The sequence below is a fragment of the Leuresthes tenuis genome, unplaced genomic scaffold (genome assembly GCF_036924035.1).
Source record: "Leuresthes tenuis unplaced genomic scaffold, fLeuTen1.0.hap1 SCAF_10, whole genome shotgun sequence".
NCBI classification, from domain to species: Eukaryota; Metazoa; Chordata; class Actinopteri; order Atheriniformes; family Atherinopsidae; genus Leuresthes; species Leuresthes tenuis.
This window is the reverse complement of record NW_027325364.1, coordinates 21404068-21476156: the sequence shown is the minus strand read 5'-3', so window position 1 is coordinate 21476156 and position 72089 is coordinate 21404068. Positions and strand designations below refer to the sequence as shown.

Genomic DNA, 72089 nt, shown 5'->3' with positions numbered 1-72089 from the left:
TAATATAGATAAATGCTAAGACCTAGTAAATTCACCACCAAGTGTAGCATTAGCAACAAATTAATTCAAACAAAGCATTTAATATATTCATGAACAACAAATCTTTATAATTCTGATGTACCACAGAGTTGGGATGAGAGGAGAACAAAAGCTTCTCTGCCTCATAGTAATTTATAACTGTGAATGTACTTTTCCCTCATAATAAACCCTCGTGATCAATAATTAAGCCTAATTGATACATAAAGTTAAACATCTGCTGAAAGTGCAAGTGTCTCCGCAGTGTAGCAAGCGGGGGTTCTTACTTATTTCTTACTAAATGATGAGTATTTATTTTTATTTTCTTTTGGATTCAATTGGATGACCTAGAAACACAGAGTCAAGATTCACCCATCCACCCATCAATTTTCAATACCCGCTTAATCCAACTCAGGGTCGCGGAAGTCAAGATTCAGATGGTGAACAACTGCTCAATGTCAGCTTGGCTGTGTATCAGTTGGTACGCTCTGAGTGGTGCAGCTATTTAAAGTGAAGTGGTTGGCCGTTCAGACAAGTGAGATAATACCATCCTGGAAAAAAACATGTTGCGTGTATGTGTGCTTTGCCATGTGTGCTAGTTAAGTGTGGCTGAGCTGAGGTATTCATTTGATACTTTGACTCTACTGGTATGTTGTTTCTGAGGTGGGAGGGTGGGTGTGTGAAACTTTAGCCCCTTTCATATGGAGACTTTGCCATTATGACTCATTATGCAGTCTTTTTTTTTTATACCGAGAAACACAACAGCATCAGTGTTGACAGTGGCCTGCTTTGCCGGCTCTTCCTTTTCCACAGTTGTTTTTTTGGCTCAGTTACTATGACAGCTGTCAACCTAAAGGTGCAGCTACAATGTGGCCCATTTCAAACATACATTGCAAAAAACATTTAAATGTCCAATTTTGAGTATGACAAACAGGTTTTCAACACATTATCAACTGCTGGGATGGGACTTAAAATGACCTCAGTTTAGTGACAATACAGTTCCCCCCTTTAACATGCGTGGGGGGGGTTATTGATTGAAATATGTCAGACGCCGAGATGCTTTGGACGTTGAGAGATAAATGCAAATTTACTTCTTTAAGTTGCTTGAGTGGTGATTTTACCAGATGATGCTGTGGTTTTGTTATTAGAGCAGAGTGAAAATCTGGAAACGCTTTCAGTGACCACAAGTTGACATTAATTCTTAATGGGCTGAATTTCTGTCACAGTTTTTGACACATTTTGCCATCTGACAAAAGCCAAAGAAAAACATGTGAATGAGAGCATCTTTGTGGACAATTTGACTGCGTTGATATCCATTTATACTTAATGTTTTTTTCTTTTTTATAAAAAGACACAAGTCTAAGCCCCTTTGCGCATTTACATCCAGAGGTATATAATGGTACAACCACGTTATCTGTGTATGTTTGACTGGTTTGGAGAAGCTCTATTTGTTTTTAAGTCAGATTTATGTGTATACATACATTTAAAAAATCTGTTTTATAGATAATTAGTGGCATGTAAATGGTTTGAATAGCTCATATTGTTTTTGTGGTACTTTGGTAGGTATTTAAATCGAGACATTTAATTCCAGTTAATTAAAAGTGTACTGCTCACAACTCTAAATTTGTATCTCTTGTATTGTAAAGGTTAGATGTAATGCATAAGCCTTTTCTGACACCGGCAAAAACAGAAAATAATCACTAAAACTGAATCAGAGGCAGACACTGGGAAAAAGTGAAAGAGTTCTGTTATACCTGTCCTGATTTATTCTAGACACAAACTTTTTGTTTTGTTTGTGTCCATGGAAGTTTACCAGAGAATCCTATTTTGATATTTGAGCACTATTTCTGGTTTGTGTTTAAATCAGTGTTACTACCATATTTCTTTCACATGCTTTCACTTTCTAGAAAAATGGAACAACATAAAGTTCTGCCCTAACGCTTTCCTTCCATTTTGTGCTTTTTGTCTTTAATGTATTTTTTCCTGCAGGCGCTTACTATCTCTTTCGACACTGTAAGACTGTAGTATGTATTATTTCAGTCTTTCTGAAATGACTATGCTATCAAATAACCTTTAAAGACAAAATATGTAGAAAACAACAATATGTACTATTAGGAGGCTTAGTGCACTAAACGGGTAAGATGGGGGGGTTGGTTGGCTTCTAGAACGAAATCATATATAAACTTTTACATATTATATATTTATATTGATATATTTTCCATTAATATAGAAAATTAGATTATTTTGTTCTGTCTGAACATGTTATTGCTCTGACTATGAGCCCACTCTTGTAGCCCCAACCAAAGAAACCGTGGTTGAAAGTTACCTTGTGTTGTATTCTCATTAATCCTGTTAGGGGGCCATAAACACGTGAGACTATGTCAGAGTTATGCAAAGGACTGAATGCTGTTTAAATCCTTCTCCACTGCTTTCCAAAGCAAGATATTAGTAGTTTTCGTCCATGGTAAACATCTGCATGACTATTGGACTACTTGATGTAAGCTGTATATGTGAATGAGCTTCCTAAAATGATTTTTACAGCTAAAATAGAACCTTTTTTAAATCATCCGAAGCTACCAGTATGGAGCTCTGATTTGTCCTAACTTTTATGTTTCGGCAAATGGATAGCCTGACAAGAGACACTTGGTCACTGCAATCTAGTTTATCTCTTGAGAGTCCAGCTGCTTCCTTCCACATCCTCCAGGCATGGGTTCCTCAGCTGCCACGTACTGGTTGAAAGGGTAGAGTGTGCCCCTCTTTTAGGTATCCCTCTTTTTGGTACAATATCATCGTGAGTCATGAGATAACCTGCCCCAGGCAGTAGTTCAAAATCACGATATGATTCATAGCATGTCTGTGCATTTTCTGTGTCTTGTTTTTGGAAACTAATGTAAAGAAACAAAGAAACTTAACATTTCCAACTTCTCACACTGAAAAACTCAAAACTCCAACTAGTTAGATTTTCTGGTGGGAATTTAAAACAGTAGACAAAACTCAAGTGGAACATTAAAGTAAACTACTGTGTATAAATGCTACTGTATATAAATTATATAATACCTTGCTAACAGTGCTACACAGATACATCCACCTTGTTGGTAGGGATGCAAACAACAGCACTTTGGTGCTATATTCTGTGCAAACAATGTAGATTCTGTGCTTACTTTTGGTTAGAATATCATCTGATTACATCACTTACAAGTTAACCAAAAGTAAAAAAAAAAACAATATGGACTGGAAGTTTGTCCCTTGAGTGTGTGCCTTAACTGTGTGGACATCTATAAGGTAATGTCAGATCAAAACTAACGTGTCACAACATAAAAATCTCACTATAAAACAAATGAATTATATTCTTTAACTGTGGGTTATGCTTTTATGCATCGAGAGAGTAAAGGGTTATGACAGTTTGAGATGGATGTCTGACAGTTTAACAGTCTGTCACACAGGTAGTATCATTTATCCGCAAGCTATCATAATAGCACTGACAAATAGTGAAATTGTTTGTTTTGAAATGAGGAGAGAAAAGAGTATATGCAACTTTAGTTGTTTTAAAGAAACCGTGACCAACCTGTTAATTCTACATTTTCAGTCCATCTGTACACAGTCCACAGTGACCTTGGTCTGAATTTGCTGTGCAAATGCACCAGTATAGTGATAATATCTGTATTTCACTTGAGGAAGGTGTTTGCTGTTGTAAATGCTGATTCTTTATTCAATAAACTATTGGGACACTAAAGTGAACCGAGCCATGTTATTAATCCTGCAAATCAGCGATGCCTTTCCTGATGTGAAAAGTCGAAACACATTATTTTCTATGCATTTGACATCATAAGCTAAACTGACACATCAAACAGAAAATACCTTTTAATTGCTTCAAACATTAAATGACTATTTCATTGCCATTCACATCAACTTACTCAGCCAGCTTTCTACACGCACCTATGCCATATGATTTCAGTAGACTTTTTTTTTTACCTTTTTCTTTTTGGAGATTTATTTGTTACTTGACAGCTGCATTGCTCCAATTTCCATTGAGAAAGTGCTCTCATCTTCACTAATTCATATGATGAGCATTAAAAGTGATTTTTTTTTTCATCCAGTGCTTAGATATATGGATCATATTGTCGCTCATCTGGGGCTTTTTGGCAGCACTGTTCTGTCTGTTTCCTCTTTCCCCCTTGCCTTCTTATGTTACATATTTATGTCATCTGCAGTTTCTTTTCATCATACAGTTGTGTTTTTTTTGTATCGATTGGTTACAATAGACTTTCCGTTTTTTATTTATGAGTGTAATCCTTTTCCTGTCCACCTGTGTAATTGGCTGATAAATCACAGCTGCAAAGATCGATTGATTCAATTGGATGGCGGCTCACAGGAGCCGTACCGTACCCATAATTTGTGATGCAGCTCAGTTCATGTACACACTTGTTTGTGTGTACGTAAACGCATGTGTTCGAGAAGGATTTTTTCTTTTTCTGTACTTTAAAGATGCACAGAGAAAAACAGCATAGGAAAAATAGAGAAAAACAAAATGACAGACGGCATAGCAAGACAAGAGGAGAAATCCTGCTACATTCATTTGTTGCAAAACAATTCTTTCTTTCTGCATACATTTTTGATTTGTAAGAAAAGGCAGTGCTTGAAAAATTGATAATGGCTGAATTTTAATCAGTAGCTTCAGTTTTTGGCCTCAGCTATTGTACATTTGGTCTCATTGTAAAATCAAACACACAATACTACAGTAAAAAATGTTAATCATAGTGCATGCACACACACACTTATGCACACAGCATTGTTAAACCCACCAATTTGACCAACTATTGCTTGAATTGTAAAAAAAAAAAAAGCTACCCAGCCTGAGGGCAGGAGAAATATGAACCAGGAGCTGTGAAATGAAACATTAATAGAAAAAAAATGGAGTCCCTGTAAACAATGTAATTACAGGGAAGTGAACAAACAAAGAGTGGATCCAATGTTGGTAACTCTGGAATTCTAACTGGTGAAGACTGTGCAGACACTGAGACTGAGATGAATTTTGGATGTCTGGCAAATAAAAGTTGTTTAACTGCTGTATATTATGTAGGTATAAGACAGGAAGTTTAGTTGAACTCAACTCAACTTTCTCTATATCACACACAAACCCAAGTGCAACCCAATGTGCTTTACCTGGAATTTACATCAAACAAAGGTTTAAAAATCAAAGACAATACAAATCTATATCAGAAAGTACAGACATTAAATACAAGACTAAAACAAATAAAAATCAACTTACTAATAACATAAAAATAAACTAAAAACAAAAGAAAATGGTTAGAAATATTCAAAAGGAACATACCAAAACGGGTAATGCACAAACAGATCAATCAGTTAAGAAAAAGCTCTTTAAAAGAAGTATGTCTTAAGCTTTGTCTGAAAATTTAAGTGCATGTCATCATTTCATACCCAAACAGGGAACTGGTTTGACAGGAGAGGGGCCTGAAAACTAAAAGTTCTGTCTCCTCTTTTTGTTTTAGAAGCGATTGGTACCACATTCTGGGCAAAAATCTCTTATGGGGTGTCAGGGAACAATTAGACATTTCAGATAATCTTGACTTTGAAGGACTTTTGTATGTCAACAGAAGGATTTAAAAAAAATTGAAATTCTACAGGGAGTCAATGTAGACAGACTGAAACAGGAAATTGGGGTGTCAGTTGCAACTCTGGCAGCGGTATTTTAGTTCAGCCTATCTGTGTGGAATGCATGGAACTGTTTCTCAGCATCATTTCAGGGCAGGATACCGTATTTTGGTTTGTTTATGTAATTGAAAGAAAGCTGCTGTAGAGACCTGATTAAGAACTAAAAGACAGATCCTAATACAAAATTGCTGATTACCTCTGTCTTGCCTGTACTGAACATAAAACATTGACAGATCATCCAGGCCTTCATTTCTATTAGACAAGCTTGTAACTTCTAAAGATTTTGCCCATATGTATACATGTATAGGGGGAACAGAACAGGTCCCAGTCCACAAGTTAATTTGTAAAACAAGGCATGCATTTGTTTTCTGTGTTTACTTTCATGTTTATTTGGAAACCAATTGTGTGTAGTATAGCTGAAGAAATAAACAAAATTTACTCCATTTGAGCACTAAAATTTTCAGTCAGAGTAAATCTTTAGTCAAGGGAAACATGAATGTGCACTACATTTTCCAATAAAATTTTTTTTTCACTATATTACATCCATCATCATTGCAGTAAATTGGTAAAGTTAGCAACAGTACCAATGTAATGTAATGTTGGACATAAGAATTATGGCCATTTTAAAAGTTGTCTTTCCCTCACTAACATAATTTTCTATTGGTCCTCATTTGGTCTGGCTCGCATCCATCTCACATTCAGTCTCCCCACTTAACAGCTGAACCAATTAAGTCTCCAAAGATTCCCCCAGCCAACTGAGACTTTTGCAAGGACACCTGAGTGTGTGTGTGTCAGGTGTGGTTGTGTTAGCCCAGCCTGGTTTGTTAGATTCAAACTAAATCAGAGAGTGAAAAAAACTTGTTTGTGTGTGTGTGTGGTCAAGCACATGTAAAGAGGTAGCATTTAGTCTTGGCATCTGACAACCTAGGAAACAGCAGACAGGGGTCAGGTGCATTATCTCCTGTCTAGCTAGCTAACCTGGCCACGAATATGTGTGGGTCAGCTGTGGGAGATAACATGAGAATTTGGGGATTAGCTTGGATTTATGTGGATCATTTGCTGCTAACAGCAAGGCAGAGACATATGATGGCAAAATGGCAGCTAATACAATTCCTCCTTCATAATAAAGATGTGGCAATGATGTTATTAATCATAGTTTGCCTACCTTTTGGATGAATGTACACGCGAGGATGCTTAAGGCTGACCTGATGAATCATGTTTCCACTGAACATCGAAAACACGACTACAACATGACTGTGTGTGGACCTACCAGTTTGTTCAGCGACACAGTGATTGAACTAAAGTGTATCCTGCAGTTACTCTGTGCAGCGCCTGTAGATAACAGTCTTTTTGTTCATTTTTTCTGTTTACCTGCCCAGTTTGCACGCAACCTGCAGCCTTGTTGCTTTATCTCCTTCTATCTCTTTATGTTTTTTTTTCACTCTGACACACATACTCAAATCTGTTTAAATCTCTCTTGTGCTGACCTTGCTCCAAAACAAACTGTACTCCCAAGCTCCATGTTTATTCTGCAAGAATAGGACTTTAAAGAATACACATTTTTTATGCAACATTCTACATCGTTTGTGTGGAAACACCCGGCTTGTTGAGAGCTTGCATTGTAATTCAGCCCACCACTCACAACCAAGGGAGAATTTTGGAACTATAGCCCATTGATATGTATAACCTTCTTCTAAAAGTAGCTCAAACAATTAACTGCTGTTAGTATTTATGAATTATCAAGGAACTACAGCACATTAGACATACTTTTTTAATGCAAAGGATGTTTTTTTTATCTCTATTTTCCAAGTTTGTGAAGAAGTAAAGCAAATATGAACTAAAATTTTAGGTTTTCAAAAATGTTTAGTCATCAATATCATAAATACACTTTTGTTCTCAATACCTTTCATGGGAGCATTCCAAGCATGGCTATGTTCATTGACAGATTTCTGAAACACCAATATCTCTTTCCTACCTCTCAAAACAATGTAGCGTCATTGTTGCGCACAAGTTTAAAAAAATGGCCCACAAGTTATTTGGCTTGTTTAAGACAAGAGAGGGAATGGGTCAGGTCGTTATTCTGTTGTCTTTTATTCCTTCGCTGAAAAGCAAAGAGGTGGAGTTCTTGAAAGTATGTGAAGGAGCTTTGCCTTGCATATATTATGGTTTTCTAAAAAGCTGCACACCTCTTCCTCTACCCCTAAAATCTGGTTTGGTCGATGATTTTCAGTTCATCTTCAAATTGAAAGGATTGTATTTGTTCATCTTTTTGCCACCAGCCCATAACCCCGCCCTTCACTCTGCATAGGCCTGACTTGAAGTGCTGCCCTGTGTCCATTAGTGAGGACGAGAAGCAACGGGCCTTTCATCTGCTCCATCAAGGCTTACTCTCAGGGACTCTTGACCCTTATATTTGTGAATTTTTAGTCAGAAGGGCTCATGTTTCAGTCCTCTTCAGCCATATCTTGGACCACTTGGCACTCCAGATCTGTTTCAGTTCTGGAACATGAAAATGGAACATAATGGGTTTCTGGTCACTTTAACATATTTTTTCTTTTCAGTCAATTTGCACATGATTAACATATTGACTGCTTGCTACAAAATATTTTAGTGTATTGTAATCCAGACATAATATATCAGTTATTGATTTTGATTGATGAGCATTTTACAATTTTTCAGTCAGAAATCTGTAGTTTTTATTTTTTTGTCATTAGTGTTTTTGTTTTCACTTAAGGATCACCACATTAGGAGGTAGCCAGGGTCAAATATGGTGGCTTTTAGAGATATACATGCAAATGTATGCAGGGTTTTATGGAGGGACCACCCACACAACTGTCATGCCTCCATTTTAGGAAAAACAATGACATATTTGCTATTATTAGACATTTGTTCTGCATACAACTGTTTAATCTGGTGTTTAATCATTCTGAATTTGACTTGGAGATAACTGCAGATCTTTCACCACGCTGAGCTCTATTGGCACTAATGAGAACAAACCCCGTAATGCAGGGCTCTGGCCTTTGGTCTTCTGTAGACAGTAGTGATGCACACATGTATTTACATATAGTGTGGGTAAATAAGAACCAGTCACAAGTGGCTGTTGGAGACACAGATGCATTCTGATGCTAAATGTGAACTGACACATTTTGCAGTTTCCATTTCTGATCAGCTCTAGGTGCATGGTAATTCCAAGTATGACTGCAGCTAAACTTCTTTCTTCTGCTCCAGTTGTCTCAGTGCTAATATCAGAGTGGACAAAGGATAATGCTGCTTTGTTTGTTATTGCTTTGTAACCACGATGTATTTCAACACACACACTTCACTAATGTATAAACACTTATGAAAACTCCTGCATAACATTCCCATATATGATTTCACATTGTTTTAATTGCTAATGTTTAAATTCTTGTCATACTTGATTTTTTTATAAAAAAGAAAAGAAAAAAATGTAGTGTCCCATCTGGGATCTTAAAAGGTAAGTTTGTGTCAAAAAATCCATTAGATGGGCCATTGAACTCATTAAGAGGACAATATGCCTATGGTTTCCTTTCTGAGAGTCTCTCCCAAAGCAGACACAGGTGCAAACTGGAAACTAGTGTTTGGATGTGTGTATAGGGAACAGGGAGCTTCTGTGGGAGTGAGTGGCACAGGTGGCACGGAGCCACTGCAGTGCCGAGGGCATCGGATCGGCATGTGGCGCACAGCCAACCACACACAACATATGCCAAGGGGGAAGCGAAAGAGTGAGAAGGGGGAATAACTGTTTTTATAACTACCACATGGGTCCACAGGTCTCCTGTCTTGCACCATATGTTGTCAGCATGTCTGTCTACCTGTCTGTCTGTCTGGCCTTCTCCTTGCCTCTCTGCCAAGTGAACAAAGTGCTATCAATGGTCAAAATGTCAGTGCCAAGATGATGGGCGCATGATGCTATTGGGGGTTCATCTGCCTTAGCACTGACTATCCCACATAAACACACATACACAAGCACACATAGACCTGCATCTGAGCGTGCACACAAATGCCCACGAGTACAGTGCCAGCTTGTGTCATTATCATATTCATCAATTATGTAAACAGTTATGTGAACATAGTAGGAACACATATATGCAGACACACTCACACACACACACATGCCCCAAAACACATGCATTTTAATGAACTGCCGTGGGGCCAGACATGACCTCCGCATTGCCTCCAAACACACATACATCGACACAAAAACACACAGGTGTTTGACAGTGCATCGCTGAGGGCAAAAGGCATGTCTTTGTGTTATGATAAAAAGGTGGAATATTTATGATAGAATATTCAAAATGATGAGATTTATTGTGAAATTAATTTATGAAACTCATCGTGAATTTATTAGATGTAAATCATACATTTAAATCTCAAGTGCAATCGAAGTAAAACACACAACGTCTTATGATAAAATGCTATGATAAATTCACAAACCATTTAAAATAATTCATATTCTGTACAGTATTATTTAGATTTATTCATGTGCATACTGTCATTCAAACAAACACACACACAAACACTCCATGAGTAAAGCAGAGCTACTGAAACGAACAGTTCGTGTCATTTGGCATGTGTCAGACTGAGGTAGAAAGTGCAGTGTCAGTGAAAACTTGCTGTCAAATTCAAACTAACTGCTACAGTAAGATTCATTCTGGCATCTGTCAGGTGTGGGTCTTGAAAGTTTCAAGCTCTAACTTACAGTTTCAGCAGTACCAGAAAAGTGCACAGTGTCCTGTGGACACAGGTTTCAGATGGAGTTCTTACATATGATCATAGTTACACATATACGTATAGTCACATGAAAAGGAAAGTAAAGTCTCAGTTGATTTATAGTTTGTATGTATCACATTGTACTTAAAGATCACCTGGTTTTCAACAGATTTTAAAATGAGGTAAATACTGTATAATCTCAGATGAACAACACCATCTGAAATATTACTGGCTTTATCATTACCAAAGAACAGCTTAGTTTGCAAATTAGCACCTGAAGAAACCCTTAACACTTCTGGAACAAAGTCCAATGGACAGACAAGATGAAGGTGGGAAAATAGTTCAGCTATTTGTGCTAAATTCAAGGATTTGATGGCCTACCAGCTCCTCATTGTGTTTAACTTCCCTCATACATTCATTCTGTCGGTGGAATAACTGTCGTGGGGGAATAACTGTCGTGGGGGAATCACTGCGCCCAAGAGCTGACTCCATGGTTTCTGTTTTACTGGCAGGTAGGAAATGCTGTGGTATGATTTGTAGGGAATTTGCTTTTTTCACTACCATGCAGCGAACTCTGCTATATAACTACAGTGTGTGTTTATCAGTAACCAAATTTGCCACAGTTTTCAGAGTTAGCCCAAGACTAACTTGTTGCTTTTTCAGCTGACTGGGGTGGTGCATGTGCACATCATTAGCAGATAGTCTCTAAATTTTCCTGTTTTGAAAAACTTCAGCAACTGCTGAAAATGTATATTTCATGTTTGTCAGGTCAGGTTTGCAGAGGGGCCGTGTTGTTGATATCTCAGTGTCTAACCTTACACTCATAGGTGTACAATGTGTTCTCCAGCCTACTTGGTAACAGTCTGACCAAGCCTTTAGTCTAAAATTGTTGATTGATATTATTACAGCTTGCAAGCTATGTTGTGCCCAAAAGATGGGTGTCTTTCAAGAATATAACTATGTAAACACATGCATGTCCAAACCAAGAGAAAGACACAAACGCACCTTGCTGACAGCTGTGTTGTGAATTCTGAGCAGACCAAATGCTGCATGGTTACCGAAAAACCAAGAAAGACCTAGACAGACAACAATAACTCACGATGTCATTTAAAGTAGGGGAAGACAGATTATCATGCAGGTGAAGAGTAATAATATACCATATACACTTAAGACAACAATTATATTAATTCAAATAACATTTGTTCAGAGAAGGTAGCCATGCACACCTTTTTGTGTGAGTTTTTTGAGTTGTAATCACCTCAAGGCAATACCACACACTACCAATTTATATCACCAAAAATAAACAGAAAAATAGGACTTGATTTTTTGTCTTTTTGTCTTCCAGTCCTGTGTCCAGAAGAGAACATTTTTGTAGAGCCATCAGACTGTGTTTTCAGCTGGTTGAGCTATAAAATGTCCATGACCATTTTGACATTTAAAGTCACAGAGATTCCTGAGATGAAGCTGAAACTCAACTCAAAAAGGAATAGTATTCAAGAACAAATACAACTCTAAACAGTCACAGCCTGGTGAAGACAGATAGATAGAGACTCTTTCAATGGCCTCTCCTGTTTGCTGACTAAATGAGTGAAACGAGTGAACGAAAGGCAGGAGTCAGGTCTTTCTTTCTTTCTGTTGTATCTTTTAATCTCATATTCTCCCCACCCTGCACAGATTCTAATCACATCTGATACTAAATTATACACATACGCATTATCCCATAAGCGTATGTGTATGGGATAATGTGTAGTCACACAGAGGTACTGCTTGCTGAAACAATATGTAGTCCAATCAGACAATAGCGCTGCATAATTGGCCCAGAAGACATTAACAATGACATTAGCAGCATAGAGCAAAGGGAGAAAACACAGAAAAGCATAGACTGGTTTGACTGATTTGGTTTAGAAATTAGAGCAGCAAAATTCTGTCCTGTTGTATCAGCAAACTACATCCTCAGAGGCTGAAGTGTCCCTGAAGGAGGAATTATTCAAATCTTTTTCAAAGTATGCAGCTGAAAAACTAGTTTCCGCTTTTATTGCTCATGACAGCAGGAAAGCACTGTCGGCTGACAATAATAAAACATGGAGAAATAAACAAATTTACAGTGGACTGTGCCAGGGACAGAAGTTAAGATGGATGAAGAAAAATTTAGAACAATACTGACAGAAAACCTTGCAGAGTTTTCACGGTCTCAGGATGAATTGAAGGTTTAAATTTTTACAAGACAGCAATACTGACATGAAAATGCAGTTTGGCACCAGATTTACTTCAACAACAAACCCCCAACAGACGTTTGTGCGCAGTCTGTACTATCATCATGACTCTGAGTTGTATGGATGGATAGAAAGTGGTTCCACTGAAAAACAGATCCGCTGGACATTCAGAACATACACAAAGGCAAGAAGTTAACATGAAATAGTTAAAAGCATAACATATTTGTAAATTTGAATTGGATCATTTTAATCTTTGTGAATGGAGCTGCTGATAGTTTAACACTTTATGACGTTAAGAGGCATTGATAAAGCAAGAAATTGTATGTATTTACTACTAAAGCTTGAGAGCAACATCTGATAAGCCTTTCACTATTGCTTAAAGTGGATGAGCTTGTTTTAAATGAGGCGAACGTTCTACAGAGCAAGAACAAAAGAGGAAACAGAGGAACTGGTTAACTGCTAGTTTTTGGAGACTGGTACTGGAATTTGGGTCTGGAGGATGGAGAAAGCCAAGCACGAAGGGGTTACAGATCATAGTTAAACCGCTGAGGGGAATAAGATGGACCCCTAACATGGAGAGAAGAGAAAAAAACAAAACAAAGCCCCTGAAAAACAAGGGTTGGCAAACAAATTGCTAATATGACAGCAAAAACATGAATGTAACTGGAGAATAAAAAAGTACATTCTACATACAGTGACTTGCAAAAGTTTTCACCCTGTGTTTGATTCTTACATTTTTTTGTGCTACAAACTGTACTTCAAACATTTTTTGAGGGATTTTTTACATTCATGGACCTAAACAAAATAATCCAGATTGGTGAACTGAAAACAAAAAAAAAGAGGTCCATCTGTGTGCAATCTAACTGTCATTTGATCTCAGTATATCTACGTCTGTTCTGAAAGTTCCTAGAGTCTGTAACACTACTAATTAAGAGGCACCACCAAGCAAGCAGCACCATAAAGACCTAGGAGATCTTCAAACAGGTCAGGGATAAAGTTGTAGAGAGATACGAATCAGGGTTGAGCTGTTAAAAACATAGCCGAAACTTTCATAATTCCATTGAGCACTATTGAATCCATCATCACAACATAGAAAGAATATGTCACCACAAGAAACCTGCCAAGAGATATCTCTAAATATCTGTACCTTCCACGAGATCTGGCAAGAAGGGCATTAATCAGAGAGGCAACAAATTGACCAAAAGTAAAATTTAGAAGCAGCTGGAAAGCTCTGTAGAAGAGAGCTGTGCATCTATCCATAGGATCACTATAAGATAACTAACTCCACAGAGCTGGGTGTTACAGAGAAGTGGTCAGAAAATAAGCCACTGCTTACAAAAAAAATAAGAAAGCACATTTATAGTTCACCAAAACGCATGTGCAAAAGTCCCCAAATATAGGGAAAATGTTCTTTTGGTCAGATTAGACTAAAATTGAACTTTTTGGTCATTAAGAAACAGGTTAAGGTGGGCGTATCCCCAACACCTCTCCTGACCCCAAGAACACCATCCCTACAGTGAAGCTGCTAAATGATTTGCAAACATTGTCTTTGTGGCAGCATGTGACAGAATAGAGACACTCATTTTTTCTTTTCATCAATTTCCAACTCCTCACTGTTCTACAGTTTGTTGCTATAGACAGGAGGAAAAAAACAAAAACTTCTTTACCTTCCATGAATGCTATCGCTGTCTATGGAAGATATGTGAATATCTGAAACAAGTGATGCTCCGTTCTCCATTTGTGAGAAGGGCTGCCATGTCTTTCACATGTTCCCTTTAGCATTTGTCTCTTGTGATCTATGAAAATGGAGAAAAGTGGAGGCTCACACACATATACAAACACACATATGAAACCCTGATATTGCAGTGCCTGAGGCTAAAGTGTAGAAACGGTAGAGGTGTGGGTGTGTGAGTGTGTGTTTGTGGGACCAGTGCCAGTCTTGGCATGGCTGGATGCCTGTCTGTGGGCCTCTGGAGAGGAGACATGGGGCACAACAAATTGGCACACTACACTTCTTAGTCCCACCTGCGTGTGTTTGTGTGAATATGTGCCTGTGTGAAGAGCAAACTAATGTTAATGTGTTTCTGAGCGAATGTGTGTGTTTGTGCACATTTTAGCAGTGAAGGCCATGTTGTGTTTTTCTGGAAGCTTCTGGCTGAGAGCAGCATCAGTGGTGGAGATGAGGAGAGAGAAGGCTCCTTTTCCTCTTTCTTCTACTCTCTTTTTCCTTTTTTTTCTTCTCAGCTCACCTCTCCCTCTTAGCCCTCACCCTTGCAGCCTTCTTTGAGGCTCACATTTATATTTCATAACATTAAGAGAATTTTTGGTTTCCTTGACATGTGGTGATTAGTCATTCAAGGTGGAAGACAAGATATATCAATGTCACTTTCAGATTTGCAATGGATTTCTGCATCACACTATGGGCTCGGAGCTGAATTAAGTATCTCCACCGAGCTTTAAATCTTGCCACATTCACTGTACCTCAGGAGTGGAAGGTCAAAGCTCTTTTGTTCTAGTTTTTTTGTTTCCTGCTATTAACAACAGTTTCTCATCAGTAGTTGTACAGTTCTTACCTTAACTTCAGCAAGGAAGTTAAGGAAATCTTTGATTTTATCTGTAAGTCAGAAGTTGGAATTTTGATTTTCGTTAGCATTTCAGCCGTTACCAAAACCAACGTTTAAAATTCAATTAAAAGTAGCCAGTAAACGACAGTTTATAATATAAGGCTCTATTAAGTTACCAACTGGTTGGTACATTTTAAAGACAATTTCTGGAAGTAATATATTTCCATGATGTAATTCATAAGTTAAGTGGATAAGTTCATATCCACCACAAATACTGGGAGAGTTTTGTTGGTCTGAATTACAGCCATCACCCAGCATACTGACATGCTGTAGTAATGCAGCCCTTTGATTAGCAGAGTTTTCCAATAGAAGATACAGATGGAGATAAAGGAAAAAAATTGCTGGTATTGGGCCAGTACATGCTTCCAGAACAGCTGGAGGGTTGGGGCACACCTCTTCCAAAAGTACTTTTTGTATTTGGTGTTTTTTGATGATGGTGATGGAGAGCACTGTCTAATATACATTCAATTTAGCAGAGATATGGTGTGTTTGAAGACCATAAGAATTGGTTCACATCACTTTCAATTCTCATTAAATCCTCTTGAGACCCCTCATGCCCAGGATAGAAGCAACATAATACTTGAATAGGTCTCTCCCATTAGGAAAGACTTGTGGAAAAAGGTGATCACTCAGACCAGCTTCCCCTCTCTTTTATAGGACAATTAGACCTGAACCATGTATCTAACACATGTCTTTAAGTCTTCAGATCCCTTGAGAGGGTAAGGATTCCAAGTTTTCTTTGACTTTGTCACCAATATGTCAACACACTCCCATTCCCAACTCATAACATACTGATGCTTGGTCAAGAGCCCTTGACGTCAGTTTTCAGTGGAAAAGGTATCCCTTTATCATCACTTTCTCACCCAGTGAGAACTGATCTACTACTGTTGGCAGTTATTTCTTACTCTCAATTCCAGTCTACTATTGTACTCTTTCATTACATATGTAAAGTACTTGGTTAAAGTTTGGGGCTGCATGGTGGTTAGCACTGTTGCCTCACAACAAGAGGATTCCTTGTTGGAATCCAGGCTGAGGCTTTTCTGTTTGGAGTTTGCATATTCTCCCCTTGCATGTGTGGGTTTTCTCCAGGAACTCTGGCTTCCTCCCAACGTCCAAAGACATTCATGTTAGGTTAACTGGTGAGTCTAAATAGACCCTTTGAGAAAGCGTGAGTGTGATGGTTATTTGTCTGATTTGCCTCTGTGTGGCCCAGTGAGGGACTGGCGACATGTCCCCACTTCTCACCCAAATGCAGGTGAAATAGGCTCCAGCCCCCCTGTTGACCCTGTGAGGTATATAAAATAAATGGATAGATGGGTTAAGGTTAGGAAAAGTTCATGCTTAAGTTTAAAAAGACACAATGACATACATTTTATTGCATAAAGCTAAACATACATTATTCATAATATCCCAATACTGGTACATCACTAACTCAAGAAACAACCAAAGTCCTGACATAATGCTTTAGTTCTATCCTCTGCGTTGAAAACTGACCAATTGTCTGTAGAACTGGTTGCATTTGTGCATGCTGAGCATTCCAACTACTGCAACAGATTTTTTAGCACAAATAAGATATCCTTTATCTATTAACATGTGACCCTTTAACAGTGAAATGCTATGAAATGAACAATAGTGGTGTCTTTACAGTCTTTGAATTTCTTACAGTGCTGACAGTGATGAGACAGACAGTCAAAAAATACACTTTGAGACGTGATCTTTTCCTTTCAGTGAGTTTCATAAAACATCATTGATACACGGACCATTTGCAATGCAATGCATAACAAGTGCTTGAACCAGTTAGTGTATTGAAAGTCATTGTGCACCTGCAAACACAAACATGCTTTCACATATACAACAAAGATTTGCAATGACACAATAAAGGTTATGGCATTGAGTGTATCAGGAAAATATATGTGTCTTGGCAATATGACTTGAGTCATTAATGTTTGATTTATATGTACATGTTCAGGTTCTATCTACCATGTGTTCTGCCGTGTCTGCATAACTTGATTCATACAGTCACTGCATGCAACATTATGCAGAATATTATGACATGACATTCCAGCTTCAGTGCAGTTCAGAATGTTAATAATGTAAACAGCATATCTCAGGACCTTATTGTCTGCAAGGTTTTTAAAACAGGGATATCTTGGGAGAGAGTTTCTTATTGAAGCAGAGGGAGAGTGGAGGAAAGCAGACAAGAGGGATTTAATCCTCGAGGCAGAAATGGAACACATATGGTTGTAGAAGTAGGAGTCAGAACCCCTCATCTGTATCTTAGCTTCCATGTCAGTAACTTTTACAATCACTCTCTGAGCTGGTGCCAGTATAGATGCAACACAATTTCCCCCCAGAACGAGAGCATGTTAGATCTCCATCACCCATTATTCTTTGCCCTCTAAAATGGCAGATAGGTGTAGCTTTGGGTCTGACTTGAGGTCTGTAATATTTTGGGGTCGTATTTTGATATTTGTTCCATGGAAGTAGAGCAATTTTTGTCTAGTCAAGTCATAAGGGGGTGCTTCGGCTTGTTTGCAATTTTGCTGAAGTCAAACTCTCAGTTAATTCACAGTGAAGATGAACCAGCGCTATGTGTCAGATCCCCGGTGTTTGCACTTTATATACAATACCAGCTGCAGCTTTCAGAGACACCTTCTTTTTAGGTTACTCAAAACTATTAAAGACAGTCTTGTTCATCATTTTTAACTTTGTAACTCCGCCTTTAACAATTCACTTCTGATTAAACAAGCAAGAGGTCTGAAAAATTACAAATGTTAACAAGAAGAAAAAAAATGTTAACAGCAGACTGAAGGACAGAGGAACACAGAGCAGAACACAGAAAGCTCAGGCAGCGAGACAGACAGATTTTCAAACAAGCAGGCAGTCAGATAATCTGTGGGCTCAAAGGAAGGGAATGTCATTCATCTCCCAGAGGACAATGCAATACACAGCCCTGTGTTCAATGTTGCCACCAAGCCTCTCACACATGCACACACACACACACACACACGCACACACACACACACACACACACACACACACACACACACACACACACACACGCACGCACACACACACACACACACACACACACACACACACACAGAGAGGTTAGACCTTTTGGTTGGGGTGAGAATAGAATCCCATTCCTATTCAGTCGGCTGGAAGCAGTCAGAGTCTATAGAAAGTTACTGTCCGGAAAAATTAAAGAGTATGTCACACACTACATCACATTATACAAAACCACCATGCTGCAACTCTCATATTTAACCTCAACTATGAACATGGTTATAAGGTAACATACAAGATAACATTTTTTTTGTTGCATCCAGATCTTCATCTTAACAAGCGAGCAAAGTTGAGTTGATTCAATTTGATATGCTACTTTTCAGCTCTCCTAGTTCAATGTTTCACTGAAGGACACAGAAAACACAAGTACACACTACCATTGCCTTTTCAAAAAATAAAATGATTTACAGAGAAAGATGAAAACCTCCGAAACTACTCAAATATTGCATCAACGCAAAAATATAAAAAAGAAATAGAGTGGAAATAAACTGAAGAACCTTAACTACATGATATCCTTATTTTTTCTATAATGGGATGGGAGCCAAAATGTTTTTATTTACTCAACACTACAACACAATTAGATGCAGAGCCTTTGAAAAAAATATTTCTTATTCAAGGCGAAGACATGACAATGTGATCAGAATGATTATGTCCTATATCTTCATACATTTTAAGCATTAATCTAAATCCTTGTCTCAAGACTGCAAGAAAATCTTGTTTCACCAAAAAACGGAAACACTACAATGGGCCAAATTCACCGATTTACTTATAGAAACTTTAAAATCAAACTAATTTCCTGGACAACACAAATCTTTGCGATATGTTCACTTATAAACAAATATAAAAAGATGTGATAGTTTGCTTTACTTATTCTTTTCCAACTTGTCTAATTGAAAGCTTTGTAAGTATTTTACAAGTGATGGTTCAGGGATTTATTTTGACACTGTTGTGGAGTGTGATTCGAACAGAATTTAAAATGGAAAGATTTTACTGAGGAGAAACCCTCAAAGTGCACTCTTTCTTAAAGAGGACTCATGGACCTTGCCCTGCAGTTTCAATCCAAGATCCACAGACATTTTTTAAATGTTTCATTTGTATTTTCAAGGATTGTGACACGTGGCGAGGATTTATGAAGGATAAATGGAACAAACTCAAGAGGAACTTTCACTGTACTTAAGGTAAAGCAAGACCAAGAACGAATATCAAAATCAAGAGGGCAAAGAAAAACACAACTCTCAGGCTAAAGTCTACAGCATGCACTGATTTTTACAAAAAACTTTTAAAACGGTAAAATGTTAATAGATAGATAGATAGACCCTTGATGTAGGTTGTGTAAAAAGGCTCCCGAGACTGTCCAGCACATACTTGCAGGGATGCAGCCAGGTGCTGCATTCATTGAATGACTCAATCATCATCAAGTGGAAGAAATAGTGTACACAAAGTTCTGTGCATACTATGGGTCCTAAAGTCAAAATGGGACATACCTCTAACAGTGGTGAATGAATGAAAAAATGTATTGTGGGACTTCCAGATTCAGACCGATAGATTGGAAATGGCTTAACAACCAGAGCTGCAGTTATGATAGTTATCGCAATTCCAAACGATGTAACGACAGCAACATCAAGAAGGAACACGAGAAACTCAAAAATACCAAGGACTGAAAGATGATGTAGAAAAGATGTGGAAAGTGAGGACAAAAGTGGTGCCAGTGGTAATTGGAACACTCTTGGCTGTGAGCCCCAAACTGTGAGAGTGGCTTCAGCAGAATCCATGAACAATATCCAATATCTCTCTCCAGAAGTGTGCAGTTAGAATATTGTGTAGATCCATCTGGCTCCTAGGCCTCTGGGAGACAACCCAAGTTTGAAGAGTGACTGCCCACACTGATGTTGAGCAGGTAGGTTTGGTTAGTATATGTAGCATATTTCTTATACAGAAACCATTGATATCCAAGAAATGCCATAAAGAGCTTTTTTTTCAAAGAGAAAAATGGCTTCTTGATGAGCATGTTGCTGTGCATTATCACTGTATAAAATGATACAAAACGGATGGGAAAAGAACCTTTTACGGAAAGAGCTGGGGATGTAATTGATCTAAGATCAATCCATGTAGTTTCAAGACACATAGATATTTACAGCCTGTCTTGTCAATACAGAGAAGGGAGGATGTGTGAATGTTAAGAGCCGTGAGAAAGACAAAAAGAGAGACACACTGAGACATGCATGTGCACAGCCCACTGTGATAATGGTGACATTTTCAGCGTGCCGAAGTCTGTGTACGGCTGGCTGATGGCCCACAGAGATGGCCTTTAGAAGAGTGACAGGCCAAAATTACCATTAAGAGCCAGCAGTATTAACTCTCCATTTTACATACACAGCACACACTCCCTCACACACGGTTCACGCCTTCTATTACAGCTCTGCGTGAGTTCAATAGCTTCATAACCTCTGTGCTGGAAAGATTTGATTGTTCTCTTCATCTCAGCTCACCTATCTATCCCTCTCTCATCTTCCCTTGCCTGCATTTTCTGCTCCAAGCATTTGGACACCCCTCCACCACCTCTATCTCCTCCGCTCCTATCAGTTCCCCCCAACTCTCCCTACCTTATCTAATTTTCTATCCCATCACCTCAAATTTTTTCCTTCTTTCTTAGTTTCTTTCTGTCTTTTCTGCCTCTATCTACTTATCAGTTATCTTGTTTTGCAGAATTACTTGTACACAAATGTTGTTAGATAAGGGCAAAACTATCTGCATTAATACATTTTCTGCCTAAATGTTACTGCAAGCCCCATCCTTTTTTCATGTGACATGGACTGCTGATTTGCATGCGATTTAGGCAAATCAAACATACTTATACCTTACACAGCAAGTGATATCCAGTCAGCACTTTTTTAGTACGTACAGAGAGAGCTTCTTCCGGTATACACACTTAGAAACTGAGATAAAGTAAGATAAGGTGTAAGATAGATATTCCTATTATAATCAAAGCCTGGAGGTGTGTTAGAAATTTTATCTCTTGATGGAGCATGGCACCGGATAGCTAGGTTTCCATTGCCATTTTTGAGGCACATATGAATAAGAGAACAATAATTTTAAAAGGTTTCTTCAAAAATTTTGAAAACATTTATTTGATGTATTTATGTGTTTCTAAGAAGTCCATCTTATGAGAATCACTTCTGACCTGGTGAAGATTAAAATAACGTGATATTTCTGCTGTTTTTGGTCTCAGCCAGCAAACACTGAATGTGACCGAAAAGTATATGATATCCTAGTTGTTCCAAGAGATTAAAGTCATTCCTGATAAACTATCTCCATTTCCCTCTTGTGGGTGTCAACTTTTTTTTCTGCTGAATTACGACCACGAGCAACATAGCTTGTACTGCCAGGCTGCAACCCAACTTCTGTCATCTCTGGAGACTGTCCTCCTCCCCCAAAATGTGCCAACGTGACGCTTCTTTATGGAGGCAGATATGGCCAATACTCCGCAGGAAGGGTAACAATGACATTGGTGATGGAATGGTTGTAAAAATAATGTTTTTTTGTTTTTTTTTTAGCCTTAAACATGATTGTTTACCAATCCAAGTAGTTTTGATTTCTAACCATAACCAAGTGTTGTTATTTTCTAAAGCCATTCAGAAAGTGATGTTTTGTCATAGTGTGTTCTGTTTACATGAAACCAACAAAGCAACCAGCAATACTTATTACAATAACTGTCACAATGCAAAAATAATTCAACCCATGTTTTTCAAATTCTAACCAAGTAGTATTATTGCCTACTATCAATGAAGTAACAAAAGTGTTTTAGTAAACTGTCTTCGTATGGTTGACCAGTGTATGTTTGTCTTGATCTCCTGTCACACAGAGGCCCATGGTTGGAAACGCAGCGTTTAACTGCCTCATCTTCCCCCCCTCCTTCCTGCTTAAGAGGACTTTGTGGCTAGTTAAATGAAAGACTTAGAAATTTACTAAGAATTATGTCTTTCTTAAATGCTTTGAGTAATTCCTTCCTGCTGTGTGTTGGGGAGGTACTTTACAGGACACTGTAATGAGCAGCATTGAGGGGTGTGAATGAATAACTTTTTAGGTTGCTCAACCGTTTTAGGTTGAAAGCTTCATCAAAGGAAACAATCAGTAATATGGTAGATGGAATCTTTTCTTCAGCTAAACCCAGGCCATCTCAATCTTAAACATAATCCCAAACAGCACAAACCTTACTTTTGTTGCATTATGGGGATTTTCTTTTTTGGGACACACATTCTCATTGTCTTCCTCTGTCTCACACATGGACACACTCACACACTCACACACCTCGCTCCTCCTGAAACTGATTCAGTGAATAGAATATCATCTGACTGATTTTGGACTCTGCCCTCACTGTGTCACTGACCAATGATAACATGATTTTATGATTTGATCGTATGCTGGGGATCTTAGTCATTATAGTATATTTTCTTCTTTTTGTTTGTTTTTATTGTCTGGTAAGATCTACCGTACTCTAAAGCCCTGGTTTTGATAAATGCAATAAACTAGAAATAAACAAATAATACTAACACAACAAATAAGCATGAAACCTTTCACTTATCTGGAGAAAACTCTCTTTTAGCCTTTATATTGTATGTCTCTATTGTCATCACTGCAACAGCACACATGTAAAACCTTTTATTAACAAAACTGACTGACTGAGTGACAGCAGGGGACACATCTGCACGGCCGTGAAGACAGACTAGCTCATACTCAACAGGCTGGAGAATTAACTGGTCTACAACGTCAAGGTGGGAAGCAGCAGCTTCTGTGTGTGTGTGTATGTTGTGTGAGAGATTGTGCGTGTGTGTATGTTGTGTGAGTGCTTGTGTGTGTTATCAGGCCAATGCAGACTCTGCTGTCCAGCGGTGTGTGAGATGAGACAGAACGAGCGATTTGCCACCATGAAACACTAAGCAGACTATTAAACACACACAGACACACACACACACACAGATTCAGAGACAGCCACATCCAGCCATCCTATCCAGCCACATACACACACTTTTACTCTTATCTGTTCTACCACACACTCGGCATACACACACGCAAACTCATTTGGCGCTATGCTGTGGAGCTATCAGAGTTCACTATTGGTCCATATCTTGGCTGGGGGGCAAGTACTTGGACCTGTATGATGACAGGCATATCTGTAGATGGAAAACTAACCAAGCAGTGGCCAACCACTCAACTTCACACGGTACACACTCAAATACGGCACCTGCTAATACTGGTTTAGGTTCCAATGAAGGATTTCTGAGAAGTACCACTTTCTTAGCTCAGCCCTTTCGACGTGCAGGTCAAGGTCAGCAGCAGAAAGTACTCAGGAAGTGCAGTCGGTGTTTAGCTAGAATAAGGTTATACAGCAACTGATATTGTGTAACACAAGGAGCTAAATGTTAATTTGTTTATCGGTTTTTACCAGCACTATCACCAGCTTCATCGTTTCTCGTAATTTCTTTTCAATTTTGGAGCAGCTTCAAACAAAGCTTAATAACTGCATTTGTAATAAGTATTGATACTGTTTGAGTTGTACAGCACATCTGCAGATTCCTCTGGGTGTTCTTGTTCAGTAATAAGTTGAGACGCAGTGTGAGCCTTTTCATTCTGCATGATGCAACTTGTTATTAACTATGCGTCAGAAAACTGCACTGGGAACACAGGCAAGAAAAGCTCGAATGGTATTCATAAAAATCAGCACATGATTCAAACAAAATCAAGGCCAAACATTGACACAAACAGACTACTACACTGCTGAAGTTTCAAGCACTTTTGCCTTCATGCTGCTGCAGTTAGAGAGTGCAAGTTACAGTGTTGGGGAAATGTATTTACTTTGCATGGCCTACACTTAATCTAGCCAATACTTGAAAACTGCTTTACTGACATAACATAACACAAATATTTTGCTCCGTTATTCTCACATGACCTTACTAATCTTAGACTCGAATGACAATTATCCAATGCAGGCCAAAATAAATTGTTTTAATTGGTTTCTGGATCAGATTTGCATAAAACTGAAAACATTCAGTGTAAGCAGAAAGTTCTACTGTGTGATTTGATCACATACACTATTTGTTCTTAAAGGTTTTTATGGTTTTGGTTCATTGATCAAACAGCTCTGAGTCAATTTGTTTTTGAAAGAGCTTTGCAACATAACTTTTTCTGAAGATCTCGTTATTTTATAAGCATTGTCTCTTTACTGGCAGAGCCCTCATTCAATTCAGCTTATAGTTGCACTGTGCTTTCTTTATTTATCCACAAATAATATCTTATGATGCAAAGAAGTTCCTTCCACAGTTATATAATCTTATCATTCAAAAGTTATACTCAATCCCTGCTATTTTTGTAAGTCTGATAATGTCCTTACATTCGACTATGAATATTATAAAATATGGACTGCCACCAGGTTGCAGCATGCTACCAAAACTAAGTACCTTGAAGTGCAATAACACTGACAGCCACAGCTGAATGACTCTAGAAAAAAACCCTTCTTTCAGATTCCCATTGAGAAAGTGTTCATTTCACACATGAAGTACTATGCCATACTAAGCTCACTTATTATGATTATGGTAGTTTAGTGATTTAGTGGTACTTTAAAAGTATTACATGATTATATATACATTCTATACCTCCCTCAGATATATATATATATATATATATATATATATATATATTTATATATATATTTAGCATTGTGTCTGACTCAATGATCAGGCCAGGAGACCTATGGAAGGGACTTTCAAACCCCTCACACATAATGTGTATGTATATATATATGTATATATATTTATGTTTATGCATTTGGCAGACTTTTATCCAAAGTGACTTGCCTGAGGACCCCTACTGGAGGTAGTACCTTTCATGCAGGGGATTTGAACCCAGGTCACCCACATGAAAGGTGGCAATAAAAGCATAAAAGTGTCTGCCAAATGCATAAACATAAGTAAAAAATCAGTTGACAAACTCTTGGAAAGTTGAAATGTAGCAGTGAGAAAGGTGTGTCTGAAATCACCAGAAATCCCCATGAATACATTGGATCATTTGTATCTTGGCAACAATTGAGCTGATGAAGTCATGTACAGTGACGACGGGTAACATAGGTGAACTCTCAACATTTCAAAATCTGCGCTGCATAGATGCTCAATCCCAGTAGCATGTCATGGATCAGACCGCTTGTTGTTAACAAGCACTGCAATCTCTCCTCCTTTAATGTTATCGCTCTGTCTGCAGTTTCTGTCTGCAGTCTCTGTTTGCAGTCTCTGTTTGCAGTTTCTGTCTGCAGTCTCTGTCTGCTCGTACAGTCTGATAACCGTGTAGAGAGTCATTTGAGTTGGGAATATGTTCCTGAGGCTTTGTCTCATTATAACACATACTGCTGCTCACTAATCTTAAACAATAAACTAGACTAAGCCATTGAAATTATGTGTGTTATTTATGATATCCCATGACTTTTGTCTAACTTTGATATCTAACCCTACTATGAAGAAGAGTCTCAGTAATTTACTTAGAAAATTACTTTATCAATATTGACCCAAGGAAATACAAAAAAAGCAAAAAAAAAAGTCCTATTGCTTTTTTTCCACATATGGACCAATAAGTGGAACATCGACAATTCACCCTAAATTCGTGTAGTTTCAAAAAGCTTACCATTCATCAAAGATGTAGGATTGTCAAGGGAAAGTCTGGCTGTACTAGCTTGTCCTGGTTCAACTGAGATTTCCTGTCGCCTCTTCATGCTATGGAACGTATTTGGTTTAGGTAAATAACAGATTATATCATCTTTACTGTCAGCGGTATATTGAAAAAATTACAACAACAAAAATGTGGCCTTATCCATACCGTATACCAAGGTATTGCAGGTTATTTATACATTCAATGTCAGCGATGCCTTTGTTATCTTCATAACTTTGATAGACTTTATCGGCCAGTCCACATACCGCAGGTTTAAGGCACTGTAGATGCCACATATCTTTAAACATGAGATTTGAAAATGTAATCATAGATTGTAAATTACAATCTTCTTTCATTAGCCTTTCTAAGATCTAAAATAGCATTTTGTTTTCCAAATTAACTTAACGTGAACGTAACAGTTCAGTTACTTGGGGTTGATACAAAAAGAAGTAAAAAACATCTGTAAAAGGAGCTTTTTACATGGGATGAATGAGATACACTGAATCTCCTACTCCTCATAACCTTGCTTTTTTTTATTTTGGGTATGATGACAAAAAAATTAAAAAGAAGCTGCTATGCCTGCTATGCATCTCAGGTCTGAATATTATTCAAATAAATTTCCCAGTCTCAAGTGACTTGCTTTACTCAAGCTTAAAGCACACACTTTCTAGACAAATTTCCCACTATACTTTATTTTTATTCATGTATTTTTTTGTATAGAAAACAAGTTCAGATCACACAGACTGCACCTTCAGGCAACAGCTCACCTTATCTAAATTTTGTATTGTGGCTGTTTGCAGTTCTCAGCTCATATGACTTATAACTTACCAAGGGATTTATAGCAATGCGTCATTAGTGTTTATCATTAACTCAATGCACAGACCAACTCTGAAGACCCACATGAAAATGTACACGCACTAAGTTCAAAAGATAAGAAGACTTCTAAAAATAAGCAGCAGATAAGGAAGCTTACTATTAAATTATTGAAATAAAGAAGCAGAAGCAAACAGTTTAAAATCTATGTGGGTCTCCAGAGAAACTCCCTGCTTGCTGATATTTGTTTTACTCCATTTGTTCTCTTTTTATTGTCTAACTACCCCGGGCCAAACCATCACCAGTGTCTAGTAGGGGGGTTGGAAAAGCAGCCAAGTTGAGGCAGCAGTCTGCTGCCGCCTTCCCAGATTTACATTCAGGAGCCATTTTCTGAGCTACCCAGAATTCTGTCCGAAGAGGTCTCTCCTCTGTCTCACTCTTTCCATCTCCATCACTCCCTTCATTATCACAGTCCACTCCATGAGACAGTAAAGGGAGAGAAGCAGAGGGTGGGGGTTTGGGAGGGTTAAGAGGGAGGGAAGTGGAAAGAAGGAAAAGATGAGAGACAGAGAGTGCGAGACTGACAGACAGAGAGACGGGGTGCGGGAGGGGTGGTACAGAGAGCAGTAGCTATCTGCTGAAATATTCATGTTGGTGCCAGCAGCTTTTCCATTCCCCACTCAGCAGGGGGCTGCTGTTTGATACATCCATCGCTCTCTCCCTCTATGCTCCCCTACCCCTCTGCTCATCCTCCACCCTCAGTCTCTCTTAACTAGTGAGGCTGGTAGATAGTAAACGCTCTTCAAGAGATGGAAGGTCTGTCTCTCTCTGCGCCAACCTGGACAACACATCCCTGCCCCTCGGACACTGACCAATCCACAATGATAAAACAACTTCTACCATTAAAAGCAAGGCTTTCATAAGTTTCGGATGATTACCATAATCATGCTAGAAAACGTTATCAAAACAAAAAAAAAGAGAAAACTTTCTGCCTTGATGCAGCACAGAATGCAAAGCTCTCTTGCACAACTTTTTGATTAGTGAAACTGGGCTGTATAAGTCCAACTAACATGACCCGAATATCAGTCTTAGCGAAACATAAAACCAAATGACCACATTCCAATAAATTATTTGTAATGATCATATAGTTTGGTTGCTTAGTATTTCTGAAGGGACACTGATAATTCTTTAACTGTAATTGTTTTCTGCCGCAGGTTACTTTCACCAATTCTTGCTTTGTAGTTAGATTTAGGTACCAACATACATAGTTAAGGTTAAGGGTGAAGATCAAGCTTAGATTAAGACTTTTTTTTTATGTTTGCTATGTTTTAGAGTCTATGGAAGGTCCACAGCTGAAAGGGATCACCTGTGTTTGAAACTTAACTATAGTCTGTAACATCAGTTTGCACAAATTACCTATGGTGTCATTCTTTTCTAAGAAGCCTCTCCACAATGTATTTGCTATTGTGAGCTGTGAGGAGTATAACACTTATATTTGAGCCATGCTGACTGTAAAAATCCTTTCAATATGACAGCTTTTATCCACCAAATTCATGAAGGTTTTTCATTTTGCAGCCAATGAATTTATTAGACGAGACAGAGACAGACAATCTTATCTACTTATTTTATATACAAACTTACTTACAGTATTGTGTAAAGGTCTTGAGCCTTCCCTCTTTTTCTTCACATTTTGTTTCCAAGCTGTCAGACTTTCTTGTAATATTATCAAGCAGTCTTGAGCAATAGTTCTCCAGACTTTCTGAAGGTCATCTAAAGTTTTTCTTTAAACACTGGCTGCTTTTTCACTCAGTTTCCCTTCAGTCCTTGTACCTAACACTTTTGAGAGAAACATGATTTATTTGTTAGTCAAGTCACTTCACACTGGCCTATTAATCACTCAAACATAAAAAAGGCACTTAACTTTACTGACTAACCAGTGTTGTGTCTACACATAACATCTCAGCAAAGAACCAATTCTGAATGGTATCTTAAGTCACTTTATTACTAGCAGTTTGCCTCAAAGATGCCCAAAACTTGGCATATCTCAGCAAGGTTCCTCATATTCTTTAAGGAAAAACAGTGGAGGATAGGGGAAGTGCCATGTCTGAAAAATGATCTACAGCGGATCTAAAGTCCCTGAAATTAATGTCCAAAAGAAATAGGAAGAAAATCCAGCAAAGACCTGACACAGGACCTGAGAGATGCATCTGGACCTTCAGTTGATCCCTCTACCGTTGGCCCAAGCCTCACCAGAAATGGTCTTCATGGTAGGTGTGCTATCAAGAAGCCATTCTTAAGAAAGGGAAACATTGAGAAAAGGCTGAGATATGCCAAATTACACAAGAATTGAACAGAAAATCAGTGGCAACAGGTCTTATGGAGGCATGAATCCCCCCCAGAGCCCGGACCTTAGCATAATTGGACCAGTGTGGGATCATCTTGACGGAGAAACAAACAAAAAAGCAGCCAACATTCAAAGAATGGCTTTGGAATGGCCTTCAAGGAGCCTGGAGAACTATTCCTGAAGACTATGTAAAGAAATGACAAATTGTCGAAGAATATTCAGACTGTGTTGAGGAATAAATGTACTCATACCAAATATTAAGTTCCAAGCTCATTAGAATTGTCCAAACACTGTATTTGCCTTCTATAATGAATCTTTATTTATGATTTCTCACACTTCAGTAAATTGCTGCAGCTTTTTTGCTATGTTCCAGGTAATGTTTGGCCAAATGAAGGATGGCTTCAGACATTTGTAGATTACAATACCAACTTGAGATTTCAAATTATTTGCTGTTAAATGATGAAGGCAGAAGTATTAAATGACAATTTAATGTGATCCCTTTTCAGTTCAGATCAAATTTCAGGGTAGCATTACTAGAATAAGAAGGCTATTTTAGACCAATGTTACAAGAAGCAAAAGTGAAATCCTTGCCTTTTTAAACAATATCGCCTTGTTCACTCTCATAAGCAATTAACTTAGAGTCGAAAAGGTGAAAAGCAGCCATGGCTTCCTCTCAGGGATTTTCTAATTAGGGCCATGCATTTATTATTTTGTGCTGAGCGCCCACTTCAAATAGCTACTGGCAAGTTTAAACATCACTTCACAATTATTTATTGAAGAATTACTGTCAGTGCATGTTGGCCAAACAAATACAGGCAGCAATACTCATGGTAAACAGAATATGAAAACTCAGGGCATGGCCACTGGGGAAATCACATATTTTTGTAAACAGCCAGATAATATTGGCAGTGGAGGTGTAAAAGAGAAACCTGAGTGCGGTGGTGAAACAGAAAAAATATATATAGAAGAGAGAAAAAAAACACAGAACAGAGTTTCGAGGCAAGCTGACTTTTTGAAGGAATCTAATTCACTCACGACAAGTTTTATTAGAAATGTGTGTCATCACATGATCCAAACACTGTTCCAGAGGCCTTACCACAGTAGCAAGAAAACAGTCCAAGGGAAACACTGCTGAAGATGAAAAAAGCAGCAGGTTTGGTTTCAGAGGACGAAGTTGTGCTTTTCAGTGAGTAACCACATCATTCTATTTAGAACTGATGTCAGATGTGGTGGTTAAACAGGGAGGGGCCGTCCCTATGGTTATGTGTGTGCACGTCTATGTATATGTGTGTGCTAGTGTGTGGCTGCATTTAACCAGCACATGTGTTGGGGGATGAAGCAGATGTTGCAGAAGCAAGGATTAGTGTGTGTATGTGTGTGTGTCTTTAAGCATGTGTGTTAAAAATATCTTTGCCACAGCGGGAAGCCACAGCGGCCAATTACAGTGCAGCATCTGGGCTCACACACATTTATTAGTGTGTGTGCGTGCATGTGTGTGTGTGTGTGTGTGTGTGTGTATACATGCAGAGAGGTTCAGGCGGAGTTCAGGTTATTCACATCTTTGCACGGAGAGTTTCAGTAAATGGTTCAGGGTGTGTTTAACAATGATGAGGCTTTGTGTCACAGCAGCAGAAGCTAAACACAGCACGAGGACGAGGACAGGACTGGGGAGAATTAGAGGGAATGAAAGATTGGGTAAATATGAAGAGGCAGTGAAGACAATAGTGAGAATGGAACGGAAGTGGAAGGAAGGGAGGACAGGGGAGAATAAGCTAAATAAAAGCTCTATCATTTCCAGAAAAGATGTAATATTATGCTAATTTTTTACTTGAAACTCTCAAGTGTAACCCCAGCAACAAAATTTTGTTTATTGCATAACCCTTCTTCGAGATTTATGTTAAATTAATCTGACATCATAATTATTTGACTTATTGTCCTCACAATTGTGATTCCCTCGTAAGACAAAGTGTGGCTGAAGTGTTTAATTTCATTATGTTCCACTATTTCACAAAGTTAACATTTATTTTGGCAGCTGTTTAACATCCTTGCAGGATAATAACTCAATTCAATGACTGACAATAATACAGACAGGCTTTTCTTTTCTCCATCTCCATTCTTCTCCTACCCATGTTTTGAATGATGTAAAATCTCAAGTAAGGCCTAGGCGGCAAGAGTGAATGTGCAGTCATCCACACAAAACCACTATAAAAGCAGGGAACTAACCATTAATCACCCACTTGCCTTTCAGCCTTCATGGTATTTCAGAGCATTAAACGAGAAACCCAGTTTTAATTGGACGGCTGAGATAATTGACAGAGCTTTGTTTTAATTACTTTAGAGAATCTAAGACAGAGGCTACTGCAGGAGGTGCAAGGTTATTGATGAGCAGAATAACCAACTCCTTTGCTATTAATTATGATTATAGGCCTATAAGATCATCCTGGCTTCCTATAAGATATCCATTTACTCAATCCAGCCGTAATACCAGCATGTGCTGGATTCTCTGCTATTACAAGGTTCTTTTTCCCTTTAACTCACAGATGTTTTTTTTCTCTGTTGCACGTGCTCCTAATGAAATAGTTAAAGGTTTTGATCGTTTTGCAACATTTAACCACCCTAATCATTAAACATTTAACCACAGACAAAAGAAAAAAATATGTCAGTCATGTGTTTGGAGTTGAAGTTTATATCAACGAATAGCTGAGCAATTGATCTATGGTTTAACAGTAGCTTTAACATGTTGTTAAAGATGCTAATGAGTTCAAAAGCTCTGAAATAACAACAATCGAGCAGCCATAAATCATGATTTAGTTCACGTGTCACTAATGACACACGAGTTCCCTGTAATGAGACTTCTGTTGTCCATACATTCAGTACAAACAGTGTTGTCTGCGCATTTTCTAAAGCTGACCATACATATAAAGCACATGTGTCTTGTCTATGTATGCACCCGTAACAAATCTTCCCAGCAAATTACAAACAATTTGTAAGTACTCATTTCATACCAACACACTACACACAGTCACAATACAAAAATAAAACCAATTGTAAAAGCTTGTGATTATGTATACCACAGTATTTCTTACTGTTAGTCTGTGAAGATATTAAGAATTCACACCGATATCAATAAATGCAACTGGGATTGCATTTCCTTTTTTAAGTAACAGACTGATTGTGAAACTATTCTAGTCCTGCTGTGATAAGTAGCTTTCAGTCTCAAAGAAAGACTAATGCCTGCCGCCGCCAACTGCTGTACATTATATACAGAAATGCTTTGGTTGGCCATTAGTTTTGTCATTGTACTGGCTCCATGTAATCACTAGACTAAAAAAGACAAGAAAAGCTGGCCTAATGCTTCAGCATAACGAGAGAGACAAACAAAGTAAAGCAGAGCATGGATTGCTGCAGTGGATATATTGCTGTTCGGAGCAGAATGTGCCCAGCAGGGCAGAATTAGTCTATCAAGAAGCATAAGATAAAGCATGTAAAATATCCAGTCAGATAATGCACGGTCCAGGATATTGAGTGCAGCAGAACACCAGAAAGCATCTTAATGTGAAGGTTATTGGTCTATCTGTCTGAATGTGGGGAAGGAGAGCCTGGGGAATCTCTCTGGCTTGATTTTAATCAAGAATCTATTTTATTTCAAGTTAGTGTTAGCTTATTACAATCACCTGATAATGCTGATCACTTCTGCCCAATCACAGTAAAACTAAAAGTGCTCACAGGGGAAAACTGCTGCCAGCACCAAAAACACACACCTCCATTAATCACAATATGCTTTTGTCTGCATTTACTCCCTCATCTATCCTGAACCCTGGAAAAGCCTCCATCAGTGCAGCCGTGCATGGTTCTACTTGCAATTTCAATGGTCACAGCAGCACAAGACATGTAGTTATCAAGACAGGCCTGAGACAGTCACACAACGCCCCATGGGGGTAACCAGTCATGAAACAAATTAGTGTTGGTTTGTCTATACAATGATGACAACAAAAGAAATTTCCACACCCACCACGCAGACAATTAGGCATCTCAGTGAGTCTTGTTTGGCCTCAACCTCGTGCCTTTTGTCCTGTGCTCTGCTGTTTCCTCTGAGGTGAGGTTTATTCGCTGTCCATGTGTAAATACTGCACCCCTGTGGTCAAAGCCATTTATTGTTTCCATCACTGCACTGCAGTGATGCCTCCTTCGACTCAGAACTGTCATTTGCTTATTGCTACTTCACTTGAATGTCAGACCTCCACTGAGCAGACCCATATAAGTACAGAGTGTGACACTAGAGGGTTTTCTTTTCTTTACAATAATCTGCTGGAGCTGGATATTTTCTCTCTTGTACTTAAACTTGTGTGTACTTTTGACAAACTGTGGGGTCAACATCATAAATGTGACATTATAAGACATCCCAACCACCTAAGAGCCAAAGATATGTAGAACTGGTCTACATCTAAAATATCTAGATTGGTCTGCCCTGACATTTTTTGAGACAATAAACTGTTGTTTATTTAAATTTTCTGGAAGAAAAAAACAATTGACATTACAACATAACCTTGTTTTCATCTGTATTTTCTTCTTCTTCTTCTCTTCATGACATCCTTTTTTTTTTCAAAGTATTATTACCTATTATTTTAGGATCTTTTGATTCATTTTCAAATATCAAACTATTTGTAAGTGCGTCACAAAAATACATGATTTATGTGGACCTTAAATGTAGCATATCAACCTGAAAGAAATCTTCTTTATACCCATTACTTCCATTTATCATCATCAGCAGAGCTGAGGTGTGTGCAGTTAAACACAGTTCTCCTTGATGCTCCTCAGGTTATGAATCCTTCTGAGGGACAGTCATCTCCTATTTTCATCTATTTATTGTCACCTTTGTATATGAGCTTATTTTACTTTGCCAAACAATAAAGGAGGACAAAATGCAATCCAAACCCCACAGACGTAATGATAAACCTATCCATTTTATTCTTTATTAATGTAAACTTTAAAAAAAAAAAAAGTAACTTGTACTGAGTCAGTGAATTTTAAACAAATCTGACAGCCACAGCTCAAATGTTCATTTATGGTATTGTTTCACTGATGGGTGTCCTTGCTGGATTCCGGGACAGGAACACAACTTCCTCTTCAGCAGCGACAACCTCAGGGAAAGCACGCTGGCTCTCTGTCACTGCATCATGGAGAGACCGGCTGTGGGTACAACCCGCAGGGGTCTCTCATTACCACCATACAACACTTCAACCTCCACCTTGGCCTTTGACCAGCATTTCACCACGACTGCCAGAGGAATACTACACCTGGCTGAGATAGTAAGTGTGATTTCAGAGATTAATGTGTTTGAAGATTGTGTCATTTTATTGCTCATTGATTCTCAAGTTAAGCCGGAGACAAGAAGTTACATTTAGAACTTTCAAAACTCGATAGGAAATTGGATCATTTTGATTTGTATAAGTATAGCACTTACCAGTTACCTTAAAGCTGCTCTAATGCTGCTTTAACAATGGAAAAGGACAATAGACAGCACGATCAGAGTTTAAGCTGGTTCCAGTCAACATAAAGCCCCGTGGACGCAAAAAGATTTTGAGCTGGAAACAACAAACTAAAACAAAACTAACATTCATGAAAATATATCTATACTTTTTCAAAAGAAAAAAATGAACTGAAAAGGGTTTTTCCTTCACTCGGATTTGAACAAACTTAAAAAACCCCTGTAAGATATGTTTCTATGAAAATAGGAAGTTAACCAAAAACACCAAGCAAATCAACTCTTCCTCTTCTCTTTCCCTCATTGTCTCTCTTCCTTTTCAAATCAGCTGAAGGAAAAAAGTCTGGACAGCCTTTCTGTAAATACAGCCTGGCTGGCTGCCAGGCACGGGCTGGGCAGGCCACATTTGATATTCAGAACATTTTCAGACACCCCTCATTTCTTTGTATTTTGCTCCCAAGCAGTCAAACCTATAATCTGATTTGAAAAGAAAGATGTCGCTTTGTCACAATGACTGGAAATAATAAGTAAGATTACACCTTGGAGTGACTGATACTGTAGATGATTATTAAAACAGTGAATATTACACCCTGAAAATGCTGTCTTAAACCCATAAATTTAGTCTTAAATACATGTGACACCTGTTCTTGAATATTTTCCATTTGGAGGATTGTTAAGCTACATCTAAAACCTCATTTGCAATTTTGTTTTTAAAAGAAACAATCCACCCCACAGTCATGCTTCACCCCATTCAAGTTTTCTTCCTGTGATATGAAACATCCAGAAGGAATCTTTTGTTGTGAAAAGGGAAGGGTGGAGTTTAGAAATGCTTTAGCCACTTACCACAATAACACTGTGATTCAGCAGAGATGGAGCATGTTGTGTATTTGGAATTTGGACATTACTCATGGACAAGGAATAAATGTAGTGAATAAAAAAAGAGAAATGTTGTGTCGCCTTTCCTCTCTGCAGGTGTGTGGTATGTTGGTGTGGATTCTTGTTGGGGGCACAGATTATTTCCATCTGCCTGCTCTCTGCTGGGTGATGTTTGTTACCATCTCGTTCTGGATTTTGACTATATGCCTGTTCATAATTGACCTCACTAGAGCCTACCACAGGATTCCACAAATCCCCTGGACTACTCTGGTAATAAACAACTATGATGTACAGTTTGATTCAATTCATTTGCTAAAATCTGTTTTCCTGACTTTAAGTTTTAAGTGTGTCCTAACAAAGTTTAAACTATTTGGTCTATATTGCCACATAAGATTTGTCGTGTGTATTTTGGTTTCTTCTAGTTGCTGTGTTTTAACTGCAGTGCTGCTGCTCTGTATCTGGTGACAGCAGTGGTTGAGGCGCTCACTGTCAACCAGGCCATTAGAGGGCGACACAACTACAACTGTTGGGCTGCATCAGCGGTAAGCACACTGTAGTGAATCAACTCTCCTTAAGGGGATTTTTACAAAAAAGTGTGTTAAAAAGAAAGAAAAAAAAGATAACGCATTTCAGAAAAGACTGCTCTTATCCTCTGCACTCCCATACATTTGGGACACTCATAACAACAGGCGCCAGGCATCTTTACAAGATGATTTTTTAAACAATCAGGACACCATCAGATCGATTTAGTAAAACTCACCTCATAAAACTTTTTGTAACTGTGCTCACAGGCTGATAAGAAAACTGGACTTTGTATTTCTTCACCAAATCTAGTGTCCCTACTTTTCTTTGAAACAGCATGTATACAATACTTTATAAACAAAATATGCAATGGATGAAGCTTATTAAGAGTTACTAGAAATGTAAAATGAATACATCATCTTTATGTTTTATGTGTAATGTTATGTTTCATGTAAAATCTAACATCAATACATTTCTTTCTTTTCCTCTGCCATATTTTTCTCTCTCATCTATTTCCCCTTCACTTCTCTTAGTTCTTTGCATGTCTGACCACAGTGTGCTACACAGGGAGCAGTTATCTGAGCTACTGTGTCTGGAGAGCCAAAGAGGAGGAGCAGTAGCGCCATTGACTCTTGATTTGTTGCAGAATCTTTCAGATTTCTTTGTGCGTCATCGGCAGATAAAGAAACAACAAAACACTGTCGACACTGTAACTAAAGAGTGATGAAGTTGAGTTTACTGATAATCCTAATCAATTTAAAAAACAATGGGATTTGAGCAAGAGCTTGTTCTCAACAAAGAAGAAGAGTTGCCAGATCTGTACTCCTTTGTACCCACTAACTGTCTGTGCGCCTTGTCCCCAGTTTTAGAATACAGAATTATAAGAAACAGAACACTAAACAAAGGACAAAGGGTGTATTCTTGCAAAAGTCTTGAGCCACCCTTCACTTCTTTATGTATTGCCAGGAAAATGGGAAATAGGTGCAGCGCTTTCTTGTGTAACTTGTGTAAACATACATGAAAATATAGTATATAAAGCAAACACAGAGTTTGTACATTTCTAACTAGCTTTAAAGTGTATGGCCACCTTTATTCTTCAACACAATCTGAACCCTCTTAGACAAGCTTTCTTGTAATTTATTTAAGTAGTCTTCAGGAATATTTCTCCAGGCTTCTTGAAGGACATTTCAGAGCTGTTCTTTGGATGTTGGCTGCCTTTTGTTTTGTTCTCTGTCAAGATGATCCCACACTGCTTCAGTAATGTTGAGGTTTGCTCTCTGGGAAGCATTCATTGCTCCATAAGACCTGTCTGCACAGATTTTCACTCCAGTTCTTGTGTCATTTGGTATACCTCAGCCTTTTCTCCCTGTTTCCCTTCCTGAAGAATGGTTTCTTGACATGGAGACTATTTCTGATGAGTCTTCAGTGAACAGTAGATAGATCAACTGAAGGACTAGATGCATCTCTTGGGTTTTGTATCAGGTTTTCGTTGGAGTTTATTTTTCCCATTTCCCAATGACATCACTTTCAGATACTGATCATCTGCTGTTTTTTTGGCCTGACACTTCTAATTTTGTTCCTCCGCTTTTCCAGTTTCCAATTTATTTTCGACACATAGATAGTCCACCATGACAAGGCACGACAAGTGTTAAACTGGGTTATATTTGGCATTTTGTTCAGAGATGCAACTGATGAAATGTCAACAAGTGTTGACTGAGAAGTGTCTAAAGATCCAAATCAACATTGGCTCCTCACTAAGTTTTCTGTGATGTGTAGACACAACAGTAGTTGATCTTTTTAGTTACATGCCTGTCTCATGTTTGAATGATTTATATGTCAGTGTGTGAAATGGTTTACAAAGAAAAAACACGTCTCTGAAGATGGTCAAGACCAAGGACTGGACTGAAAATTTGTAAAAAAAAAGCAGTCAATGTCCAAAGAAGAATTTCAAAAGACTTTCAGAGAGCCTGGAGAACTGTTGCTCAAGAACATTTTAAAAGATTACAAGAAAGTCTGACTCCTTGAAAACATAATATAAAGACAAGAAAGGTGACTCAAGAAGTTTGCACAGTATTGTAATCAACTTGGTTTTTATTTTATTTATTTTTTGTATAAATGTCGTAATTTCTGGAAGGTTTCAAGAGGAAACAATCACAAAGTACACCAGAAATGAATATTTCACAATCATTCTTATTTTCTTTCAGATTTGTGTTCTTCAAACACTACATATTTTTGATCAAAAGTATATCAAATCTGTGTTGTTTTTTTAAAAATCACAGCTTCAGATGTACATTACTTTTAATTGGTTCTTCATTTGATACAAAATAAAAGTTATGATTTAAAAGTTTAGAAGATGCTGTACTCTTAACAGCAACAAAAAACAACAAATCAGTAACCAAGACCGTAACCATTTATTCAATGTATTTATTCAAATTAAATTATTGTTAAACTACTGTTGCAGTAATCCCAGGTATTTTGGCATTATTACCCTTTTGATTATATGTCATTGTTGAATCACTAATCAACGTTTCAGCTTTTCATTATTTACCAACACTGGTACTGTTGCTCTGTTCCATGAAGACCACCCCCCAGTGGGCTCCCAGTGAAGTTATCCCATTTCCATTGTAGCGGCCGCTCAGCAGTCTGAGCTCTGCGTCTTGGTGGATCGGGTAGAAGTTAAAGGATATCTGTAACACAGAAGCCAAAAATTAGGCATTACCATGCGTTTGTTTGTCTTTCTTGCTGAAACAAGCGGACATGGCAGGAGGTGCAGACCTGAAGTGGCTGGCCGACATTCAGAGTGCGTCCATGAGATGTCACAAAAATCAGCTGGTAGATGTAGTTGGTGTGGTATTTACCAGAGATCTAAAACATGCAAGTGGCATGAGGAAAAAGGTATCAATTTACACAAAATGATAGACCGTATACATTGTAATGCATTTACAAAAGATTTCTCATTTAAGAAATTTTATCTGACTCATTTTACTGTGCCAATGTAAGTCAGCTCAGTTTAGTTTGAGGTAAAGGTATCATCATCTCAACATAAGGGCAACACAGACAGTGCTTTTATGTATTTTAGGCAAATTATTACAAATGTGCTTTATGGCGATGCCTCTAAATAAAGAACAGTAATTAAAAAAATTACTTGGACAACAAACTACACATTTCAGGCAGTTTATTAGCTGGGTTTTCTGTGCAAGAGAATAACTTCCATTCATGTGGATGTTTGCTTTTGCAACTTTGCAGACAAACTAAGAGAAAACTCTTTGGACGGGAATGATATTGATCTAAAATTTAGTATTAGTTTAATCTCTGACCTGAACAATGACCTCTCCATCAAACAGGTCCAGCTCATTTGCATCTCCAATTTTGCGACCAAGCACTGGAGTCCAGCTGTAATCGTAACGTAGCTGAATACTGGAAATGAAAAAAAACCCGCAATGGATACGCAGTGTTAAGCATCAAATGTGATATGCAGATATGAAGAAATAAACTGGATGATTAGTTAAAGTCCTGATATGATGGAGCTGATTCTTGTAATGACTCAGGAAAGAACAAAAGGACAGTCTATCACTGCACATATATCTCCTATAATACAAACAATCATTCAAACAATACCAGTACCAGATCTAATTTTGTATCTAATGTTTCATGAATGTTGCACCCTCTTGTCAAGCTGGAATGTGGCTACAGTTCACCAACTTTATAGCTTTGATTTTACAAACTAAATATTTGCCCAAACCCAAAACTGCTGAAAGAATAACTTAAAAAAACTTTTGTCTTTCTGCAAAACATAAAAAAAATGTAAGGACTAAAAGATTCCAATCACACAAAAATGAAATATGTTCAGTGCATTCACCAAAAAACAAACTGGTCAGCCACTCGGACAGCTAACTAAACAGTAACTGTCAGTGACTGACGGAACCCCAGTGAGAACTGGTGGCACCTCTGTGCAGCTGAAAGAAATGTCAGACCTTCACAGTCTTTAGCTCACATTGGCAAGAAACAAGAGAGACTGACCCTATGATGTAAGAGTTGGAGAGTTCCCAGACCCTGACGGCTGTGATCCTTCCATCCCCCTCTGATGAGAAGGAATTGCCGCTACCGCCTCCCACAGCACGAGAGTAAGAGTAGTGCACCAGCCCAGCTGGAGAGATTCAAATAAGTTACACAGTTACAAGGAGAGGGTCATTTCTGCCAGCCATACAAACATGAATAAAGATCTCATTAGATGGTTAATGTTCATTTCAAAAGTATAATATTGAAGTACAAAGAGTTAGACAGATGAGTTACTTCCTTACGTTTTGCCAGGCAGCTTGCGCAGAGAGCAGCAAAGAACAAGAGGGAATACATTCTGAGATGTGAAAACGTCTTCAGACAGCTCTGAAATCAGAAGTTACACAGAGGTGACAAAGCACAACAAATAATTTCTCTATGCTCTTAAAGTTTATGTTAATAATGATAGAATAGAATTTAAAATTGTGTTCCCGTAGTGACAGTTAAATCTTATGTCGTAATTGCTATTCTGTCTTCAGAGACACAGAAACTCAAACTCACCTGCAGTTGTGACCTTCTGAGACTAGACAAAGCAAAGTATGAGCCAACACTGTGACGATGGCATTTATACATATACGCTTCCTAAAAACAAAGACGGACACGCCAACATTCCAGAATCAGACAGGTGAACAAAAGAAAATTTGACAGACCGGCATCTCAGCCAATTTGTAACATGACCAGGAAAATGAAACAATTTACAGATGATCGTTACTGCAACTTACCGTATATAATATTTCACATCACACATCCGAGAAGTCAAGACATTTAATCACCTTACTGACTTATTGAAACCAGTTTATAGCTGGATTGAAACCGGTTTCAATAAGTCAGTGCCCTCTTTTTGTTCTCTTGCAGTTTCCAGTCAAAGAAATTATTCTTCACCAGCAGATGAAGTTAAAATTCAATTCAACGGATTTGTTATCTATAATGCACCAAATTACAACAAATGCCATCTCAAGGGATTTCAAAGATACAATCCAATTAATTTACAATCATAATCCAATTCATTAAATTCCAAGTTTTTTCAATTCAAACATACATTTCAATGCCAATTAAACGAAGCGATTGTGGAAAGCAAAAACTCCCTTTTAACAGGAAGAAACTTCTGGCACAAGAAGGGTGGCCAGTTGGGGTTTGGGAGGACAGAAAAGAGGGGACAGATAACTAAAGGCTCTGCCTCCCCTTCTACTTTTAGAAACTTTGGGAACCACAAGTAAAGCTGCAGTCTGAGAGCAAAGTGCTCTGCTGGGAATAGATCTAGCTATGAGATCTTTAAGATGGACCTTGGTCTTTAAGAGCTATATGCGAGGAGAAGAATTCTAAACTGTAGTCTGAATTTGACAGGGAGCCAGTGAAGAGAAGCTAAAACTGGAAAAATATGAGCTCTCCTGTTAGTTCTCATCAGAACTCTGGCTGCAGCATTTTGGATCAGCTGGAGGCTTTTTTAGAGAATGTGTCATGTAATGTGGTGTAAATGAGGAGGTGAAGACCCAAATGCAGAATTATTAAACTACAAAAAAAATAAATAAAAAAAATAAATACATGATTTATTTTTACACTGTAACAAAAGGAATTCCAGACAAAACAGAACAAAAACCTGAGGAGGAAACAAACCTGACATGAACAACAATAACTTGAGTAGACAATGAACAGTAACGGGACAAACCTTAAGATTAGGATTATTTGTCATGTCATTGCAACACGAAATACAGAAAATTACTCCTCCGCATCTGACCCATCCAGGTTGACACCTGTTGAACACACATGCACAGGGTCACACACTCATGGAAACCTCGCTTGCCGAAAGCTGTTCCTTTAGCCACGACAAACCTGACTTGACAACATGGGTAACAATAAGAATCTGACAAATGGCATGAACAAACCGGGAGACTGAATACTGTGGCTGATGATAATGAACACAGGTGAAGGGAGTGAAGCTAATGACCAGACCAGAGGGAGTTGAGGAATAAGGAGAGGACATGGAAAAACTAAAGACTAGACACAGAACACAGAACAAGACAGAATGTTTTGGACAGCCCAATAAGAAAGAATTACAGTAGTCCAATGTTGAAGTAAGAAATGCATGGACTACTTTTTCTGCAACACTCTGAGAGAGGATGTTACTAATTTTGGCAATATTAAGAAGATGAAAGAAGGAAGTCCTGGGTGTCAAAGGGCAGATAAAACAGTTGTTATGTGAATTTTTCCATTTTAGATCAATATAGCTGTCTGAGTGCTGTTTGTCTGTGTGCACACATACCATCACATTTACTGTTATTCAATTATTTGCTGCTAACATGTCATGCATCTTCTATTTCAACTTTTGATCCAGCGGTCAGCTGAAGTTGCAATAGTCTGAATAAAGTCACAATAACTTCTAATTTTATCTTTTTTAACTGTCTCAACTTATTTGTCCATGTTGATTAATTAGAGAGTTGGTAACTGGTCAATCTGTATTTTTCCATAACTCAACCTCAAGATTGTCTTTCACTCTACTTAAATCCGCTCACCCCAAAAAACTCTCTCCATCTTTAGTGCTGAAAGACTAAGTCGATTTATGACAGTTTTTGTAAACCCATTCATGTTCTTTACTCCCTGTTACTCCCAAACTATTGAAGCAACAAAACGTCCTGCTTGTGAACGTGACTCTGAGTATGCGTTTAAAATGATACATACAGCGCACACAGGGATGTGCTGTTAATACTAGAATAAAACTGGTGAGCAAAAATAGTTAAAAATAACAGTAATAGCTGTAAAAAAGTACAATAATTTAATTTCACAAAAAGATGCATCAGTGTTACTGTGTTTATATATCTACATCCCCAAAAAACATCACTCAACTGCAGTATCTACAAACATAAGCGTTTGTCTAAAACAAGGTTATGACCATTCTGGTTTGTTCATACGATGATTAACGTCATCATAGGTGTGGCTTCTGTTGTATGATGAGACTGGATGCGGACCCTCAGCATTGCAGAACTCTCATTCAAAATTAAGTGACAGAAGTGCATAAAAGTCTATAACCTTACTTGTGAGACTTGGCTGCCCTTTTACAACCTTATGGCCGTATAAGCATATTTATGCTTGCATACAGAACCGTGACACCATCATGGTTTATAAACTATGGACAGGGTCCCCTGTGAAAGTGCAGCTATATGGGATCTTCAACAGAAAGAAACCCATCAACAAGAAAGAATCCCTACACACTATGTTCCAGAGCAGATGACGCCCAAACCTCCGCTCACTGTCAGTAAGCTGTTGTTTGACAGGCTGACAGAATGAAAGAAGCAAACAAGGAATTCCGATGTATTGGAAAAATGTGTCAGAAGGGAACTCTCGAAGAGGACTCGGATGCAGAGTACAGGTTCAACTGACAAATTTTATTCTTCAACCAAAAAACAGGGAAATCTCATGGAACGAAAAACACCTCAAAAGAGGGAAGATCGGGAAAAAGCTCCAGCTATGAAATACACAATGGCAAAAGGCCAACCAAAAGTCTCTCTTAGCGAGGAAATTCGAAAATAACAGTCAACACTAGAAAAGCTCTGATTCAACTCAAAGAGCTATAAGATACTGAATGGCAAAAGGCCAACCAAAAGTCTCTCTTAGCGAGGAAATTCGAAAATAACAGTCAACACTAGAAAAGCTCTGATTCAACTCAAAGAGCTATAAGATACTAAATGGCAAAAGGCCAACCAAACATCACTCTTAACAAGGAATTAGAAAATAACAACAAAACTAGTCTATGAGAAACAAAATGCAAAATGGCAATAAGCCAACCAAAACTCTCTCTTACGAGGAACTAGACACACTTGACTATGACAAAAGACAATAGTCTTGGACAAACTATGGACAATGGGCTTGTGTGCACGACGATCAGACATGACACACTGGCATATGACAAAGGGAGACGCAGACTATAAGTACACATGAGGGAAGTGGGGAACAAGTAGACACAATCAGGAGTCAGGGAAGACAAACAGACTGGTGACACATGAGGACGGGCACGGAATCTGAAACGAGAGGGAAGTTCATTTCCAAAATAAAACAGAAAGTCACAAAACAAACGTGGCGACAGGACAAAAACTTAACTTGACAAAATGTAGTATTTTTACAGACGTGCCAGTTTCATGCGATAAAAGTCTTTGATCTGTTGATGTCAGCGCTGTTAGGCATAAAGACATTAGATTGTGTTTTACTAATGACTGAAATTAGGTAGAGTAAGGGGTCTGTATTACAAAGAAATTTCAACGCACTTAACATCTCTTTATTATCTGCTTTAGATATGTGTATCAACTGAAATGAATCATTAAGTCAAGCCAGCTTTTCCAACCCTGGCTATGACTGTGTTAATGTTACAATGGGTGGTGCTGGCACCTTATGACCAAAAACAAACAATGATCTGAAACCATGCAAACTATAATGCTTAACGAATATGAGAAATCTAAAAATATGAGCCAGGCTGAAACCAGTACCGTTAATCCTTACAGTTAGAATATGCCTGATCTCTGAAATTTCAAACTAATTTTTTTCAGTGAAGTTTGGTTTCAAAACACACACGTAACACCACAGTTAGATCTTTATCACATGAAATTGGCGTGTGTGTGAAAATCTTAAACTTTTTTTCTCTACATTTCATACATCAGAACCACATGTGTTTTCTTTTATTACTCTGTCAGCGGCTGTACTTTTCAAACAATAGGTTCACACACCTACCTATTGTCAGGGATTGTTTTTAGTCTGAATATGTAACACAGGAACAATGATGCAACTCTCTGTGCAGCTGAATAATTGTGCTAATATAAAAAAGAAAATTCAAGTTTTTGGTGTTATCGTGAACACTTTTTCACTGTTTATGCTTTTACTAGTATTTCTTAATCCTGGTCCTCAGGACCCACTGCCCCGAATGTTTGTCCCTAATTCCCATAAGTGAATCATCTCATCAGCTTGTCATCAAGGTATTAATCCACTGATTTGAATGAGGAATGTTGGAGCAGGGCAGTGGGTCCCAAGAACCAGGACTGGGAAACATTCTATTCTAATGATTACAACTGGATTGTATATCCATCCCTCCATTTTCTATACCCGCTTAATCCGTCGGTCGGGTCGCAGGGGGGCTTTAGACTATCCCAGCGGTCATCAGGCGAGAGGCGGGGTACACCCTTGACAGATTGCCAGTCCATCACAGGGCCACACAGAGACAAATGAGACATCTGTAATTTTCATTAACCTACTCATGGCAGAATCCAAAAGCAGGAAGTTTTGATGCTGAAATATCAGAGCAGAGCATAAGATATGTCTGCTTTTGGAATGAGTTCCTCCTTTAGAACCAGTTTAGAACACAATAGAACTATTCACATATTTTTCCTGGTCATATCACAGAGTTCATTTGTGTTCAAGTCATGCCATAGTTCAGATTGGAATATACAACGGCCTAAAGTGGAATACAGCATAAAATGTAAATAGAAAATAGAATCCAGTGATATGAAAATAATTTAAACTCTATACTGAGTTAAAAATTCAAACCTTTATTATCAAACCCAAATGTCATTGAAGTGACAAAAGGAAACTGATCAGTCATATTTTGCCAAAGTGTAAGCGAGGGCATTTGCCACCAGAGAGCGTTGTGGTCCAACTTCCATCCATCCTTTTTCTATTCCCACTTAATCTATCAATCAGGTAGCGGGGGGCTGGAGCCTATCCCAGCGGTAATCAGGCAAGAGGCAGGGTACACCCTGAACAGGTCGCCAGTCCATCACAGGGCCACACAGAGACAAATGAGAGAAACAACCACACACACTCCTAAGGACCATTTTAGAGACACCAATTCACCTAACACGCATGTTTTTGGACGGTGGGAGAAAGCCGAAGTACCCGGAGAGAACCCACACATACACAGGGAGAACATGCAAACTCCACACAGAAAGGCCCCAGCTGGGACTTGAACCTGGAACCCTCTCATTGTGAGGTGACGGTGCTGTGGTCCAACTTGTTATTGATTAATCCTGGTAACCAGAGCAGAACAAAAAACTGTTTCATCAAGTTACATAGTTGCCTGAAACCATTTTGTGTTTAATAAAAGCATCAGTTGTCATCTTAATATAAAACGATTAGATTAGATTAGATTAGATTAGATTAGATTAGATTAGATTAGATTAGATTAGATTAGATTAGATTAGATTAGATTAGATTAGATTAGATTAGATTATGTGGATGTTTTAAAATTCAGTTACAGACTGTAGGACAGTGAGGGAGTTTGCACTGTTGCCTCACAGCAAGAGGAATACTGGTTCAAATTCTGTCTGGGGGCTTCCTGTGTAGGTTTATATGTTCTCCCCATGCATGTGTGGGTTCTCTCTGGCTTCATCCTATAGTCCATTTTAAACATGTATGTACCTGTCCAGGTACTAATTCTTGCATTTGATTGGAGAGACTAAACACCCCTTAGCAACTGTATGGATTAACCTGTCTTTAAACAAAAGGACACTAAACACAAAGTTTCAACTCAAGAAGCAGAGGAAGTCCATTTATTGACAATGGGGTTCAAATCAAATATACATTTATATATTTATGTATATATATATATAATTATAATTAATGCTAAAACTCACCATCATCTTAGCCTCTCTGAAACTCCACTGATTTGGTCAACAGTGTCCAAGCAGTGGACATGGCTTCAACATGACGTCTCTTGAAACGATAGCACTACTTCATCCCCTACAAGAGCAATGCCCTCCTGGACCTCTGTTTCTTCACCTTTCTCAGAAACAAAAACTGTTTTTACAGTCACAAGCAACGGGTTCTCCCGTGCCACCCACTGTGACACAATCACTGCCTTAAGAAAAAGGACAGCAGAACATTAAACTCATTCATGGGAACCAAACCAAGTTCAGGCATGTTCAGACATGTGGATGACATTAAATCAAAACTCAAGAGGTTGAGGCCTTCACTGAGCACATCCACTTGGTGGATTGCAACATTAAGTGAAAGGATGTGAAAGATAGTTTGCTGATTTTTTTTTTCAACTGTGCTGTGCACATTAAGGAGGACAGTAGTTTCAACACTGTGGTTTGAACAGATTCTGCTTTTTGACACACACTACCCATGGAAACACAACCTGTCCGTCATCAGAGCACTGCACAGTTTAAGTCAGGTTAAGTTTGTCCCCATTAAGGGAAAGAAAAGAAAAACCCTGTTGCATGAAGAAAGCACTTCAAGCCCATGGAGACCCTTTATCAAGTTAGCTGAGAAATTGAAAAAAAAAACTGCACAGAGAGTAAAGGCAAATGGATTCAAACATATTGTTATTCCAAATGCAGCAGGGGGTGTTTGAGAAACTTCGTAGTACAACATCCCCCTGAATTTCATACCTAACAAACATCCAAAGCGAAGCGTATGCAGTTCACTGCAGCGAGAAGTGTATGATAAACAATGCGTTTATCACATGTGCACAGACCTTCACGAAGAAGAAACTAATCTTCATAAAACTTCATAAGCACATGGCACAACACAAAGTTAAGTGAAAGGGTTAAAGGAGCCATCTATGAAAAATAAAGTCAATAAAAATACATTAGATAAAGGGGTTCTCTGGAATCTGTTATGATGTTGGTGGTGAAAGGTTATAGAGGACCCAAAGACGGGAAGCAGCAGTCCACAGTCTAATGAAAGACTAACTGTCGCCAGGATCAAGAATCCAAACATTTAGGACTGACATTACGATAGAATACAAAGGATAAGCAGAGCGTAAACCAAGGCAAAAAGTAATAATCAAAAAAGAGAAAAGACTAAGAACCCAAAGGACAGAAAGTGAACACTGTATATATATATATGTATACACATAAAGCTATAGATCATGACAGAATCACCTCTTTGATTTTCCTCCTCATGTAGTTTCACAACACATCCCACCTTTATTCATGTGACCAAAGCATTTCACAAGTCGGTGAACAACTCACAGGTGACAACGACCCCACTAAACGGGCAGGTGGTTCAGACACATGTCACCTCAACGACTCTTTAAGTGTGAATGTCCCATTAACAGCTTATAGCCTCAAACTCCACTCAGTTACTGTAACCCAGAAGGTGAATTGTCTTAAAGAACCAAGAGAAGAAATCCAGTTGCCTTGTCTTCAAGCCTTCAGGATTTCCGTCCAATCATTTTAAATATTGATTTCCCAACTCTCCAAATTTTTTAGATTACTTAAAACTTGTTTGCTCATATTGGAAATTATACTATAAATGCTTGATAAATCATATATTTGAAGAGAAACTTTTCTCCATTGATTTCTCGTGCTACTAGTTTTAATGTGAAGTTTCTATTTTTGACATATACAATAAGTCTAATGTAACACAAATATTGAGCACATGCATAATGAAATCAACAAATCTTATTTTGACTTGATTCGGTGTACTCCTCCAAAAAAATCCTTTCCACGTTTGATGTACTGGAAGTTAATTTTAATTGTCCCTTGTGAAGTAGTTCAGATTAGTCCCCAATGATACCCTGTTGTCCCACATCTTCGTTCACATTTTCAATGAAACTATTTGAAGATGTTTATTTGGTCTATTTGTCAAATTATAATATAAATGCATGAGCCAATTTTAAGCTCAAGACTTGCAAGTCACAAATCACAATTTGTCTTTACACTATGGCTATGGGGAAAACAAACCTTGTGGAACAGGTGATGTTGTTCAGGTGTGATGAAGTTTCATGACAACAAAGTAAGACTTTAACAAGGTTTAAACAAGAAAGACAAAGTTTTTTAATGTGGTTTTCCAGAAAGAACAGTGGCAGCGCCAGCACTGCCTGTAAGGCACAGATTTACACACAAACACACAAACACACACAATCAAACCTAACTGGCATACTAGAAATAAAAATTTACTTTGCTTTCCTGCTTCAGTTTTAGTAGAGAAAAATATCTAAATATTTAAAAAATAATACGATTTAGAATAATAACTTGACTTTTTCTCCAAGTCGTAGTAGTAGTACTAAGTACTCCAAACAGGCATGTAGGTGTGTCATTTACAAAAGCAGAGGTGACGGTTAACGGTTGAGGTCCCTTCCTCTGTAAACAGCAACTTACAGATAACAATAGTAAGTTGTTTGTAGTGCAGCTCTGAAGGTTTTTTATTTTTAACCTAACTGGTTTGGTCTTCATTTCCTGCTGTAGCTTTCAAATGGAGATAGCATCAAAACCAAACCTCTTGTAGAAGTTCAAATAGGCTGATTTGATTCATATGATGTTACAGTGTCTTTACTATAAAATAAGGGCTTTAACATGAGAATAAAGGCACACTTAAACATAGATGTACAACATATACTGAACAGAAATGCTGTAAACACACCAAAATAAGAACTATATTGAACAAATATGCTTGCTGTTCAGCATTAAATAGAATTAAATAAAAAATGTTCAGTTTCTGAATGTGCTTATAAGGACAGCAGACTTTTCATCCAACACATTATTGGGTGAACTTTGAGTCATAATGCTCTCCATAATCAAAGCAGGGCACGGACGGCTTAAAGCTTGATATGCCAGCTACTTTCTGGGCTTAACATGGAGCTGCTGATAAAGAGGCGGGAGTTCAACAAAAAGCAGGAACCTGATTCACAGGATTTCATGCAGCCACTTGTCTCTATCAGATGCAGTTCAGCCAAGCAGAAAGACCAGTGTCAGAACCAGTCCCATAGACCTCATACTGTACGTTGGCCACGTGAGCCAGTTGCACAGATGATGGCAAACGCTCCTTCGGGATAAAGCAGGAGTTAAACCACACGTCTTCCTTGAAGCCTTGAAGTTTTACATACAGTCCAGACAGGACAGCTTAGTTTTTATGATTTCAAATGTTCCCATTCAGTTCTGCACAGTCCAGACTTCAATGTCTTGAATAATAAAATCTTCATGTGTGGAAAGAGGTGCATTTTGAAAGGTAGGGCAGGAAAAGCTTGAACCACGGTACAGATCAGCATCCAGCCACAAGGCGAAGCCACCCCTAACAAAAAGTAAAACATAGCAATTAATAATATAATATTTGAAAAGTTGTTATAGATAAGCACATCTCTAAACTCAGATAAATCCCAGAATACTATTTACAGTGATTTATGGTCTTATGATTATTACTTTATTACAAACAAGTTTTTTTTTTCTTATGGTCTATGTTTTACAGAAATGATCAGTGTGCAAATAACTTACCTTCCTCCACCAATCTGCAGAGATTCTAAGTTGCCGCTCACAAAGTACGAGTTCTCCCCACTCCACCTGTATTGCTGCAGAAAATTCAAGGATAAAACATAAGAAACTAATATTCAAGCATTGTGGACAACTTGCTCTCAGACTCGATGATTGATACAGTATAATAACCACAGTGTAGGTAACAAAACTGATTCCACTCTTACCTGGAAGTCAGGGTTGAAGCTGAACAGGAAGGTCTCCCCGGTGCCATAGCAGTATTTACTGATTCTGAATGGATCAGACGAAAAAGCCCCAAACACCTGAAAATAAATACACAGCAGTTCGTTAATCAAGGTACCAGTTTGACGGCTCTTGTACTGAAAAGTCTTTGGGATTTAAGACCAAGATGCAAACCTTTTTGTGCATGTCTTTGATGACCAGCAGCACAGGGCTGTCCAGATCAGCCATATTTCTGTAGAGAGTCTTCAGGCTGCTCCCATGGATAACTGTGCTGTAGACCAGATGCCACGGATAACCTTGGGTCCTTGGTGGCATGTGAGCAGAAAGCTATTGGAAAAGAAGTTGTTGATCAAATGATGTCTTTGGAGATCTGATGATGTCCTCTCAAGCTTATATAACTCGAATAACTTACTCTCTGCAGGTGGCCGTCATCTAACAGCTGGCTCTGGCTGCTCAGCACAGGGAGAGCATCATCAACCGCCTGATACTCTTGCTCCTCCGGCTCAGAGTCTTCTGAACTGCAAAGACTGAGGCGACGCTTAGAGTCCTTCACTGTAATAATCTGCAACAGAGAACAAGATGCAACAAGTTGGTGAGAAAACAAATATGATTGAACTTTATTTTTCTCATATAGTTCCATTCTTGTTTTTCAGAATGTTCCCCTCCTTTAGGATAATGTGGATTTACAGACAGTGCTCATATAGCACCAGATTTATCATTTAGATTTGAGTAGCTACAAGATGCTATTCTAACTCAGTCCCACAAGCAAACTGACAGTTATGTTGCTGGATTATAAGCAGGAAACATATATGAATGGATCATGACAAACAAATTTACTTTCAAAGAACAGCAATTTTTTCTTTACAAATGAGAACCATCTAGTACATATTCAGCATTTATAGCAATCTCACCTCAACATAGGGCTCCACACAGTCACTGGCAAAATAAAGCACCTTAATATTTTCTGACATGAACTTCATAGCTCCTGATTTCTCTGTCAAGTTCTGCACTCTGCTGCACCACATGTCTGCTCTCTAATGGCAGCATCCCTCACTTATATACGCTATGGGTTTTTTTCACTTTCATTGGTTGGAAAATTGAATGGGTGTCTGCTCATTGGTTAGCTCTGTTTCTTTCTTCGCTTTACAGGAAAGTGAAACTTGGTTCTGGCACACAGAGGGGGACAGAGAAAGGATTTCCATATATAGGCAGTTGGATTTCCCATAATCTCAGGGATGACTGCCAGCCTCGCTGCTTCCGTGATTGCTGTAAGTGAGCAGTGACTGCCTCTACTTAGTAGACACCAGAGAGCTCACAGACTTAAACACGAAACCATACAGGGATTTTTGTCCTATGTTAAGTCATTTAGTTGTGTTTGAGCAAAACTAACCTCCCAGTTTTTAGCTGTTTTGGGGTTCCTCACGGGTTTGCTGAGGAGCTCGTTGATCACAGCCATGTCTTTGTCTACTACCAGATAACTGTTCTGATGTTTCTCTCTGATGAGGTAACACGACTGACTGCACTTCTTGCTGCCTTTAGTGTAGATATCTGGTGACCATTGCACAAAGAAGGTGTAGAGGTGTTCAGCCCTGTGTAGACAGAGTAAAAATGTACATGTTATTATTAATAAATAAACATCATATATTCTATATATAAAGTTGGGGTGTTTATTCATATGTTCTGCCATAGCTTAACTCAGTAGCATTTTAATATAAAAGCACACCACTTTAAAACTCCAGAGAAATGATGGCATAAAAAGTGAATTGATTACGTCACAAAACCATTCAAGTAGAACTAATTCATGGGAGTGAAAAAAACAACCGACTGTTGAACAAATCTCCTCTACAACATATTCAGATATGCCTGGGCATGAATAACTGGAAAGTGAAATATACTTTGAATGTATTTAGCATTAGTCATGCAGTACTGTGGCCATCCATGAACAGAAGTAAGAATCAGAAACTCCTCTTAAGAGTCTTTCATGTTGCAGTGTGCAACTTTTTACTTCTCCATAAGAAACAGCTCTCTGTTAAGTAAGTGCTGATTGAGGAAAAGTGCTGAGGTCCTCTTTTTCTCCTTCTCCTCTTGTCTTTCTTTATATCTGTCACATTAGCATGAGCTCAAACTCTCTGACCTCCACAGCTCCATTGCAACATTTTTACCATGATGACACAGAAATAACTGCCTTTCCTTCCTTTGCACATATGACATAATGACAGCATTCAATACTTCAGCACTAAACAAGTCCATGTAATTTTGCAGTCTATTAATTCTGATTAGAGTTTGATAAATCTGGATTTAAGATCCTGTCAAAGTTAGTGGAAAATGATCCTATATGCACAAATTGTTTGATTTCTTGGACTAAGTGAAGCGTGCAGATCAAATTGCCCATTGAACTTCAGAGAACAGCACAATGTTCGGGAAGCAGCATCATATTGCTCACAGCTTTGTCAAAAACTTGTACTTACTCTCCAACACTGTAGACAACTCCCATGACTGGCTGAAGATGAAGGCGTTGATGGTGAACTGTGAAGATGAAACACAACTTGACAGTTTCAAGGCTCAGTGCTGAAGAAAGATTTCCACTCTGAGTCTGCCATCCCTGCATTTTTATAGGAGCGGATCAATTGCTGAGATAAGCCCCTTTGACCATTAACCCTCCTTTTCTCAGTTGAAAGTGCCACACAGCACTGCACATATTCTCGAAAGGATTTCCAAACGGCGCTGCAAAGCCAAAGCTGGTGATATATTAACTTGACCTCTACTGGGATCCTGCCCTAAAGTTTGACAGGAGTTCAGCAGTTACTGTGTCACAGTAAGGCTCAGTGGCAGAAAAAAGGTGACTTAACAGAAAGATAAAGGCCTGGATTTATGTCAGTCAGGTTAACTATCTTTTTATTGTGCCTTGTTGCCTCTTTGGATGTCTAGTCCATTTTATCATCTCATGAGTAGTGTGGTTTATAGAGGTTTATATTTAATTAGGTCAAATGGTTATTGACTGGAGTATTGTATTTTGCAACAGCAACCTAAGATTCAGTGGAAAAATTGTAAAAGGGAAAAAAAGAATTTTGAAAGAGCCATACAAATGAAAAACCCATGAAAAAATATGTAGAAATATTTTTTTTCATCTTGTATGTTTCTCTCAGGTTTTCATTCAGCCATATAAAGTAGAAAGTAACAGTTTGATTTATCAGTTTAAAAATAAAAGTAGGACGATGCATGCTTTATGGACTAATTGTGGTGTGCAGGAAATTAATTCTAAGAGAAAAGCTGTCTGGTTACACTACATGAGAACCCACAATGACACAAACAAACTTAGATCTACCTGTGTCAAAAGATGCAGGATCCTGTCAGTATTACTGTAATCTCAAGCTTGATATCAAGATTTGATCAGAACAGTAAACCTTGATTACAGTGTTGTTTGCAGTTGTAAAGAATCAATGATCAGTATTAACCATTCAGACTTGATCAGTTTCCAGTGTTGGCTGTTATCACCACTGTAATAGTCAAACACATTCACAGTGTTGTCTGAGCTTTTCTAATTGTGCTCGTTGGGATTACAGAGTACCGACAAATAAACAGATTTAGCATTACAATAGATCCAAATGATTAGAGCACACTGATCTGTTGAATCAGTAATCCTGCACATCTGCAATCTGTGAAAGCTGCTTTGAGGTGGTTATTTCCAAATATCTCCACTTTTTTTGACCAGATCTTTCTAGCACCTTCTTCCCTTCCACAGATAATGATTCTGAGTCCTTTTGAATGAATCAATAAAAAACTGTAAGGTACAGATAATGTGTTAGAGCCACAGTAAAAGGGCTGTATTCAGACTTAAGATAATAGAACCAGTGCACAATCACACTGTTGTTCATCTTCCTATATCAGGCCAGTGGTCAACAGTAAAGACAATCTGGGGTCAACAATCAGGCTTCATGTTCTTACTCAAGAGAAAGAGGACGGAGAGGATCAATTTGAGACAGTGTCTACTCCGTCATAGAGACGCAATCAATGGATACACACATTGACACACACATATACACTTACAGATTATACAGATGTAAATTCAAGCAAACACAAGCAGGCGTGAGCGCTCCCATATGCACAAACATGCGAGTCCAAACGTGCACATGAACATGGAAAAACACCTGTTTATTTTGGGTCAGAAAAGTAAAGTTTTTTTTAATCACAAGGCTCATATTATGACTACTGATGACATGTTATGATGTTTATAGTTCTGTCTAGCTCTTCTGAGACTCTTTTACCAGTAGCTTGAGTTTGTCCAGTTCATTGTATTAGTAGGTAGAATGCAGACGTCACCTGAAAATACACATTAGTGAAAGTCACTTTCATTCTTGTGCGAATGAACAGCTCACATACTCTATCCAATTTTCCCCTTGATCTCAGCAACTGTGACTTTGAGAACAAACATTTATCCAAATATTTTGTTCATAAGCCGTTCAAACAAATCTTGGACCTTAATAACTCCCTGAAATAATAAGATCACTAAAATACAGTATTAATGATAGTTTTTAAAACATAGCAGGTGATAGAGCAATTTCCCAAAAATATTATTTCTTTTTATTCGGTTGGTCATAGCAATACACTTCTCGTTTTTAGCTGAAAGAGCCAGCTTCTTCAGCTTTCACATATGAAATGCTAGAATATAATGAGTAATGTGGTAATTCCAGTGGATTTCTTGCACTCTGATTGAAAACAGATGCTCTGCAGCTGTATGAGCACAGCGGGCCTTCGTCATTTCCTCGGTATTGGGGTGAAGAGACGCTTGTGTTTCAGCTCTCCTCCAGTGCCAGTAAACCCTCTCTGCCCCTCGCATGCTCTCAGCGGCAAACGTTGTGAACACTTTCTCGAAAGGTCATTTGGGACAGCCTGTCTCTCTCCCACACAGACACACACTCACACAAGACAAAAACTATGCGAAGGATGAAATATTTAACTTTTTAATCTCTTGTGATCTTTTATATATATTTGGACTGTTTGATAAATTTAAATATTGATGTCATATTCATATGAGATCCCCCCTGAGCTGTCACCTTATCGTGGTGGGGGAGTTTGCGTGCCCCAATGAGTCTGGGAGCTATGTTGCCCGGGGCTTCAAGCCCCTGGTAGGGTCACCCAAGGCAAACAGATCCTGGATGAGGGACCAGACAAAGAACAGCTCAAAAGATTCCTTATGATGAAAAAGAAATTTGGACTGCGTCATCCCTTGCCCGGATATGGGACACCGGGGCCTCCCCCCGGAGCCAGGCCCGGGGGTGGGGCCCGGCAGCGAGCGCCTGGTGGCCGGGCCTGTGCCCATGGGGCTCGGTCGGGCATAGCCCGAAATCATGACGTGGGTCCCCCTTCCGACGGGCTCACCACCCGTGGGAGGGGCCAAGGGGGTCGGGTGCCATGTGAGCTGGGTAGCAGCCGAAGGCGGAGGCCTTGGCGGTCTGATCCTCGGCTACTGAAGCTAGCTCTTGGGACGTGGAATGTCACCTCTCTGTTGGGGAAGGAGCCGGAGCTGGTGCACGAGGCTGAGCGGTTCCGGCTAGATATAGTCGGACTCACCTCGACGCACGGCTTGGGCTCTGGAACCAGTCCTCTTGAGAGGGGTTGGACTCTCTTCCACTCTGGAGTTGCCCGTGGTGAGAGGCGCAGAGCAGGTGTGGGCATACTTATTGCCCCCCGGCTGTGTGCCAGTACATTGGGGTTTACCCCAGTGAACGAGAAGGTAGCCTCCCTCCGCCTTCGGGTGGGGGGATGGGTCCTGACTGTTGTTTGTGCCTATGCGCCAAACAGCTGTTCAGAGTACCCACCCTTTTTGGAGTCTCTGGGGGAGGCACTGGAGAATGCTCCTTCCGGAGACTCCCTCGTTCTGCTGGGGGACTTCAATGCTCACGTGGGCAATGACAGTGAGACCTGGAGGGGTGTGATTGGGAGGAACGGCCCCCCCGATCTGAATCAGAGTGGTGTTATGTTGTTGGACTTCTGTGCCAGTCATGGATTGTCCATAACGAACACCATGTTCAGGCAATAGGGTGTCCATATGTGCACTTGGCACCAGGACACCCTTGGCCGCAGTTCGATCGACTTTGTGGTTGTATCATTGGACTTGCGGCCGTATGTCCTGGACACTCGGGTGAAGAGAGGGGCGGAGCTGTCAACTGATCACCACCTGGTGGTGAGTTGGCTCCGCTGGTGGGGGAGGATGCCGATCAGACCTGGCAGGCCCAAACGTATTGTAAGGGTCTGCTGGGAGCGTTTGTCACAATCCCCCGTCAGAAGGAGCTTTAACTCCCACCTCCGGCAGAGCTTCAACCATATCCCGGGGGAGGTGGGGGACATTGAGTCCGAATGGGCCATCTTCCGTGACTCCATTGCCAAGGCGGCTGATCGGAGTTGTGGCCGTAAGGTGGTCGGTGCCTGTCATGGTGGCAACCTTCAAACCTGCTGGTGGACACCAGTGGTGAGGGAAGCCGTCAAGCTGAAGAAGGAGTCCTATCGGGCCTTTTTGGCCAGTGGGACCCTGGAAGCAGCTGATAGGTACCGGCAGGCCAGACGGGCTGCGGCTTCGGCGGTTGCTGAGGCAAAAACTCGGGCCTGGGAGGAGTTCGGTGAGACCATGGAGAACGATTTCCGGACGGCCTCGAAGAGATTCTGGTCCACCATCCGGCGTCTCAGTGGGGGGAAGCGGCTCACAGTCAACACTGTGTACACTGGGGACGGGGCTTTGCTGACCTCAACTAGGGATGTTGTGAGTCGGTGGGGGGAGTACTTCGAGGAACTCCTCAATCCTACCAACACGTGCTCGGAAGAGGCAGAGTCGGAGAGCTCGGAGATGGGGCCTCCCATTTCTGGGGCTGAGGTTGCCGAGGTGGTCAAAAAGCTCCTCGGTGGCAAGGCCCCGGGGGTGGATGAGGTCCGTCCTGAGTTTCTCAAGGCTCTGGATGTTGTAGGGCTGTCTTGACTGACACGCCTCTGCAGCATTGCGTGGACATCGGGGACTGGCAGATCGGGGTGGTGGTCCCCCTCTTTAAAAAGGGGGACCGGAGGGTGTGTTCCAACTATAGGGGTATCACACTCCTAAGCCTCCCTGATAAGGTCTATTCGGGGGTACTGGAGAGGAGGATCCGTCGGATAATCGAGCCTCGGATTCAGGAGGTGCAGTGTGGGTTTCGTCCTGGCCGTGGAACAGTGGACTAGCTCTATACCCTCGGCAGGATCCTGGAGGGTGCATGGGAGTTCGCCCAACCAGTCTACATGTGTTTTGTGGACTTGGAGAAAGCGTTCGACCGTGTCCCTCGTGGAGTCCTGTGGGGGGTGCTCCGGGAATATGGAGTGCCGGACCCCTTGATAGGGGCCGTTCGGTCTCTGTATGACCGGTGCCAGAGTTTGGTCCGCATTGCCGGCAGTAAGTCGGATACGTTTCCGGTGAGAGTTGGACTCCGTCAGGGCTGCCCTTTGTCACCGATTCTGTTCCTAACTTTTATGGACAGAATTTCTAGGCAGAGCCAGGGCGTTGAAGGTGTCCGATTTGGCGACCTCAGAATCGGGTCTCTGCTTTTTCCGGATGATGTGGTTCTGTTAGCGTCGTCAGGCCGTGACCTTCAGCTCTCACTGGAGCGATTCGCAGCCGAGTGTGAAGCGGCTGGGATGAGAATCAGCGCCTCCAAATCCGAGACTATGGTTCTCAGCCGGAAAAGGGTGGAATGCTCTCTCCGGGTCGGGAATGAGATCCTTCCCCAAGTGGAGGAGTTCAAGTATCTCGGGGTCTTGTTCACGAGTGAGGGACGAATGGAGCGTGAGATTGACAGGCGGATTGGTGCGGCGTCTGCAGTGTTGCGGGCTCTGCACCGACCCGTCGTGGTGAAGAAGGAGCTGAGCCAGAAGGCGAAGCTCTCTATTTACTGGTCAATCTACGTTCCCATCCTCACCTATGGTCACGAGTTGTGGGTAGTGACCGAAAGAACAAGATCACGAATAAAAGCGGCCGAAATGGGTTTCCTCCGCAGGGTGTCTGGGCTCTCCCTTAGAGAGAAGGTGAGAAGCTCAGTCATCCGAGAGGGGCTCGGAGTAGAACCTCTGCTCCTCCGCATTGAGAGGAGTCAGATGAGGTGGCTCGGGCATCTGGTTAGGTCATTTCCCGGGGAAGACCCAGGACACGTTGGAGAGACTTTGTCTCTCGGCTGGCCCGGGAACGCCTCGGGGTCCCCCCAGAAGAGCTGGAGGAAGTGGCCGGGGACAGGGACGTCTGGGTTTCTCTGCTCAAGCTGCTGCCCCCGCGACCCGACCCCCGGATAAGCGGTAGATGATGGATGGATGGATGGATGATGTCATATTGATGCCAAATTTTTCTCTAATGGTGAGATAAGATCAGTGATGACTGAAGACAAAAACATCTTAAGTTTTACGCTGTGGGGGTTGGTCACTCGAACTTGTTGAGCTGTGCTTTGAACAGCCTTCATTAGTTTTTTCCACTGTACATCCCAAAGCATCTCTATTGTAATAACCAAAATAATTTCCTGTTTCCCTCTTCATAATGAAAGTACCCCACCAGTTCATTGGTTCAAAGCGTTAACTGTGAAGCTGCAACAGAAGGAAAAGTTGGATCGACATGACCCACAACAGCAGAAAAATCCCAGCTCTGATTCAGCTGAGAGGGTTGAAAAACATTAAGGACAGACTGTTATGAATTTACAAATTGGTACAAAAACATTGAAATAAACTATAAGCCAAAAACCTTCAGGTAGAAGCAACGAAGGGGTTGAGAAAGAAAGACATTTGTTTTGGGTTTTCAGCATATTTTAGAGGCAAAGAACAAGAGAGGAGACAGCTGCTGTACCAAATTTAAATCCAAACCCCTTTCATGTATAAACACTGCCACAAGTTAGGTTATAACCCGAACTACTCATCATAAAGTTCATGTGAAGGCACCACTTTAGAATGGATTGAATGTAGTGGACCTGCTACAGAGCAGAAGCAGCTTGGCACAGCTTGGCACATTTTTCCAAACCGAGTTTGAAACATAAAACTGACATTTTCAGTTCCAGTTTTAATCAATAAAAATAGAATGAAACTATGAAAGATAAAATAACAGTAATAAAGTTACTAGTTAGCACCTACTTTTATCACACCATACAAACTGTGAAGATTAGGTGTCCAGATTACATTGCATGCCATTCAATCATATTTAAGAAGTGACAGTTTGAACCTGTCTTATTTGAACACTTTGACCTTGAGGGTCTGATGCACTTGTTGTCACTGAAGTGTGTGGTCTTTTGGGTTGTCAGCTAAAAGGTTGTGGATACTTATGATTGAAGCTAATAACCTAAATATATTTCTAATGAGAAGAAAATCATCACCATTATATGTCCCTCACATGGTATAAATGTCAAACAAATGCCAGTTTGTGCAGGAGTGGCGGTTCCATCAAATTCAGCCGAGTGTTTTACAGAAAAATAAGCCTGTTTCAGAATTTCTTCACGGGATCTGCAGGAATATTTTGTAGCTTCTGGTGTCAAAGGGCATGTGTCTATCTAATCAGACAGATTGCACAAATTTGATCTGCATGTGAGGAGGCCCAGGAGGAAAATCCTTTGCTCTCCAAACAGATTTTTGGAGCACAACTACGGTCTGCAAATGAGTGTATAAGCAACAACCAGGCCTTTGAGAGCCAAGTACTCTGATCAGATGAATGAAAGACAAAGGTTTTTCTGAACATACTGCACATGTTAAATCCAAATTACTTTACAATACTTGAGAATGGATTTTAGCCTCAACTGGAAGCACACATTACTCATAGCTTGCTATCAAGATAACTGCATCAACCAACAACTGTCCATATGAACATGGACAAATAAGGAGAATTTAAACTTTTGAATTCATCATTACAATAGTAAACTATTCCTAAAATGTGTACTGTATCAGTCTCTGCAGAGCAACGTAGAATGAGGTCACTTTAAAAGTCTGATCATATGTTCATATAACATCATCTTATTGTAGAAAAATGATATCAATGAATAAAGATATTAAGAATAGCAATAAAAAACACAATTGATGGGATTAGCCTCAAACATACATGGAATCTTGCTTTGATTTTCCACTATCCAAGAGTCCGTCTGGGATTACTGCTGAAAGTCCCAACATGTGAACACTGGAGGTATGAGATGTTTTCCTCCCACACATACAGTTGTGTGTCTTTGTGAGTCGCAGGGAATCTTCTGCTTAGATATTTTCCATTTATTAGTGTGAATGCATCAAGTCCAACTGATTGAGAAAGCACACACAGATGCAAGTCAACAGCATCCATATCTAAATTATAACACAAAAGGACTAAAGATTTAATACACAGGTCACAGGTGAAAATGTATCATCATGGGTGCCCTGCTGTTTGAATTAATCCAGTGCACCTGTTTTGGATTAATTCATTACTTAGTTCAGTCTTTCCCATACTGGTGATTTATGAGTAATCCATACTTCTCAAATAAAAATAATCTTCATAATAAGTCAAAGATGTTGATTTCCAAACATTTTTTCTCCTTTTAAGACTTTAAGGAGGTTTTAAGGAGTCCTCCTTAAGACATTTCATATAACTTAAAGATCTAACGATAAACAAATGATGTGCAAATGAGTGCTTCAGTTGTTTGTTCATTGTGTTTGGTCCAAAGCCCTTTCCTTTTTCTTTGTGTAGTTAAAGAGTTTTTTTCCCCACTGGCTTGCTGGGAAGTTTGTGCACAGGCAGATTAATCCCACTGCTGCAGCAAATGACAGACTCAGAGTCCAAAAGCTGGTTTGTGCTGGATCAGGAACTGCTGGTCTGGCAGTTAAGGACCAGAAACTGCAATAGCAATGCAAGTAGATCTTTTAAATCCAGTACATCCTATACCTGGGGATTGTAAACCCACATGATTTTTTGTGACATCAGTATTCTCTCCATGTCTTGCTGTCTACTTCTCTTTTTACCAAGTTGCTGCAGTTTACCCTCCCGTCCTCTCCTCAGGATAGACTGCCTATGCAGCACCTTTAACAAATTAAAATGATCGACTTGAAAAGCCATTTAGTGACACTTTGATGTAATGAGTGTAGCAACAGGTAGTAAAACACACTTTCAGATGTCAGTCAGGGTTAATCAGTGATGTCCCAGAGAGAGTAGGCTTTTTGTTGGCCCACATATTGAACTGCACACATTTCTGTGCACAGAGGTTAAAAAGATTCCTGAGAGTGATCTCTCAAACAGTGACAAGAAACCAAAATGTGGCTTCCTCTGCCACTGGGGCTCTGCAACAAAGGAAATTCTCATGAGTGTAAGATAAAAGGGGAGTTTGTTATGCACGTCATTTCTTTTTTTTCAGCTCTTTAAAAAAATCCTTTCCTTGAATTCAACTGAAACTTGCTGTAGTCAATATAATTGATAAAAAAGTGACCCACAGCAGATGTCACCTAGTTTACCTCAAAGTGAATATTGTCTACACAAAGTCTTTAACGCAAAGCATCTACTTATATTTATGATTATGATTGATATTATAGTTTCTTTTTAATTAACTAAAATAACCCAGAAGCTCCTGAATAACTTTTACCTTTTGTCACCTTTGGTCTTGCAGCTGCATGTCATCCTCCACTTTGTTCCTGACTGACACAGCTCAAACAAAGAATGATTTTTAATAAATTCAACCACAGTTTAAAGACTTAGTGGATAAATAAACTACAGACATGCCTGAAAAATTAATGTCTTTCCTGCCAGTATCAGCTCAAACTTGTTTTTTGTCCGAATCAATAAATAGCTACATGCAAATAAAGCAAAAAGCGTCATCAGTACATACTGTGGGTGTTACATTTCTGCTTCTAGCCTTTAGTTCAAGGTACTACAGCTACTTTCCCTCCAGACTGTTTGTAATATGCTCTCATATTATTTGGTGGCATTGTGTGGTTTATTTTCAGGAGATGAAGGCCTGGATATTTAGTATTCACTAAGATGTGAGATCAGTGAGTTCCACTGAGAGAATAATGTCTGTCTTTTAAATGTTTAACCTTTGTTAAAAATGTCAGCATCTGGTAGTCTGCCAAAATCAACCTGACTCTCAGCTGCGTGAACAACTTCTGCACTTTAGACCAGACTGGACTTTACTTAAAAAAAATCCAAGGCCAGCGTTGTGCTCTCAGTCTAGAGCCACTACTAGGCTGTGGTAAGTTAGAAGACTAGACTGTAAAATGATATAACATGGTAAGCTCTATTAAAAATAATATAGACCCTCACATAGGTTTAGGTATATAATGTGGGCATATGTCGGAAGAGTCTGTGGTGTACAGCAGCACCTCTGTGACCCATTTTACTGACTCATAGGTAAAAAAGCATCGGAAATGAATCTCACAGTAGGTCTCTCTGTGTGGGAGACACATCCTGTGTGTACATGAAACATTTTAGAGTTGTAGAATTGCATTACTCATTTATCTAGCCACAAATGTGAAATCCTATGCCAAACACACTTCACTCTTACATGTATTGTTGCTCCACTGTTGGGGTGAAAAGACTTTTAAAGTTCAGCCAGCCGTGTTGCCCTCACATGCGTTGCACGTCCACACTGGCATGGTTTCAGTTCTATCAGAGTCCACCAGCTGTGAACCTTTTCTCTTCTACACGTGAAGATGATGCCTACCTTATCAATGGTTGTCTGGCATGTACTTTTTTGTACAACTTTATTGTGACTGTAAAATCTATAATGGTGTATGAAGTCATTTCTCCACTCCAGTACAGTCACAGTATTGCTGATATGTGCAGAATTCTTCACATACTCCAAAGTTTAACTTCAATCAACCACCCTGCAAAAAGAGTTTTCAGCTTTAGTAGATATACAGTACTTTTCCACATGAATCTCATTTAGTTTTCTGGTTTGGTGATGGCAGCGTACGTTTGTGGATTTAAATAATGTGAAAATTACGTTTTGTCCTTTAAGGATAAACAATTATTTTTTTTAGGTGTGCATCATGTTACAGATTGGCACTGAATCTTTTTAACAGAAAGTGCATCCTAACCTTCATTCTTTACCCACACATGTTAATTACTGAAACATTTTAAATGAACAGAATGTTTTTTTGTTATACATTTATTAATTTCCTGTCAGTTTAAAAGGTTAAAGATAGCAAATGTCAGTTTGTGGGAGCTCATCAGCCTCTGAAATTTGTTGTGTAACATCTTGTTTTTGAGAGGTTATTGTTCATTCTGTATAACTGACAATGTAAGATATTACTCTAAATACTGTACACTGAAATCATGGAGGCAGACCCAGGACTCACTGGAGGGATTATATATATCCCTTCTGGCCTGGGAACACCTTGGGATCCCCCAGGAGGAGCTGTAGAGTGTCACTGGGGAGAGGAATGTCTGAGTTTCTCTCCTGGACCTGGTGCCCCCACAACTTGACCTCGAATAAGTCGATAAAAATGGCTGGATGGATGTAATCATGTGTTACAACACACAAATACTGTACATAGGTTTGAAACAGTTAAAAAGTATCAAAGATTTCTTTACTTTTGTTGGCTTTACAGTTACAGAATTGGAACAGATATATTATTAATAACTCTTTCAGCAAAGTTAAAAACCCTACCTTGAGTTGTGAAATCCATTCCCACTCTCTAAGAATAGAGCAGACTTACTCACAGACTCACCGAGATTACAGCAGGTGAGGGGTTGTTTCATAACAGCGCTGCACATTTGAGCCATGTCAACATGTTTGGTAATGTGATTACTTGAACAATCTTGAAGAACTGTGAGGCCGACAGTAACAGTGTTGTTTCTAAAGACGTTTGTTGCTAAGTAAGTCCTAATTCAGATTCAGTTTGTATTGGAAGACGGGGTGATTCTATACGGTCTCCCTCGCAGTACTCTACAGTTGTCCAGAGATATAAGCTTTTGATGTGAGGGTGCTTTCTGAGAGGGTTGCGACGTACCTACCTCGATCTGTTTCCCATAACCTTACAATGTGGTCAGCAACGGCCAAAACGATAGCTGAAAACATTTTGACAGAGAAAAAAACCACAGGAGTTATTAATCACATGAATTATAGTTAAATTCCATGAAGCTGGTAATGTTTAAGGGTTTTGGTAATGTGGAAACTGACCCTAACTCAAGCACACTGGGACACCTGAACTGCGCCAAGCCATCATTAATGTTCTTAGTAACACATGTTCTCCTCCTGACATGACATGACAAGTCTAAAGTCAAAAAGTGATAGATGGACTAGATAGAGGAGGAAAAATAACTATACGTGCTAAATATGGGAAAATGCAACACAGTTTCAAAGCAAAATGGTAAATGGACTTGTATAGCGATTTTCTAGTCTAACTGACCACTTAAAGCGCTTCACTACATGCTGCATTCACACACATTCATACAGCACGTCTTAAGATTCTTAACTACGTGCTTTTTCTAATCATTCATTCACACATTCATACCCCAGTGATACACTGGGAGGCAACGTGGGGTTCAGTGTCTTGCCCAAGGAGTCTTCGACATGTAGCCCGGGGAAGCCAGAGTTGAACCACTGACCTTCCGATTGGTGGGCAACTGCTCTTCCTCCTACAGCCGCCCCGGAATAAATACTTACCTCTACTATACCTTATACTTAATATCAGCGTTTCAAACGCCTTGTTTAAAAAAAAACAAAAAAAACAACAACAGTTAAAGTCCTTTATAGATTATGACTGACCTTTCTATATCCACTTCTAACAGAAAAAGCCATGTAGTATTTTTGTTTTCTGTTTTGAAGGATTTGTTTTTGGGCTTTTGCCTTTAAAACGGCAAGATGACCTGTGCTGCTGCTTTATGGGCTAAATATGCTGGTGAACATACTCTAAAAGGTGAGCAGAAAATACTCTTTTTTTAAACATCTGACTGCCTGTAAAGATTTAATGAATAGACATATGCACAGATAGCACAGGTACAGGGAAGTCAGTGGAGCCAGTCAGGCTGTTTTCCACACATATCCAGAATTAGCCCAGAACAGACTAGTGACATTGTGTGTAAATGATCTAACCAGGGAACACAGATTTCAGAGGAGCAGAACAACGCTGTTGGAAAGAAGGATTTGAGTCTTTCGACTTGCTTCAAACTCCAAAATTTCAATTCAACCAGATTTGAATTCAACCAGATTACGGTAAAAGGCTCTTGCACAGTCCTCCAGAAAGATGCGTCACTTCTGGTTGACTGCAAAATGGTTGAAAGGGTGATTGAACCAAAAGAGTTATGCAATTAGCAGAGCTCTCCATCTAGAGCATGAATAAAAAAATAAAGAATACACACAAGAAGAACATTATTCTCAATGTTTGAAACTGAAAAAGGAACCTGAAAGTGTAAAAACTGAAAACTGTTTGAATTAATCCAGTGCACCTGTTTTGGATTAATTCATTACTTAGTTCAATCTTTCCCATACTGATGATTTATGAGTAATCCATACCTCTCAAATAAAAATAATCCTTAAAATAAGTCAAATAAGTCAAGATTTCCAAAAATGTTTTCTCCTTTTAAGACTTTAAGGAGGTTTTAAGGAATCCTCCTTAAGACTGACATTTGATATCACTTCATCATCATAATCATCATCATTCTTAATCATTTCATATATTAAGGAAAAACTGAAAACAACGTGCTGAACTGAAAAATAAATATCGGAACCTGAAAATATGAAATATGAAACCGAAGAAACAAATATTTTATTTGCAAAATGATAAAAGATGAAAATCTGAAGCACAAAAAAGCTCTCTTTTTATTAGCAAACAAATTGGCTCTGAAATGGTTCCAGAGAATGTTTTCATTTCCAAACTCATTTTCACTAAACCACATGAATCTCTTCTGCTGCCAAGGGAGGAAAGAATGATTATCGAAAGCACAGACACGAACAATAGCTTTCATTTCAGGGTGTTCCATGTTTTACACTGTGTCCATGTGGCAGCAGACTGTTACAGCAGGTAGTAAATGCAGCTGCATAGTTGTGTTGCTTTTGTTGTTTTTCTTTTCTATTTTTTAAGGAAAAAGAGTTCCTGTTGCACAGTGATGAAGCAGCACCAACACAAGAAAGAGTAGCTTACTCCTCAGGTTGCTCTGCATATCTTTGAGACTACCCCAAAGTGGACACAAAAAGCTATCGTAGAGATGTGTTTGCAAAGCTGTGCCTAGCAGCAACTCAAAGTGGATGCATAACCATGCTATTTCTCTCACGTGCAGCACCATGCAGCGACTATGAGGTTCTGCTGTAGTACCAGTATTGTATATTGTATCATCAGAGGGTGTACTCAGTGCTTTGAGCGAAAATCTGTGTACCTCTCTACTTCAATCGTGCAGACTTGCGTACCACTGAGCTGTTCAGGCACCAATTATGAATGTGTGTAAAAACTGAATTAAGCGGTGAATTCGAAGAGAAGCTGTGTGAAGGACTCATTGCTACTTATTTATAGTGATTAGTCCAAAAAACAGAATAATCCAATCTGAAACATTTTGAGATAGGAAATTGCTCCATAGATGAAATCATTCATCGTATTTGTGCATCCTTTGAAGATACAGTTGAATTCAACATGACTCTAAACAATAGATATGCTGCATGCTTTTATTTAAAAAAGTGTTTTTTAATGAATACTTCATTCTTCTATTTTGTGTTTGTGTTCAGATGGTATTTCAAATTTTCCATTCTCAGTAGACACTGATTTCTGATTAGTTCTCGATCACATGTATGATTAGGGTGGTTAAATAGTGTCATAAAGCCTCCTCCAAATTAAGCATTGGTTCAAGTTATTATTGTTAAAATATTAAGATGACTGAAATGACCAAATAATTAATAAAAATATATCTAATTTCTGAGATCATTAAAAGTTTGCACCATTTAGAAATAATATTTGACTACATTGTCACATTCTTCTGGCCTCATATTAAGTTCTCAAAGTCAGACGAGCACCAGGTATTCAGGAAAGGTGCCTTTGAGATCACATTCAAAAAGCCAACAAACAGTCTTTGAAGGAAGTTGTACAAATGTGTAATTTTCTTGTGACCTTTGATTTAGACCACAAAGCACACCCCCTTGGAAACTTGTCTGTTTTATGTTAGTGAGAAGATATTTACTTGTATTATTGGTGCTAGTTTAAAGCAGGTACAACACTAACACATCAGCAGCAAAAGATCAGAAGTTAGTCAACCACAGCAACCAAAACACTGAATGAATCATCAGCATAATAAAAGCTGTAAATGCACTTCTGTTTACGTCAAGTAGCTCAATGATGACGTCTGCTGGTCAGATGTATAAATGAAATGGAACGACTTAGAATTTCAGCCAAAGCTCTGCGTCTCCCTGCTGCCAAGTATGTCACAAAAGGTCATCAATGAAATCTGTTTGTTTTTTTTACTAGATTCTCATAAACTCAGACTGAAAAGACTTCAAGCAAAAAAACTATATTAAACAACCTAAATCATATAAAAATGTACTGAACTTTTTAAGAAAAATATACTTATTTAAATCACATGTAGACAAACACACTTTATGTGCTATTCCAGTGCTCATTTAATTTTGAAACTCACTATGAAAGGTTCTTTTACACAATTTTACCCCAAAAAACTGATGGCTTGGCGCAGTTCAGGTGTCCCAGTGTGCTTGAGTTAGGGTCAGTTTCCACATTACCAAAACCCTTAAACATTACCAGCTTCATGGAATTTAACTATAATTCATGTGATTAATAACTCCTGTGGTTTTTTTCTCTGTCAAAATGTTTTCAGCTATCGTTTTGGCCGTTGCTGACCACATTGTAAGGTTATGGGAAACAGATCGAGGTAGGTACGTCGCAACCCTCTCAGAAAGCACCCTCACATCAAAAGCTTATATCTCTGGACAACTGTAGAGTACTGCGAGGGAGACCGTATAGAATCATCCCGTCTTCCAATACAAACTGAATCTGAATTAGGACTTACTTAGCAACAAACGTCTTTAGAAACAACACTGTTACTGTCGGCCTCACAGTTCTTCAAGATTGTTCAAGTAATCACATTACCAAACATGTTGACATGGCTCAAATGTGCAGCGCTGTTATGAAACAACCCCTCACCTCTTTACAAAGTTGCTGTAATCTCGGTGAGTCTGTGGGTAAGTCTGTTCTATTCTTAGAGAGTGGGAATGGATTTCACAACTAAAGGAAAAGTTTTTAACTTTGTAAAAGAGTTACTAATGATATATCTGTTCCAATTCTGTAACTGTAAAGCCAACAGAAGTAAAGAAAACTTTGATACTTTTTAACTGTTTCAAACTGATGCACACTATTAAGAGTAATATCTTACACTGTCAATTACAAAGAAGGAACAAAACCTATTAAAAACAAAATGTTACACAACAGATTTCAGAGGCCGATGCATTCCCACGAACTGACGATTTCCTTCTTTAATATGAATTTACTGACAGGAAATGAATAGATGTATAGCAAAAAAACATCCTGTTCATTTAAAATGTCTCAGTAATTAACGTGTGTGCACTTTCTGTTAAAAAGATTCAGTGCCAATCTGTAACATGATACACACCTAAAAAAATAATTGTTTATCCTTAAAGGACAAAATGTAATTTTCACATTATTTAAATCCACAAAAGTACGCTGCCATCACCAAACCAGAAAACTAAATGAGATTCATGTGGAAAAGTACTGTGTATCTACTAAAGCTGAAAACTCTTTTTGCAGGGTGGTTGATTGAAGTTAAACTTTGCAGTATGTGAAGAATTCTGCACATATCAGCAATACTGTGACTGTACTGAAGTGGAGAAATGACTTCATACACCATTATAGATTTTACAGTCACAATAAAGTTATACAAAAAAGTACATGCCAGACAACCATTGATAAGGTAGGCATCATCTTCACGTGTGGAAGAGAAAAAGTTCACAGCTGGTGGACTCTGATAGAACTGAAACCATGCCAGTGTGGACGTGCAACGCATGTGAGGGCAACACGGCTGGCTGAACTTTAAAAGTCTTTTCACCCCAACAGTGGAGCAACAATACATGTAAGAGTGAAGTGTGTTTGGCATAGGATTTCACATTTGTGGCTAGATAAATGAGTAATGCAATTCTACAACTCTAAAATGTTTCATGTACACACAGGATGTGTCTCCCACACAGAGAGACCTACTGTGAGATTCATTTCCGATGCTTTTTTACCTATGAGTCAGTAAAATGGGTCACAGAGGTGCTGCTGTACACCAGAGTGAAGTGTGTTTGGCATAGGATTTCACATTTGTGGCTAGATGTCAGTACTGTGGTGCGTAGACGGGAGGACCCAGATGCGGACTTTAAAAAAATAAACAGATTTATTTCACAAAAAAAAAAAAGGCACAAGGCAAGAACAAAAGACGCAGCTGACCCGGATATCAAAAATACTAAAACTATGACAAAACAAGACTGTGGCTTAGAACAAATAAACAAGAGTATGAAGAGAGAAAAAAAAAAAAACATTAGGCAAAACCTGACCTGACAAACGTGACATGAACATGGAAGGTAAGGTCAGGATTTTGCCATGATTGATGGTAACCAGGACACTATATACTGTGGGGAGGTGATTGGTGATGACGTGCAGCTGTAGAACAGAAAACAGGTGACGAGAGTGAGAGTAAGTGACAGGGGGAAAAACATGACCAGAACCTGAAAACATAACAAAGAACCAGAAAACAAGAATATCAAAATATAAAATGTGACACTAGATAAATGAGTAATGCAATTCTACAACTCTAAAATGTTTCATGTACACACAGGATGTGTCTCCCACACAGAGAGACCTACTGTGAGATTCATTTCCAATGCTTTTTTACCTATGAGTCAGTAAAATGGGTCACAGAGATGCTGCTGTACACAACAGACTCTTCTGACATATGCCCACATTATATACCTAAACCTATGTGAGGGTCTATATTATTTTTAAAAGCTGACTATGTTATATCATTTTACAGTCTATTCTTCTAACTTACCAACGTAGAATGAGGAGGTTTCAGTCATTTTAGTTTTCCACTACTCCAAAACAAATGACTAATATACAAACCCATCACACTCCTACGAAAAATAATTCCACTGTCTCTGTAATATCTTATTGATTGTTGTTTGTACCTGGGCTAATCTGATGCAGCATTGTCCTGGGTCATTCTCTCATAGACAGACACGTCTAGTTAACGGACAAGAAAAAAAAACATAGCAGTGGCTCTAGACTGAGAGCACAACGCTGGCCTTGGATTTTTTTTAAGTAAAGTCCAGTCTGGTCTAAAGTGCAGAAGTTGTTCACGCAGCTGAGAGTCAGGTTGATTTTGGCAGACTACCAGATGCTGACATTTTTAACAAAGGTTAAACATTTAAAAGACAGACATTATTCTCTCAGTGGAACTCACTGATCTCACATCTTAGTGAATACTAAATATCCAGGCCTTCATCTCCTGAAAATAAACCACACAATGCCACCAAATAATATGAGAGCCTATTACAAACAGTCTGGAGGGAAAGTAGCTGAACTAAAGGCTAGAAGCAGAAATGTAACACCCACAGTATGTACTGATGACGCTTTTTGCTTTATTTGCATGTAGCTATTTATTGATTCGGACAAAAAATGAGTTTGAGCTGATACTGGCAGGAAAGACATTAATTTTTCACGCATGTCTGTAGTTTATTTATCCACTAAGTCTTTAAACTGTGGTTGAATTTAATAAAAATCATTCTTTGTTTGAGCTGTGTCAGTCAGGAACAAAGTGGAGGATGACATGCAGCTGCAAGACCAAAGGTGACAAAAGGTAAAAGTTATTCAGGACCTTCTGGGTTATTTTAGTTAATTAAAAAGAAACTATAATATCAATCATAATCATAAATATAAGTAGATGCTTTGCGTTAAAGACTTTGCATAGACAATATTCATCCATCCATCTTCCCGATTAACGGACTGTCAATCGGGTAGTGGGTGGGCTGGAGCCTATCCCAGCAGTCATCGGGCGAAAGGCGGGGTACACCCTGGACAGGTCGCCAGTCCATCACAGGGCCACATAGAGACAAACGAGACAAACAAACATGCACGCTCACACTCACTCCTACGGACAATTTGGAGTCACCAATTAACCTGACATGCATGTTTTTGGATGGTGGGAGGAAGCTGGAGAACCCAGAGAGAACCCACGCATACACAGGGAGAACATGCAAACTCCACACAGAAAGGCCCCAGGCAGGGATTGAACCTGGAACCCTCTTGCTGTGAGGTGACAGTGCTAACCACCACACCACCGTGCAGCCCTAGACAATATTCACTTTGAGGTAAACTAGGTGACATCTGCTGTGGGTCACTTTTTTATCAATTATATTGACTACAGCAAGTTTCAGTTGAATTCAATGGAAGGATTTTTTTAAAGAGCTGAAAAAAAAGAAATGACGTGCATAACAAACTCCCCTTTTATCTTACACTCATGAGAATTTCCTTTGTTGCAGAGCCCCAGTGGCAGAGGAAGCCACATTTTGGTTTCTTGTCACTGTTTGAGAGATCACTCTCAGGAATCTTTTTAACCTCTGTGCACAGAAATGT

The 72089-nt window shown here is 39.1% G+C and overlaps 3 protein-coding genes across 4 annotated transcripts; 1 reads left to right on the top strand and 2 right to left on the bottom strand.

Annotated features, from left to right (window-relative positions):
- Nucleotides 1-34290: 34290 nt before the first annotated feature.
- Nucleotides 34291-37114, top strand: cmtm8b (CKLF-like MARVEL transmembrane domain containing 8b). The gene is made up of 4 exons (XM_072394708.1): nucleotides 34291-34483; nucleotides 35632-35805; nucleotides 35958-36077; nucleotides 36591-37114. The coding sequence occupies exons 1-4, from the start codon at nucleotides 34352-34354 to the stop codon at nucleotides 36675-36677; spliced, it is 513 nt and encodes a 170-aa protein (XP_072250809.1). The 5' UTR covers nucleotides 34291-34351; the 3' UTR covers nucleotides 36678-37114.
- Nucleotides 37115-38130: 1016 nt separating this feature from the next.
- On the bottom strand, nucleotides 38131-40635 carry LOC140316753 (zymogen granule membrane protein 16-like). The gene is made up of 6 exons (XM_072394707.1): nucleotides 40615-40635; nucleotides 40359-40440; nucleotides 40078-40204; nucleotides 39375-39474; nucleotides 38833-38922; nucleotides 38131-38744 (listed from the first exon to the last, which is right to left on the bottom strand). The coding sequence occupies exons 2-6, from the start codon at nucleotides 40408-40410 to the stop codon at nucleotides 38598-38600; spliced, it is 516 nt and encodes a 171-aa protein (XP_072250808.1). The 5' UTR covers nucleotides 40411-40440; nucleotides 40615-40635; the 3' UTR covers nucleotides 38131-38597.
- An 8216-nt stretch (nucleotides 40636-48851) lies between these two features.
- LOC140316752 (TLD domain-containing protein 2-like) lies at nucleotides 48852-53170 on the bottom strand. 2 transcript variants are annotated; one of them, XM_072394705.1, is made up of 7 exons: nucleotides 52997-53170; nucleotides 51919-52117; nucleotides 50941-51090; nucleotides 50703-50855; nucleotides 50513-50608; nucleotides 50310-50383; nucleotides 48852-50109 (listed from the first exon to the last, which is right to left on the bottom strand). In XM_072394705.1, the coding sequence occupies exons 1-7, from the start codon at nucleotides 53134-53136 to the stop codon at nucleotides 49971-49973; spliced, it is 951 nt and encodes a 316-aa protein (XP_072250806.1). In that variant the 5' UTR covers nucleotides 53137-53170; the 3' UTR covers nucleotides 48852-49970. The 2 variants fall into 2 exon arrangements, with proteins under 2 accessions (XP_072250806.1, XP_072250807.1); XM_072394706.1 differs by lacking the exons at nucleotides 51919-52117; nucleotides 52997-53170 and adding an exon at nucleotides 51440-51721.
- Between the last annotated feature and the right edge of the window lie 18919 nt (nucleotides 53171-72089).

What these genes read in the sequence shown, in the direction of transcription:
- LOC140316753 (XM_072394707.1), bottom strand. Translation starts at nt 40,410, where the DNA reads ATGTATTCCCTCTTGTTCTTTGCTGCTCTCTGCGCAAGCTGCCTGGCA. An exon ending in CGCAAGCTGCCTGGCAAAAC is followed by an intron (nt 40,205 to 40,358) that starts GTAAGGAAGTAA and finishes GAATCTCTCCAG; the next exon opens with CTGGGCTGGTGCACTACTCT. An exon ending in ATGTCGGCCAGCCACTTCAG is followed by an intron (nt 38,745 to 38,832) that starts GTCTGCACCTCC and finishes TCTGTGTTACAG; the next exon opens with ATATCCTTTAACTTCTACCC.
- LOC140316752 (XM_072394705.1), bottom strand. Translation starts at nt 53,136, where the DNA reads ATGCAGGGATGGCAGACTCAGAGTGGAAATCTTTCTTCAGCACTGAGC. An exon ending in GTTGTCTACAGTGTTGGAGA is followed by an intron (nt 52,118 to 52,996) that starts GTAAGTACAAGT and finishes CTGTCTACACAG; the next exon opens with GGCTGAACACCTCTACACCT. An exon ending in AAACAGCTAAAAACTGGGAG is followed by an intron (nt 51,091 to 51,918) that starts GTTAGTTTTGCT and finishes TCTCTGTTGCAG; the next exon opens with ATTATTACAGTGAAGGACTC.
- cmtm8b (XM_072394708.1), top strand. Translation starts at nt 34,352, where the DNA reads ATGGAGAGACCGGCTGTGGGTACAACCCGCAGGGGTCTCTCATTACCA. An exon ending in TACTACACCTGGCTGAGATA is followed by an intron (nt 34,484 to 35,631) that starts GTAAGTGTGATT and finishes TCCTCTCTGCAG; the next exon opens with GTGTGTGGTATGTTGGTGTG. An exon ending in ACTGTTGGGCTGCATCAGCG is followed by an intron (nt 36,078 to 36,590) that starts GTAAGCACACTG and finishes CACTTCTCTTAG; the next exon opens with TTCTTTGCATGTCTGACCAC.